General features: G+C 37.3%; 1 protein-coding gene across 7 annotated transcripts; it reads right to left on the reverse strand.

Moving 5' to 3' along the window:
• Positions 1–543: 543 nt before the first annotated feature.
• Positions 544–48771, reverse strand: ZMYND8 (zinc finger MYND-type containing 8). 7 transcript variants are annotated; one of them, XM_065692066.1, is made up of 22 exons: positions 48561–48701; positions 38649–38719; positions 27708–27856; positions 23045–23263; positions 22200–22313; positions 20422–20514; positions 19119–19206; positions 18442–18497; positions 17891–17968; positions 17154–17269; positions 15604–16085; positions 13300–13440; positions 12373–12525; positions 11065–11568; positions 9837–10208; positions 7649–7839; positions 6537–6617; positions 5497–5575; positions 4730–4969; positions 4420–4577; positions 2929–3018; positions 544–975 (listed from the first exon to the last, which is right to left on the reverse strand). In XM_065692066.1, the coding sequence occupies exons 1-22, from the start codon at positions 48572–48574 to the stop codon at positions 964–966; spliced, it is 3501 nt and encodes a 1166-aa protein (XP_065548138.1). In that variant the 5' UTR covers positions 48575–48701; the 3' UTR covers positions 544–963. The 7 variants fall into 7 exon arrangements, 3 of the variants coding, with proteins under 3 accessions (XP_065548138.1, XP_065548136.1, XP_065548139.1); XR_010615459.1 differs by lacking the exon at positions 544–975 and adding an exon at positions 3900–4121 and having other exon boundaries at positions 2931–3018; positions 48561–48697; XR_010615460.1 differs by lacking the exon at positions 544–975 and adding an exon at positions 3961–4121 and having other exon boundaries at positions 2934–3018; positions 48561–48697.
• Positions 48772–52150: the final 3379 nt, after the last annotated feature.

Genomic DNA, 52150 nt, shown 5'->3' on the forward strand with positions numbered 1-52150 from the left:
AGGGACAGGTGGTCCTACGGGTACTGTACACACTCTGTCTGTGCTTGGAGAGTTACATCCATAGTTACATCCAGTTCTGTGTTTTCCCAAAACTAATGCATGGGAAGAAGAAAAAGGGCTAAGAAAATCCTTTGTCATCTGAAAAAGTTCTGACAAATCAAACTGGAGTACAAAAATACCCTCGTTTATAAGCATATTCTTGTTACACATTACTTAAATATTTTTCCCCAAAAGGAACTCCCCCATGCATTCAGTCTACACAGAAGTGAACAAAGAACATCCATCTGAACAGAAAAGTACTTAAGTTAACTTTTGCACAAATCAATAGCGAAAACATTGGCATCACTGGGAACTGTCTTACACACCCTGTAAAAATATTAATATAGAATAAACTTTTCACTGCCATCGTACAGATCATGATTTATACATCTCGACAAATGACATCTCAGGACATCTCTATAGGTGGCAACTGGTTCTACAGATGCAGACACAAAGGCACGAGAATGTTAAACAATCTGGTTAAGGTCACGTCACTCTGGAAGATCTGGAAAAGGATTTATTGAATCTCAAGTCTGTATCTTAACCTTCCTCCAAAAATGTGAGAAAGTCTAGAAATGTCTGTACCATACAAACTGCAAGTATGTTTCGACACAATTCCAGTGCTGCACAACTGCATCCGTTTCAGTTCACAGTATGTTGTGGAAGAGACAGGAAGTGAGATCCTGAGGAATCTGAAAGGGATGCACAGATCTTCCCCCTGATGGTAGTGTGACATTCCAAAGAGAACACGGAAGAAGAAATACAAGTTCACTGAAGCCCAGTGTTTGCCCACACTGTTTTAAGAAACCGCATTAGTGTCTTGATGGTATTCAGCAGGGACTGTGAGTATCCCTACTGAGATGGGTTGCAGCCTAGAGTGCGTATCAGCTCCTTTGTGACAGTCTGTGCCTTCCAGAAGCCTACTCATCCCATTCCCTGGAATGCAAAGATGATGAATTTGTATTTTTACATTATTTTAACTGCAGAAATAATAAAACACAAACATGGAACCAATTTGCTAAATAAATTAAAGATTACTGCCATTTTGCAATGATTTCAGATGTGTACAGAGGGTTCAATGGAAATGGCACCCAGAAGATACACGGGAAGTTGTTCAGAGGAGGAAGTTCCTAGTTGGACACAAAGTGCAAATTGAACCCTAAAGAAACCACTGTGTAAGCTACTGTTAGTACTACAGGTGGGGAAATTCAGGCTGCCACAGTAACCTTGTAAATACACAACTACACAATGAAAATGTTTCCATTCTTACAGCGATCGGGACATGGAATGTGCGAGACTCCTTAAGTGTGTTAAGATCATTCCCTGAGAGGTAATTTTCCACCTCTGCCAGTTTTACACATATGTACATTTTGCATACATATTAAACATGCACTAAGGTTTAAAATTACTTAAATTGCACGTGCAGTCATTAGAATACAGAGGTGTCTGTAGCTGTGCAAGACTAATGCAAATGTGTACAAAGATTTAAACATGCACAAATAAAGGTTGAAACCTTTCAGACACTCCAATTATGCTTTACAGAACTCAATACACTTGGGTATTACAGAAAACCAATGAAGGAAACTGCCATTTTTCTGGGTATTACACAAAACCACCTTATGATCTTACAACCTCTCAGCTACTCACAAAAAAAAAGAAAAACCTGATGTCTCTGATGTTTGCTGTTTGAATTTAAAACACACATAAAACCTTGTTGTTATAGTAATTCAGTCCAAGCAACTTCAGGCCAATGCTGCAAAGGTGCACAGTGCTCTCAGTTGAGACAAAAGGAGTCAAGTTAAAATGCTCCTAGGAATGTGAAAAGTCGTGATCCCCACGAAGAGCAGTAACATTTGTGTGGACTCTAATAGCTATGAAATACTGTGTGTGTGCATGTGTGTGTATTCATACATACACACACAGAGACATGTATCCTACAGCTGGGGGAGCTCTGGGGTGTGCACAAGGAGAGAGAGAGTAACTTCCATTGCAAACCAGGCCTCACGGTCACAGTGTGATTAAGGTACACTGTTCCAGTGGTTCATAGTTGCGTTATAAATCATCTTATTTTAGTCAGAAAGGGAACTGAAGTTACATGTGGGCTTCTCTGCTGATGCCAGCCCTGAGGCAAAACGTATTGTTCAGCTACTGGGGCAGTATCAGCATGTGCCTCTCAGTAAGAAGGATATCAGCTCAGTTGCCACGCTGCCTCCAAGGTGAGCTCTGCAGAACATGACCAGTTGAAATTATGGGATATCCTGATGCATAAAATACAAAAACGGAAAGCACTTGTGTCCCACCTCCTGGGGGAGACACCAGGGAGTTCATGTCTCCTTGGTTACATCTTTGATGGAAAAACCAGTCTGATTCCAAGGCTATTTCTCATAATTTCGTAACATTAATGTGCAAGGCTGCATGGGAGATACACTACTGATGAATGCACGTTTCCTTTCAGAGTTACTGAGATGTCACAGGAATATCAAGCATAGCTCTGAAATAATTAAATCTCTTTAGGATACAACAGACAAAAAGATATTTAAAAGATATTTAAAATGTATTCTATATATTTACACTGATGTTGTGGCCAAATATATACATGAAACGGAGAGATAACCAACATAATAATGTTGTAAAGTGGAAGTCTGACTGCCCTCAATGCCTTCACTATACTTAATGACAATTTCTGAATCCTTGTAATAATGAATGATGAAATGAAAGGGTGGAATGTTGCACAGCAAAATAAGACATTTTGCACTGCAAGTTGAGACTATACCAGTGAATTCATCTCTTGATAGAACAGCAGACGGAGACAACCCCCCAGAAATACTTAGCAATTTTAATGCCAGGAACACTACTACTGCAGACTTGAAATGATGATATTGTACTTACAATTGTGGGTTGAGTAGTTGGAATATAGGTGGTGGTCTGCGGTACCTGGACCAGTTTTATAGGCTGGTTGCTTGTCACACCTGTTGCTATCTGCAGAGACAGCACAGGCAACCTCAGTAGAAGTCTCAGCTTTTACATAAATTCCACCTAGTTGTTATTATTATTAGAATATGAAATTTATGTGGGATGTTTTTGTTTGTGTTAAAAATTTGCATCTTAATGAATTCACAGGTTACTGCTTTGTTAATAAAACAAAATTCAAATTATGAACATGATCAATGCATACAGCATGATGTTTCAGGTAGAACATCTACGTGAAAGCAATTCCAGAGATGTGTAACTGGAATATTCCCTGGCAAGTGTTTTAGGTAATTGATTTTCTCCCATCCCCTATTTCCCCAGTAATACAAAGGTTGTGCTGCCACAAACAACGTGTACAAACACTGACTGAGCCAGAGCTTAACTTAACCAAAGCATCCAGGTGGAACAGCACATCCTTTTCCCTCTACAAATCTGTTTCCCAGGTTACTCCCTTAAGATGACATGTCAAGCCCAGAGATCTAACACCAGACAGTAGCAAAAGTGTCAAGAAATGAACACAGCTCTCTAGTTTACTATGCTTCCCAATTCTATAGGACTATCTCAATGAGACATCATGCTGGAATCACAATACTACAAAATTAGTTTGCTTTTAATATTTTAAAATACAACAAGGCTCCTACTGATGTGGGGGATCATGTGTAAGGGTTTGAAGGATCAGCCCCCCCCCTAAAATTTTTCATGTAATAAACCTTGCAAGGGCAGAAGAAAAACGATGCTGAAATTGCTAATAGTCAAGCCCTACCTATAAAGCAGAATCTTCTCTATAAACATTTTCTATATATGCAATGTTAAGTCCCTTTTATTAGAGCATTTGCTCATCCTTGCCTACTGAATACTATCAGAGTAGATGCTATGGAGGGTTTCGTAACTGTTCCGTTAACTGTAGATCCAGGTGAATTGTTGTATCAGTGTTATGGAACATTGTGGTACCCTAGTGGCAGTCTGTTGTGATAAAGTTGATTTGAATGCAGGTCTTGAGCTTGGCCTCTGAACCCCCAGGCAAGAAGGGCTTGGAAGTGCTGCAGTCAGTATTGCTTATCAGAAGGCAACTTGTATCGAAAGATCCAGACCAGAAGCTACACTGATGGGTCCTGGAGAGAGAGAGAGAAAGAGGTCCAGTCCCCTTTGGCTGGAAGGATGAGTCAAGCCAACACAAGGTTTTATCAGGAATGAGTGAAGGGGAAAGGGTGTTCTCAGAGGACAGAAGGAGATTTCTTTTGCCAAGATGAAGAAAAACCCCACAAATTCCTATCTCATTCCCCCAATCAAACTCTTTGAAATATGCAAAATGATCATTAATTCCTGGCTGATCCAGGGAAGCCTTTAGGGGCAGGTTTCAGAGAAATCTTACATATTGCTTTTGACGGAAGTGACCACAATGATACTCACTGTAACATTCTCTTTGCTTTTATCAGCTGAACCTTCTTTTTCCTTGGGGGTGCTGGCTGTTTCTGTAGGTGTAGGCTGCGCACTTGAACTGGGCTGGGATGATTTATTTAATGTTTCTGTGCTAATTTCAGTATCTGTTTCTTGCTGTGTTGCAGTAGCTAAAAATAAAGGAAAAAAAGAAAGTAGCCACAGCTCCTGTGTACCAGTCCACAGGCACATCGCACCCATGCAAGTAAAGAATGTTGAGTCACGATGTATTCCACCCACCCTAACCCTTCGCTGTGGAACAGGCAACCCAGAGCAAGATTACCTGACTGTGTGCAAGATTTCATGTGCTCAGGCCAGTGAGCTTGTTGGCAGGGATAGTCACAGTAGCTAGTATTCCAACAGCAATAAAAAATGGCCTCTTTCTTGCAGTTAGCGCACCACTGCTTCTTTTTAGTTTCATCCACTGCTTGCTGCTTTTCCAATTCCAGCTGCTTCTTCACTTCAGCGATCAAACGATCCCGTTCTTGTTCTAGACTCTGACGCATTTCAGCCATTGTCAGTTCTACTCAAAATGCAAAGAAAGAGGAAAGAGGAGTTTAGTATTTTCCACCCCAAAGAGCAAGGCACAAAACAATAATTTTCATGAGTTTAAAGACAAAATTAAATTAAATCAAACTGTTCCCTGTTTTTATAAAAACAGAGACTCAACAAATGTAAGTCTTCCACCTTCTTTTTTTACTCCAGCACCACGGTTTTTACCCTTAACTATTACCTTCCATTTGTTTAACACTTTAGTTCTAGATGACCCACAATGGATCAGAATCCAGGTGTACTAGGTGCAGCATAAACACAAGAAGGATGTATGCAGCTGCTGCTAACATACTTTGGTAAAGACATGGAGACTAAGGTAACTTTGTTTACATACTCAGGTGTCCACTACCATCAGCACAGCACACTATGTGAGGTTTTCTGTCCTTCACTGGGACAATCTGCAGGTATCATATGATAAAGACAATACACATTACAAGCATTTGGATTTTCTATTTAGGACAAAACCTGACACACTATTTTGGGCTGCCATTTTCATACCTAGATTATGCTTCATTTCTGAGAGCTCCTGTTGATGTAGCCATTGAAGTTTTTCTATCTCAATCCTCAAACGCCGTATCTAAATATTAAAGTATTAATAGTTATCAATAACAAGCAGGGTGCAGTGTATAATACGTAGTAATTATACAGAAAAAGATGCCCCAAGCGAAGAGCCTGATCATGAATTACATCAAGGCCCTTTCATATCAACATGAGGACAAAACCATTCATAGCAAACCCCAAACGGCAAACCTGAAGCATTCAAAATACTCGTTTGCTAGATTTGCTTACCATACACAGTACAGAATTGTTGGAAAACAAAAAAGCACTTGTGTTAAACTTGCTCTTGCTTCCTCTGAAATTAGTTGAATCTCAAATTTCTCTGACTGGAATCAAAAACCTATTCATCCATTTTGTTTGCATTTATTAGTATAACATTTCATTTACTGTGTTTTCTTTTTAACGATATAAGGCTTAGGAAAGCAAGTTTTTCATTCACTGTGGATTGGGAATACAAATATCATTGTTCAACACTGTGATTTCCTTATTTTGATTATAGCAAGCAAACAAATCATCACACCTTTAACTCTGAACACTTAAAAGTTATACCTTTGGAGCGAATTAAATGCAATGGATAACACTGCATTAAAAATGCAAAAAGTATTAAAAACTGTACTCATAATCGCATCACTGGAATACGCTCCTGATCTAGCAGTAAATTCAAATCTTCCTCTGGTGGACAAATACATGGTTTAAAGAAACGATACTTGCAAAAACCTACTCCATTTCTGACTTTAAATAAGGTGACACAGTATCAAATCCTCAACAAAGGCTTTAAGGATCTGGGCCCAATGGTTTCCTGCTTGTCTCACAGAGCCCATTGTTACTTCTGAAACAGCATAGAAATCAGAATCTCTACACAGTCTCAATATCTAACACTTTGTAGGTACAGTTATATGGTACTTTTATATAGAAAAATACTTTTTTGCAACTTTTAAAGTTACAATACAAGCAATATTGGTTTTCAGTCTTACACTAACCTCAGCTATTGTACTTCCAGTAGTATTTTTTGACAGATCATTATATATTTCAGTCATTGTTCCTTTGATGGCATCCATCATCTGAAAGACAAAACGAAAAATAAATTCTTTGATATATCTATTAAAATAGATACCCACTTTCACTTCCTTTCTCCTACTCTAATGTGAGCTTATATTACTACCAACAATGCCCCATATCTCCCTCTGTTTATCTGGGTCCACTTTTAGAGAACTACTTAGAAGGGGGAAGACAACACTTTTGATCAGGACTCTGATCCTTAAGTGTCCTCAACTAGTGAGCTGCTTCACCACCTTCTTTTGCAAGAAATTGCCATTGATACAATTTAGAAACAGAAAAAGACACAACCATGAGTCTGGGAAACTCAAATAATAATAATAATAATAATTATAATAATAAGGCATTTCCTGACCACTGACAATCCCACCAACACCATATGGTTGAGTGAGAATACTGAAAGTTGACAGTTACGATTAATTCTGGTGCTTTTAATGCCTGGGTACTCAACTTTATTTCCTTATATAGCATTCATGTTGATTTTTTAAAGATCTAAGAGAGTATATGAAAAGCTAATGTCCCATCTCTCCCTGTCACTATTATGATACAAGTATTACACCACATCTTCTCTTTAACAACTTGGCTTCTCTGTTAGTACACACTTATGACAAGTTACCATCTGATGAAGTGTTTTAAAACAAGTGTTTTAAGTACATTTTTGTATATGTATTACTGGACACAGAGAAATTAACATTTACTGTAAAGATGATGCTGAGGAGACATCTGTACCTGTCCAAAACACAATACAATGTAAATAAGCAGCAGCAGTGGCAGAATGTGAGAAGGAGAGGGTCTGAAGTGTCTGAGCAGCTGAAGCCTATCTTATACATACTCTGGCTTGGAAGGGCAGCATTCAGCCAACTCTAAAAAGATGGTTCAGCACTCTTGTGTTGAAATCTAGCTGTTCCTATCTAGTGGAATGAACTTGCAACATATGACAACCTAAGAATAACATTATTTCAGAATCTGAAATGTCAAAAATGTGAAAGTTCACTTCAAAATAAAATTTCAATGAAAACCTTGCTCAAGAACTTACTTTGCTAGTGTATTTAGCAATATCTGCAGCCACATCAGCTGAAGCTGTTGCAATTGGCAAGTCTGTATTAACTGAGGAGGAAAGTGTACTTGCAGATCCAGAACTGGTAACCATAGAAATAGGTTGAGTACTTGTAACCAAGGTTATAGTGGATGTGGAAGTGCTCTGGGTGATCTCTTTTTGCTGCACAGCTAAGAAAAGAGAACATACAGCAGATAAATAACATAAACAATTCTAAAAATCAATAGGCAAACTCCTAACTTTAATGTGTGCACCTAACCAGTTGAAAGACATTATCTATAGAATGGTGACATTTAATCAATCAATTTTACAGCACCCAGCCACTGAACATGTACATAATTTTAAGGTTTAATGGTAATGAAGGAAACACATCTTTGAAACTTATTATTTTAGACTGACCAGTACAAAAGTCTCCCACAGATCTGTATTCCTCCCATTTTGGGACATTTCCATCCCACTTCCTAACCTCTCAATTTGGAGAACTCCCAACTAATATACGCATGAGCACAAGTTAGAATGTATGAGCATAAGTTAGACATTGACATTTTCATTTGGCATCCTTTAGAAACATATTATTGAATTTCTTTTTCCTTTGAAACAAGATTTAGTAAGCCCCTGCTGAAGAAAGCCTGCTTTAGTAATACAATACTTCCTGTCATTATTCTCAATTCTTTTGTTATTAATGCTACTAATTATTATTAGTGTTGCAACATGTTTAGTATACACATATCCAGATCAACATTAGCCCTTGCTTGGCCAAAGAGTAAGGAACGCCAGCTTAGATTAACCCATTAAAGCAAAGAAATTATTCATAAATTTAACTCGAACTGGGTAAGAAAAATTTTCTCGTCTTTGGTCAATGTTTCAAATAAACAGTGGATAATTGAATATTTTTAAAAAATACCTTTTCAGACAACACTTTTCAATCTATTTTTAATGATTTATATTATAAAAGATGTCTTCATTGCCAATATCCTCAAAACAGGAAATACTGAAATGAAAGTTATTTACATTTATACCAACATACTATGTTTTTATGCCAATTCAGTATCAAAGAAATCTCTATAAGTTCTATTTTCATTTGATATATTTCTAGAATACGGTACTTAGGATGGAACATTGCTATGATGTGCTCAACAGTAAATATATTGCTAAAACAAACTCAGGCTGAACGTTTAAAGTTCAGCCAATATTATCAAGCTTTTACACTGAAGTATGAGTCTGTTAAAAAACAGCTTCACAGGTTTCACATTTACTTTTCTCACTGACTCTTTCTGTATTAAATTTGGGCAGTCTACCTGTACAAAGGTAACTCTTCTTAAATGACAGTCACAAAAGTGGTTTGGGAGCAGAGAAATGTATCCCTGCTAAAGGTCCGTATGTGACCCATTACCTACACCTTGTTCTGTCTGAAAGTACTGGCTTGCCAGCAGTGTTAGCAGACTAGAGAATGTCTATTCATCAGGCACACCAGTAAAGAGTACTGTTTATTAACTTGGAATTACAAATGAAGCTAGATTTACATAAGTTGCTGTTTTGTGAAGTGAAGCAATAGAAGCATGGGTTTATACTACCATGTGCTTACTAATAGTGAAACCTGCAGCAACAGAATGGTAAGAAAGTAGTTGTGTAAACAGTCTAATGTTACTGCTTGCTCAGTAAATAGCATCAAAGTATTGTTAAGAGTTAAGCGACAGGGATTTCAAAGACAAATGTAGCCTGGGTAATTTCACTGTTGTCAAATTATACTCTGTGAAAAACTGAACAGCTCAGTTTATCTGTGTCAGATAAAAGTGGATCCAATTTGCAGACATGGAGGTGATAATGGTAATCATGCAAGTGGAATAGTTAATGGTTTCATCATATAATCCAGAAATAAATCAGTTCACTCTCCCAAATCTGTGATGGCCAAAAATAGCAAAAATATTTATACAGATACATACACAAACTTTTTGTCATTAAAATAAGGAGATATGACTCTAAATACACACCAGAAAGAGCAGGTATGGTGAGTAAGTTGTTGTATTTTAAAGTCACTTATCAGAGTAGAACCACACTTTGAGATTTTGTTTATATAGAAGAATTCCTGGGTGGGCAGCCTTGGAGCACTGAGATCACTACTGGGGAATTATGGCACCACAGGCACATTGAGTTACAAAGTGTATACCTTTAACTGCTTGTCTTGTCTGATATCTTGTCCCTTGAGAGGACTGAGGTTGCTGTGACTGAGACTGCTGGCTCTGCTGCTGCTGCTGTCTCTGCACCTTCTGCATGTGCCATTTCTGAGAAGATGTCTGAAATTTATTTGAAGAATTCCACACCACACGCTGCACAGCAGGGGCTGTTTCTTTCGGCAGCAGAGGCCTCTGCTTCTTCACAGGGCTTCCAGTGGCTGCAGATGGAGCGCTAACAGTAGAAGAAGCACTAGTAGTGGCTGTCACACCGGCTGGTGGAGTCTGGGCTGCAGAGCGGGTAAGTACTGGAGTTTCTGGTAGAGACTGGCTGCTTGCACTGGAGGAAGGTGGAGTTTTACCTACAACTAAACAAACATAAAATGTAATGCCAGCCTTTCACCAACACATTGGACTCATAACAGCCTGATCTCCTGAAGAAGGTATAGGAGAGGTTAGTGTTTCTTAGGATGGTTCTGGGTTATCTGCCATCCCAGTTTCTTTTAGGAGAAAAACATTTAAAAGGAACAATATCTGAAGGAATAACATACTAAAACCTTTTCTAAACAAAGGTTAACTGGCACTGACATCCAAATATACAGTGTATTTAAGATATCTATGTTTATTCAAAAACCTTATTATTTCTACCATCACTGATTTTGGCCACTAGTAATACATGAATCGGTGGTTCTGGAATTCATAAAGCTGCCCTGCTTATGAATACATAAATAAATTGAAATTGCTTTCCTCTTTTAGCAACACACAGAAAAAAACGGAGAATCTCTCAGGGACAATACATGTGACTTACCTGTTAGTTTCATTATTACTAATAGCATTGACATTGATTTCAATGGGACCTTATACAATTTCTTTGTTTGATAAGTTCCAGCTTCTACACCTGTGATTTTGGGACGTCTATGGAAATTAAAGATTCAACTGAAAGTCATGAAAACTGCAAAATAAATTCTATGTTTGCCACAGAACAAGTGTCATGGATATTCACAGTTGTAAGCTGCTGAAAGGAAACTCAAAGAAATGTGTTTTATTTAAAGCATGAACTATAATGGGGACTGAAAACTTCTTTCATAATCGTAAAGAGTGAAAAATCATTCATAAAAATTGTTTTGGTACATGTATTTTTATCTCAATGCAAAAACAAAGGTGGCAACTCTGCCTTTGGTAACAGCCCTAGAGAACAGGAGGAAGGAAAGAATTTTGGCCTACCATCTTGTTTAGGAGGAGTTTCTTTAGGGTCTTTCTTGGTTTTCCTTCCTTCACGGCCACAATGATCATCTCCTAGATCGATGACAAGTTCACTCTCTGAATCAGAGTCCAGTCCTAGATGCACAGTTGGGGAATCTGTTTCATCTTTACCTTTCAGTTTTTCTTTTGCAGGATGCTGTAAACTTTTTCCCTTTTCAGAAAATTCTTTTTCAGTGTCTGAAATTGCCTTTTCTTTGACCAGGTCATCTGTTTTCTCCACTTCTGGACTTGTGCTTTTAAGTTCCTCCTTGTCTTCATTCTGTGCTGGGGGCTTAGGTTTTTTTTTCAAGCTCAGTGATTCTTTGTCACTTCTTGTACCTTCCTTGTCCTCTCCATCTTCTTGATCATTCTTTGATTTCTGATCCTCATCACTATATTCACTGTCACTGGTGTCGGATTTTTCAGAATCTTCAGAGTCACTGTGTTCTACTGCAGTATAAACAGCTTCAGATATTTCATTTATTCCTAATTGTGGGGAGGAAAGTACATTCCATGCTGACATCAGACTGACTGATATTACCAAAACAAATACTCTATGTACTGGAACAAAGTATATACATACCATTATCTTAACTGCCAGTCCTTAAGCTATAAACAATCACTTAGTGCCCTATTATCTCAATGCCAGAATGTGCAAGAATTTCCTTCCACATATTCCAATCCATATTTATTTCATTCAATGGCCCTTCTTTCACTGCTTTTTTCCACTACCTGCAAGCTGTTTTGTTCATCTCAGGACCCTATGCTGGCAAATACAAAGAGGAATTCTTTTTATCCACAAGAAGCCACCTTAAATTCAGTAACACTTCACCTGCTTGAAGTCAGTTATATGCATGTTTGCAGAATCAGTTTTAGACTATGTAAGGTTTATGAGGAGAATCTCTAATTTTTTTAGTGTCCAGAACATCTTTATGTGCTAGACAACACTAATGATTCCAAGACAATTCAGGTCCTGTGTGACCGGATGTACTAATTTTTCTGTTTAAAAAGCAAATAGTAAGAATATGTGATTCTGTCATTCTATCTACATCAGAATGGTACAAAAACAGATTAAAAAATAAAGCTTTTGCCAAAGATTTGAAACATCAGGTCTCACTGTTTTTCAACAGTTCAGTGCATTCTACTTGCCTCAAAGAATACAAATATCCTCTACTCTTATTATAATGCAAACAATATTTAAGGTTTTACTATATGAGAAATTCTTTTGAACTTCAACATTTCCTCAAGTGTATTCTTCAGCTGTCCATTGTATCCTGGAGATACACTTACCAAGTTGTGCTTTACAACTCTCTATTGTCTTGTCAAGATTAAGCTGGAACCTACTACGTATCTGTCGTTTGGGTGAAATGAGTTGCACAGGAGTGGTCTGCTGTTGGACTGACTCACTCAGCTCTTTCAGATCCATCTCAGCTTTGCTACGATCTGGAAAAAGAAAAAGGAATAAAGAAAAATATTTTACAAAAAGAAGAGAGATACAGGTAAAACAAATCTGACCAAGTAACAATGCAGATGGTCTGAAACACATTCCATTTCCTTTAGAATTATAGGCTAAATAATAATTCTAAACTGACTTTACAACAAACAATGGATTCTTCCTCTCTGATACTACCTATTTCACATGCAAAGTGTATGCATCGATTATGTGGATATTTTCTCTGTCAATACTTTTGGAAAATGTGTTCCTTGTGCTGAAAATGTTTGCTACATTAGGTTTTATCTTCCTGGGCTATATCACCCCACCCCATCCACACTAATTCCACAGCAGTAATGGTTGTATCACCCTTAATACATTCATTTGATTCAAGGCCTTCATAGCCTTAGTTTACTACATGGCAGGATATAAACAGAAGAAAAAATGGAGAATGGAGGAAGATGAAGACAAGACACTGTAATACCTCTCCAAGGAATCCTACATACGCATACATATTAAAAGTCCTGCAATCCAAATTTCTCTATCTAATCTACAAGGAGGTCTCCCTGATCTGGATTTCCAGCCTCCCATTAATGTCAAAGTATTAGTAAAAAGACAAGCTCATTGTGGAGAAATTTTAAAGTTCTCATTCCCAAAGTCTTTATTTTAAAGCCCTTTGCTCATTTAAAGTCACATACAAGCAAGTTTGTTCATATTATTTTGCACTGACACCACACAATTTATTCAGTTATAACAGTATCAGGTTTTCAAAGGTCAAGACTAACCAAGATTCAGATTCAGAATGCTTCCTGGAGTGGAAGTTCTTTCTTGCTTAGCAGAAATTGGTGTTGATGCTTGAGGAGAGAAAGGTTTGGGGCTGCCTGACAAGCTCCCTGCTTGACCCGTTCTTGTTGGTGCTGGAGAAGCTAGGAAAAGTACAAAATTAATAAAACCAGATTTTAAAATAATCACAATAAAGCCATATTCACAGGGACAGAGCAGCTTTTAAACCTACACAAGCAGGGAAAGGATTTTTGTTTACTATTCTCTACACTGTGTTATACCTGCTTCGCAAGTTAAAACTATCCCTTTTATTTTAATTTAATAAAGAAGGATTTTAAGGAAAATAATTTTATTGCAGCTATATAATTGGGCCAAATGTGTTTAAACTCAAAACTACTCTGCAGTGACAGAAAGCTTCTACCTTTCAAGACCTGGTTATTTTAAATGTTGAATTCTGACACTCTGAATCACTATCTATCTTAATTCATGCATGTAAGTACATGCAGAAACTCCAACCTACCACATTTTCTAGCTACAATAACAAAGATAACTAACATTAACAAGTGGGAAAACACTGACCAAATGTCTCTGATAAGGTAAAAGAATATTCTAATTTAAGCACAATCCTGTGCTCTGGGCCTTTAAGTTCTCCGTGAAATAATGCTTTAAAACCAAACTTCTAGAAACAGCCAGTCCAGAAAGGGAAGCATCTACAGGCCATTACCTAAAAACATGATTAATTCTTGTCACAAGGGACTACTTTATGTCTGTTAAATCTCTACTTCATGCTCTGAAAGTGTCAATTTAAACTCAGTAGTGGTCACTTTTTTTTCCTCAGTACACCCAGGATGGTCTATACATTTTCAGCTTCTTAAATGGTAGCAGTATTTGCTGTTTCAGTAACTGTTTCCAAGTTATCTTCTACACATCACTCAAAATACACAACAGGGGTACCCAAATAAAAATGTTCTTGTTCAAGGATAGTGCAGTCATGTTACTTGAATTATGTTTTACATTTTAATTGAAACATACAGATTCCAGTAATAGGATAGCTAAGTTTATATGTAAAGTAGGTATCGCTAATTTAGCATTTGTAATATATAAAGGCAGACATGCCAGCTAGGAAACTGAATGTTTTAGTTTAACTGCTGTTAAGTCCAATCCAACATTTCTATGCAGGAGAATAAGGCCTGAAGAAAAGTTAGAAAAATTTGCCAGAATTGCCAATAATGATGAATCCAGAGTAATGGGATAACAGCTGTCATCTTCTGTTATCTTAATCTCACAAAATAGCTTTCCACGATTACCTCCGCTACAACAAAGGAATAATAACATATTATAATATATGTTATAATATACTAAAAGCTCCGCATATCTGTTAGCTGCACCTTAAATATAAAAGCTATACACATACATATACATAATTTATGTATAAAATTAATTCTTCCTCTTGACATATTGACAACTGACATTACCCTACTGAAAAATCCAAGTATTTTCATATATTTAAATCCATACAGTCACTTTGTCATCACCTTCTTAAGATAGACAGGATCATATCACAAGACACTTTGTATTCAAAGACAGTTTCACAGCCTATCCTTTACTGGCTAGAAATAATATTATAACAATAAAAAAAAATTAATAGACAGCATTTTATCTAAAAATTGCATGGAACACACCGATTGAGTTTTCTACACAAACACATCTTTTCACCAAACCCAAAGTTTTAAAGCACTCACATTAATATACTGCTTAATCACTGTTTTCAGACAGCAATGAACTTGCTCTTATGGATGAAAAACATTAAGTAGTTTGCTTGAGCGCCACAAAATTAGCTAACATTTGACTACATAGAAGTCTGAGAAGTCCAAATTCTGTATTCTATACTCCTTTTTCTCTTTATCCACTCTGCCTATGGAACTGTAAGTTTAACATATTTTAGCTGCTCTCTCGGGAGCAATATAAATTAAGCTCATTGCCTTGAAAAAGAGCTATGAAATTTTAAACAGAATACATCCTAATCATGACAATTCTAAATCTTTCTGTATTTACTTCCACTCCCCATTCATTCTGATAGTTACAACTATTTCCTGCTATTTAAACTGAACGTGTTTGATCACTTTTGGGCATGATTTATTCCTCCCAATGTGACAAAGTATCTGTGATACTGAAAGTTAAATACATCTCTTTTTCTAAAATTTCTGCATAATACAGTCTGTCTATGATAAGTACATGGAACAAAACTACAGCATGAGCCAAAAGCAAAGTCCGGTGTCCCCCCTTCTAGTCCCCCTTTTTTTTACCTGTATTTTTCTCAATAAAGTCCATGGATTCTTCACTGGCACTAAAATGACTGGAACTTGCTTTTTTCTCCGCATCCTGTTCAACATCAGATCCAGTGTGAACTGATGAGTTTGTACTCATTGGTGACCGTGGCATATCTGTCAGTGAAATCCTACGACCAGTACTACTGCTCAACATAGACTTGCTCATTAGAATCTTAGGTGATGCTGTCATATCAAAGTTCAGTTTGATTTTCTCTTGTTTGTCTGTCTTTGCAGTTCCAGCAGTTGGGTTTGCAGGGTCCAATAACATTTGGTATTGATTGTTGGGGGTATACGGTGTCCGGAAAGGTGCGTAATTAAATACTCCAAATTTTCTACGAATGTTATCAACATAAACCTCCATTTCTTGCATTGCACTATTGAAGATGCTTTTAGTCTTTTTCACAGAAAAAGGAATTTCTTTAGACATGAGGTAGCAATTATTTATTGGAACCCAGGCCCTATATAAAACAGGCAGATAAAAGATAATATAACTACATGTCATACTGTGGATTGACATGCACATACCAATTTATTTTAACCTAATCATATAGTTATGCACACAGATCATTTCAGCAGACCACCTCTACCTTCTTCTTTTAATAGTTCAGTTAGCTTAGTTTTGGTAAGCGAATTGCATGTCTTGCATTATCACTATCTCATTTACTCTACCTAATAACACACAAAACATCAATAAACACTGGTACGCATGACAAAATAATCCTAATTAGAACAGCCTAAGTAACTGTAAGATGACTTGCTAAGCAGTCTTTCCATCTGTCACAGTTATCAGAAAAACATAAAAAGTATATCAGGGGAAAAAAAGACTAAAAAAAAGACTTCACAACCACATTTTTTAAGACATTTTACACCCCATGTCTGATTGATCCAACTCCTCAGTGCCTGGAAAAGTTCTGTCAAAAAGTATTGGACAGGTATTGTTTATCCTTAAATGAAGCAGAGTCGAAAACAGTGCCTTCCAAGACTCTTACATACCAGGAAATTTTACTTACTTATTTCATGGCCCTATACAGTTGGTGTGTTTACAGTACCTGTTTTTATAACTGTATAGATTTATATTTTCAATTCATGACATATCAACTCGTATTCATCGTGGCTTTCTCCATCTAAGCAGAGAGTTCACAAGTACAGAAAACTTTACTCCTTTCAGAGCAAAACCAGCATTTTCAACACAGATTATATTCTCTATATTTTTTAAATCTACAATTGTGTGTTTATTCCCAAGACAACAAACAACTTGATTTCCCTCTTCCACTTCTAAGAACTACAGTTCTCTGCAGCACAAAACCAGACACAGGAACTAACTTGCCTACTCACTGAGATTACATATGTATTAAACTTAAGAATGTGTGACTTACATTCTACAGACATCATGCAAGAAACTAAACTGAATACGCTACAGTATTACATCAGTTACTAGCATCAAGGTTCAAAAGATAGAATCCAAGAGCACAAAGTTACAACAAGAATTTTTTAAGCGCAAAGACATAGTTCAGTTGAATTCCCACCTGTCATGTTGGCCAAAGAAACGGGCATCAACTTGCCCATCTTTATCCCTCAGTGCTTTAGCAGGCCAGAATGGAAAACCTTTGAGTTTAGCCCAGACCAATGGGTGGGGATTGCTCTAGAGGAAGAGGCAAAATACACAGTAAGGAAACACAAGTATCTCGACTAAACACATAATAATTGCACTATTTTATTAATTTATTTTTTTTTTTAGTCCCCTCCAAATACGTAGGATATGTTAGGGCAAATCTTGCAAATTCTCTAATTTTCACTTGGGCCCAAGAGAGAATATGATCTGTTACATACTCAATAGTCTTAAGGAGTTTTCCCAAGTTTGGTGCAGTATTAAACAAAAACAGAAAACAGACAATTTATTAACTAGTCATGAAAGAAAAACAAGTGTAAATTCCGAGATTCATGCCTACAAAACGAGAGACATTCACATTTCAGAAATCTTATCCTGAGTGCAAGCACCACACGCAAGCACAGATAACCCAGGAGGAGATCTCTTATATTTGAAGATAGAGAACCTTGTGAACTGGTTGCTGACACCTTGATATAGTCTAACTCCAGTAAAAGGATGATGCACAACCACAAACTATTTGGTAAACTACAGCAGCTCTCCTTGAGTCAATAACTACCACACGTTTAAAACAGTGTGGGCACAGATAACAAATAACAGTCAAATGAGAATTACCAGGTTAGTGTATTAGCTAGACTATCATAATCCTTAACTTACACAAGGCTCACAAAACCAATTTTCTCGTTTTTGGCAAGCAGCTAAATAACATTCCGGACATACTTCAATTTCATTCATCTGAAAAGAAAAAGCAAACAGTTATCTGAGAGCTTAAACAGAGTCCAAAGTGTAATCAGTGTTATTATGTTAGCCTGTCTAGTTTGCTAGAATTGTTTTCCCACAAATTTGCTGTCATAAACCAACATTTCCCAGGTGGCCAAGAGCATCCTGGCCTGTATGAGGAAGTGTGGCTAGCAGGATGAGGACAGTCATCACTCCCTTGTACCTAGCATGGGTGAGGCTGCACCTCAAATACTGTGTTTGGTTCTGGGCCCCTCACTGCAAGAGAGACATTGAGGTGCTGGAGCATGCCCAAATAGCAGCAACAAAGTGGGTGAAGGGCCTGGAGGATGTGCATATCTAAACAGAAGAAAGCCTACAAAAATTACAGTTATGCAACACACACACTAGAAAACACTATTATTTCACTCACAAATACATGAAACACTTTAAAACCTACATAAAAATTAAGTTAATTGGGGCACTCATACCTCATGCTCACAGATTTTGATGATGACTTTTGCTGTTTGTGTCAATTTGTGATTTCCTGAGGAAACAATAAAATGCTTTAACCAAGAAAATTGTAATGCTAGAATTATGATAAAATCAACAGGTTTCAGACTTTAAAGTTCACATTAAAGACAAAAGAGAACATCTAAAGAGATGACGCAAAACATGTATGTATAAACTACATGCTTCAAAAGCAGTAGGTAGGCACTTTTCTTCCCCACGTAATATCATAACAATCCTTAAATGTCCCTTTCTGAAGCCTCTTGCAGCCTGCCCATCACTGCTACAATCTTTCCATGAAGGACACACTGAGTTCAATTAGGCTCTTATAAAGTGCTGCATAATGCAAAACAAAGCAACTTGGGAGCTGGAACCAGCTTATCATTAAGGTCTCTTCCAACCCAATCCATTCCATGATTCCAACTCACTTGAAATTTTTTGAAGGTGGAATGAGCAAGTGACAGCACAGGCTGTATTTGGTCCTACAGTTTCATGTATGCCAGTTTAAAAAAAAAAATTCGTTGTGTTTAGGCACTATGCTCAATGACAGGAAGATACTTTCAGCATTTGCCAACTAGAAGCCTATAAATTGCTGTCACTTTCTGAAACTGTTTCAAAGTTTCATAATTCAGAACATAAGTATGTATTAATATCTTACCCCCATTGTAAATAATGCAGTTGTGCAAAATCCATTTGGCATCAGCCAAAAATGCTTCAGTGCAACCGTACATTTTCTTTTTAACATTCTGCAAAGAGAAAATTCAGAATGTCTTAGGAAATAGAAAAATTCCTGAAATTTCAGAAATGAGTAAAGAGTGATGTTTTCTTCCTGGACATCGTTTCCTATCAGGCATACAATTAGTAAAAATGGCTACTTACATACTCCAAGACTCATGATTCTAAATACTTAAGAATCTGTCAAATTCAGGGTGTCATTTGACTGTTCTGAAAATGTATGAACTGTCTAACTGTAAATAATGAATTGTTTGGATCAGTATCTTCAACATTTAAAAAGTGTTAATTTCCTGAAACAGTGTTTCATTTGATGTTCGCAGAAAACTAAACTCTTTATTTCTTCTACTGAAGTTATCACCCCAAAGCAGTTTTATTTTTCAATTTTTACAAGATCCAGAAAAAATTGTTGCTCATAAATGATCTTAAGGTCCTTTCCAACCCTAACTATTCTATGATTCTAAAACATAAGACAGTACACATGATATTCCAATCTACCCGCTAGGTAAAGTACTTCAATTAGACAAAATCGGTCACACGGTTTTGTTACACCTTTATACTATTTAGACATCAACCTCCACTGGAGGACATGGAGAATGACAATTTGCTGTGTCTTCACTAGGTCCTAGCAGAACAAAACTCTGCAATACTGCACTCTTCATTAAGCAATGGAGTACGGAGAACTTCCTCATGGTGTGAAACTTATTACTGAACTAAGACTTAAAATTATATTATCCACCTCTTGACTGTTTCTTTTTTCTTTTATACCTCAGGTGCAGTGGAGATTACAGAATTTGATGAATGATCACTAAAATCAGTCTGGAATGACCCCTACATCTACATCTAATGGTCGCAAATTAACGGACCAGTGATCTATTAATAGTTTACAAACATGATGATCACATGCAAACTGATTAATGAAGTCTCCCACATTATCATTCCTGGAATTAGATGAATTCATACAGAAGGAAGCAATCAGTGTAAGCCTGCCTTCTTCATACTGGTTTTCCTGACCATTTATGTGTTACTAGATTGGACAAAATACTGGATTTGTTCAGTTGGCACGTGATTGTTTTTAAACTGTAACTGAGCTGGCATTTACAACAACAGCAACAAAAAAGCATTAAAATAATTTCAAACAGCCTACCTCTCCTCCCATCAAACACTCCAGAAATACCATTAAGAGCAATCAAACTCAAGGAACCTTCCTCCTTTAGCTTCATACAAACCTTCTCTAATGTACAAAGGTCCATTGGATGAAAGATATATTCTGCATAATCTGGGTGTTGATCCAGTGAAACTGGCTTTTGAAATGGCTCTGTCTGTTAGGAAGAAAGAAATCAGTGCTTATTAATACTAAACAGTTTCATCAAGGACACAATACTCATTCATTTTCCAGTACCAGTTCCAACTGCGATGTGACAGAAAATTCTTTAAAGGTAATTATAAAATTTTGTGAAGTAATAAAGTATTGTCAGAACAAGAGGAACTAGAAGGTCTCAATTAATTGGTTTTCATACGCTGGAAGTAATGAATTGCAGAAGACAGGGGCTTTGTAAAATGTACTGTCACTATTTACACTGGAATTTTTTTGTAGGGAGCATCAGATGAAGCTCAACAGACAGTTTATAGCAGAAAAAAGACACTAGATTCACAAATACCTCTTTCTCAGACTTTTGTTAGAATCTTAACTTTCAAAACCAGGGTGGCTTGGTAACACAAACACATTCAAACTTTCATCAATTGGACATATTAGCATCTGCTAATGTGGAGGTTACTGCAATTCCTGAAACTCAACTGATTAAAGAACTCGGGTACCAAAACAATAGGTGATCAGTAAAATGTCTCAACATTAGGGCAAAATATCTCAATAGGATCCATTAAGCTTTCTAACCACCTTTTCAAAACCTTTTGTGAACTCAACATAAACAAACACTGATACCTTGTTACTGAAAAGCAGCATTTCAAGCTTCTAATGCTTCCTTCCAACAGGATAGTATTTACCACTCCAGAGTAAAAGGATTCCAAGAACCAAAATCTGTCAGTACCTTCTCAGAAATTGCCACTATTGTTCTACTAAAACACTTATCACAGAGAGATCAGAGTTGCAGACAGCCCATGATTCAGCTCATCTGGTTTTCTCAACTTACTTTACTGTAACACAGCAGGTACAGAGATACCCTCCCCACTCCTCTAACTTATTTAGGGGAACAAGAAGCAAAAATGGTTTAAGCCAACCTTGGTAATTCATCACATAGAATTCTGATGAAGTCACATGAAAGCTAGGCAAAGCTTGCATGGTGAAGAACAAGTGACAAGAATTGTTGAAACTTAGAAGCAGGGATGGGTGACTGGAATAGCTGAAATTTTGAGACATGGTGTTTTTGAGAAGAGAGTCTGAAGGCAGACACATGAAGTTAGGTACAAACTGGAGGAAAATCAATTTTACCTTCATGATAAAAATTGAGAACAGCAGCCTCATATTGCATAACAATGAACAGCACAGGTTTTCACCACACTGAGGAAGATTCCTTCAGTGTTTTAAAAGTGTATGCTACAACTAACTTTTGTGGCAATTTCTACTAACAGAGAGCAGCCAGGTTTTCAACAGGTATAATCAATAATACAAGTGCTGTGCCTAAGGTTCCTGCCCACGTAACTGTATTGGTGAGAGATCATGTCTCCTCATTGCCCTTGTATCTCAGAGACAACACTGTCAAAAGAGTAAAAATCCAACACGTCTCACGTTGTAGTTTCACCACACCTACTGAAACTACATCCAGAAAGTTACATGAAGAAACTACATTTTAAACACACTACAAAACAGTTCTTACAGCCTAAACTAACCTGTCTGTACTAGACAGGTGGAAGACACCATAAAAGCTGTCACACAGAATCTGATAAACTAGGTTCATAATCTACAAAAGGAAGCAAAACACAGGATTTATGACAAGTGTACAACCCAAGCATTAAAAAGAAAAAAAAAAATAAATAAAGTCCTTCTTACCCCTGGCTGTTTCATTTTCTGTAGTGCAAACTTCAGCAAATATGATAGCTGTTCAATGGTGAGCATTGTCATTGCTTTACTCTGTGTTTCTATGCATTCTGCAACTGTGATTTTCTAGAAGTTAAGATTAAAAGACATTCAGTCAGGAAACATTCCTAGGAAAATTCTCCTCCACTGAAACATTCTAGCATTCAAATAGAACAACTATCTTATAAGAAATAAAACATTTCTGATGACACAGTATAAGCACTTTGGATGCTTGTTTTACTTGATTATTGTTTCATGTATGTTAAACAGAAAAAATAAAAGCGGGGAGACGGGGAAGAGGGAGAAAACGGAGAGAGGGAAAGGAAAAGACCAGAAAAATATCCATCATGAATGTGTGAATTCAAAAAATTCCCACATACAATGCGGGTTCACAGCAATATGAACCAGTGAGGTCACCTGCACTGTAAAACAGTAAGTGATCAAAGAAAAATATGCATTAAACCAATTTCCTTTTGTTAAAGATACATCAATACTAAGAAATGACTAAGTTCTTCCCAGGCCTGCAGGAAAAAATAGTAATAAAATACCCACTTGTTTGACCCTAGAGTGCAATTTTTTTCTGCACTGCTGCAGAGCTGATCTGCTCATTAGAAAAAGCACAAGTTAAGCTAGTCAAAACTGCAGAGTATTTTGAAAACAAGAGGTGTCTGATGAAATCACTCTTCAAACTGCACAAATTTCTCTGGTACCTTTACCAAGAGGCAATACAGGAATAAACCAGCAACATTTCAGAACACAAAACCACCTGCTTACATCTCACAAACAATAAAGAAATCCACTCCTTATATCAAACTAACCTCACATTCTGGGCAAAACCAATCCCCCTCTGGTTCCGCTGTCAGTTTCAGACACTTAGCATGATAAACCCGAGGACAGAGTTCACAGCAGAGGACTTGGCCTTCCCGATGACAAACCCAGCAATAGAAATCATTCCGTCCATCCTGTGGTACAACATCAACAGGGTCTGTGGTGAGTGGCTGCTTCATATAGTAAAACGGACCATGTCTTAGTTCTGACTGAAATGTAGGCAAGAAAAACAGGTTTGGTTTCAAAACAAATTTGCATTTTTTCAAATAATAATATTCATAATATATAAGCAAACAGCAGTTTACAGAGTTTGATTAACATTTATGCAAGCACAGTATCTTATTAATTGCACAAAATCATTCATAAAGAAGTTTACTGCTTATTCAGATGTCAAATGCCAGTTTGCACTCAAGACTGAAAATAAATCTTTGTGGCAAGTAAGGGCATCAAATGCAAGACATGCAATCCAACCAAAGTCAGTGAACACTTTTATCTTTGAGAAAGAAATACTGCCATAGAAGCTATTAGGTCCTCTAAACAAAGAATTCCATGGGGCTGTGCAAGCTAAATACTGAGATATTTAGTCATGGCTAAACCTGGGACAGCTGAAGAAGTTAGTCCTGAAATAAGAAGTTGAACACCATGCAAATCTGTCCTAAATTGCAGCAGTTCACAGCTTTGTACAATGAAGCAAGCCATTGCTGATTTTGATTAATAAGGCAAACTGTAGAGTAAGATGACAAAGGAGCAAATTCACATCCTGAACAGCCACTCTGCTATAGGAGCAGGAATACGGGGAGAGATTTAATCCACCATTTAAATGCATATCAGAATTTAAGACTCACGATCTCCACTGGTTTGCCTGCACTAGAAAACAGTGTTAACTTTGTAAACTGCATGACTAGTTTTCCACTTGAGCCCCAGACAGCTCAAAGATAACACAGCTGATGCCAAAACACAAGCAGCAAATAGCCTAGGATAAAATGGGTCCCCAGAAACCTAAAGTTTTGAAGAGCTGCTGACATTTACTGGAAAGCTACATTCAATTGACCCATGACAAGGAAACTTAAGTTTTCTATTTGGTATTAATTATAGGGGTAGTTTGCTGAGGAGAACATGGAAAGAGACAATCTTGAGTTTCATCAGGCAGTTTATTTACTGTGATTTTTTTGCTTGATGTAAAACCATTTGCTCATGATATTACTTGTAACTATCCAAATTCTGGTAGCTTGCAGAACCATTGTTAGGTTCTCAGGTAATCTGTGTAATTCGGCACCATTTACACATCTGCAAGTTCTTAGACCCTTGAGCTGTCACATGCCTATGTGACTCATAGAACAGTGCAACCATCTGCATGTTCCACGCCTCTGCAGCATCCTCTACAAAATCAATCACACAGGGCATAAACCAACATCACCACAAGCCACCATGCCAACAAGCATGCCAGCTTGGACTGTGGTATTTCTAGATTTCTACAGTTATAAAGGATATTATTTGCATGAATAGAGCAACTTCAAGGTGAAATTAGGAGACACAGAAGTGACAATCCAGCTGAAGATGTATCTCAAAGAGAAGAGATATCATCTATCAGAGGATGTTACTCACAAACATTCCCAAAGCTCTGCTACCTAAAATTTCACTCAATTTTCTATCAGCTTTGGTGTTTTTCATTTTCTAATCTTCAGATTATACAGCTTCTAAAAAATACTTTGTTCCCACCATAGAAACAGGATGTTATTTTCTATACTTTCTCTGTGTATATACATATATATATATATATATATGTATATATACAAGCATATAACATAACGACTCTCAGAAGGAAGGTTCTATCAGATCCTGTGGAACAAGAGGGACAGCATAAGTCTTTAACTACATTTCAAATGTATTACTACTACAATCATTCAGACACAGAAGTTATGGAAACCCAGAGTGAAGAAGGGAAAGTTGCAATTCACAGTGCAGAAACATGTTTTGTTTGCAGCTATATGCACCACAGCTGCTAGACCAAAATGTTAACGGTGTATATACATGGAGTTGCAGCTGTGGGGCATTTACTCAACTGCAGATAAAGGAAATTACCAGAATAATTTAATACATATCCTGACTTTGAAGTGGATATATAAGCAGTATATCCACACTAACTTCCTAAGAATGAAAGATACTGCTTTAAGACAAATACAAAGCCTATGAAACTATTACACAGAAATCGGCTCATAACACCCAAACTGACTCTGTTTTTGTTAGAGCATGAGAAGAATGTATTGTTTGTCCAAGGATGCAGACATTTATCAGCTTGTTTTATCTAAGCCACCTTTAGAAACACCCCACTCCCACACAAAAAAGGTCCCTAGACTCAAAAGATAGACAAACAACAAAACTAAAGGACTGAATATGAATGATACAACTTCATCAAAGGACCTTTTCACTTGTTACAACCAGAGCAAAATGTTTTAAGAGTGTATCTTTTAACAGTTATTAAAGAAAAGCTTTGTTTCCTCAACTGTTTCACAGCTAGCCAATTCAAGCTCAGATATGTGGTAGTTTGTTTTAAAGTCTTTCATAAAGTTACTAGACCTGTAGAATGACATACAAAACTGAAGAAAAACAACAGTATTTTAGTTGCTGTTTTGGGGAGAAAAAGTTCACTATTTATATTCAGTTTAAATTAATATCGAAGCTAGTGGTAAAACAAGATGATAACTTCAATTACGTTATAAGTGACCAGTTAAGTGTCAAAAGTTACTGATTTTTAACCTGTCTTAGATACATTCTACAATTCCATAATTCTTTGCTTGTATTTCAACACTAAATACCTGTTGGCACCATTCTGTAGATCTGTTACTGCACCCACAACATGTAATAGGAAACTTCATGCAACTTTAGTAATGGTATCTTGAAATAGTCAAATATGACAAACACTTTGCAACATAGAAATTTAAGTTAGAGGTTTCCAGTGATGCTGCCACACCTCAAAATGGATTTATCAGCCAATCAGAACCACAGTTATTAGCTACTTTATACTTGAAACTTAACCTGAAAGCAAAATAAGTAACCATATGCTTAGCACACATCTGTTCAGCAGCAAAAGAATCTTTCAACAACTCCTGCTACCATATAGAGTAGTTTTTCACCTACTTTAATCTTCAGGCATGCCCGTATCAATTTTAACATGCAAGATAATATTAAAAGTTACTTGGAAAAGCTAAACAAAACTAAACATGTTTGCTTGCTGACTCCTAACAAATAAAGCAAAACAAGCAAGTCTGATTGCTTTTCTTCATTACTTTATTCTACCCTGTAATATTTCAGGTCTGAAATACCTGGAAAATAGAACAGGATTTACTGAGGAGAATGTATCAAGTTCAACAACTGTAACTGTGTTTTCATTTATATTTTTTAAATGCATGAATAGAAGTGGAAATTAATATCCTAAGATTCAGTTCCACTGTTTGTAAAATTGTCTCTACACTGCACAGGTAGAAGTTCAGACTTCAGTGGGGCAGTATCTCCCCAGGAAATGTCCAGGATGTGGAGAAATTTATACAGCCTGAAGTGAAGCTCAGTAAGGCCAAACTGACCACATTAAACTAATGCAAACCTGCCTACACATGCTAATTCTAAACCTCCCAATTATCCTTAAGTAAAATATGCTTGACACTGTAAACCTGTTCTCTAGCACAGCCTGATTTATTCAGTCTTCGTTCCAGGACAACTGCAGTGATTAGGAATTTCATTTTCTTTTTTAACCAGTGTAATTTTACTAGGACAGTATGTACGTAGATGCTTTTACATCAGGAAAAGGTGCCTTAAACCCTCAGAATTTAAACCTGGCAAAAAACGCTGACACAGAAAAGCACTTTGAAAAATAGAGCCATAACATTTTTTAATTAGATGAGAAATTTCATTAAGGCTAAAGACTGCCTTCATCTAATCTTGTCTAAGATGATGCAGGTACTTGCTATTCAACAGACTTCATACAATTCTTTTACTTGCATCCTACAATGAATCAGAAATTGTCAGTCCTCTGGAGTTAAGTTCTAAGAACTACAACAAAGAAGACACCGAAAATAAGGTTTCAATCATGAAGACTGAAAAGTACTGTCAGTGTGACCCTTTGATTTAACTAACTTGGTAGGAGTGTATATTGCTCAGCAGCGTAAAGGAAGGGGAGGGAATCTGCAGAATATCAAGGAATGCGCTAGACCTTTGTTAATAATTGGCAGCAGGACTAAAACCAGATGAGGGACTTCTGCTGATATGAGACCGTTTTTAAGCTCGGATTATCATGCCACTGAACATTTCCTTTCAATGGTTTTCATTAATCACAGCTATTCTGTTATTATTGTTATTACATACTTGCATAATACTTTTGTTCAAAATTGCCTTTATTGCCCAAACATCTTATTAGCTTTGTAAAATCAGAAACCAGGACACAACTCGTCTTTCTCATACAGATGTAAAACAATGATAAGAGAACATGCAAATCCAGCCTATGATACCAAATCCTACACCCACTGCATTCAAAAATGAAAATCCACCTCTTAGAATACAAGAATGGAGCTTCCTAATAAGGAGAGAGCTCCTGATCAGCTTTCTCTACATCCTTTATTGTCTCATATTCTAGCACAACAAGACCATGACTTCTCTTACCTGCTCTTTATTATTACTGTTCAATAGACCAGGTTTCTTTTTCTTTTTTATAGGACTTGTTGATGCATCTTGTGGTGAGTGGCCATTAGAGGAATGTGGAGGGCTGGGAAATTTTCTTTTCTGTGCTGCGCGTTCAGCAGAGCCAGGATCTACAACAGACAGACAATATGGTTGAAGAGTTCATACTGATGAAAAACATTCCAGCAAGGCTGTGGTTTGTCATTCACACTCCTTCACTGAACAGAACAAAAATTCTCATTGTCTTCCATCCAGTCACTCATAAAACCGGAAGCACAGACTGGCTGAGCAATGCCACTGTTAAGTGAATTCTCAATATAGTCATTTAGATTAAACATTACATAATTTTTCTTTTCAGGCCATTCATCTCAAATTCCAGTATCTTTTGAGTAGAACAATTTGTTAGTAGTAGCTTAAAAGAGTTCTATGCTGTTTACACTTTAACAACTCTGCTTAAGTAATTTAGGAACACAAGCAACAGAAGTTAAAACATGGTAAGAGGAAAGTCAGTCCTCATTATTTACCTTCCATATTTAAACAAAGTTGATAAAATATATCAATAGAAAAAAAATTAAATTGTCCTACAGTGTAAAAATAAATATGTCACTTCAAATACTTTGTCATTTGCAAGTACCTGCTAAACTGGATTGTAAAAAAGATAGAATTAAGACAACACTACTAATCAAGTAATAACCTTCTGACAGCAAGATAGAGCAACAGGCACAGTCAACAGAGAATTAACAGAGCTCTCACATTCAAGCAAGCAAATTATGGGAGTAATTTAATAAGTTACAGTTCCCATCTATGACTGGTTACTGTCCCAAGTAACAAAGCTGGCAGAAGGGAGCATGTGCCTGTATCCCAGCTGCTCTAAGTCATGTATTGTCATCTTAGTGTAAATTCATCACACCAACAACTTCAGCTGCGCCAGTGGCTCTGAACTGCATTTTATGAAACATGCACAAAATTCTTTAAAACATTAGAAGGAAATTGAAAGACTGTTCTACCAAGTCAACATCTACTACATCATTCATGTCTGCTTTGCTCCTCCAACTATGCTCAAGTATTTTAATTCTTCAAAGGTTTTTAATTCCTTTTTTTGTTTGTTTGTTTGCTTACTTGGTCACTGGTTTGTGTTCGTATAATATTCAGAAAGAAATACTTACAGCCTTGACAGAGTTAATACACTTCAAAAAGAAAAAAAAAAAAAATCACTGACAAACTCATCAGAAATACCCAAGTAAAAAAAAAAAAACAAAAAAAAAAACAGCATTTCCAACTTCATTTTCTCAGAACAAAGTTTAAATGATTCCTAATGAGTATGGAATGTGCAGCTCTATTACAAAGATCAAGTATGCAATTAGCCGTAATAGGTAATCACAGAACAGTGAAACAATCTTGACAAAATACCAGTGTAAATTCAGAGTTGGTTTAGCATGTTTAATTTTTCCTTAAGCTTTTAATGCATGCAACAGAACAAAATGACAGATAAAAACATAGGGATCAGAGGTCATCAATATCACAGAGAAACAACTGAACCCTCCCCAAAGTCATTCCCATACCTTCAATCCCATTCTCGCATGCTAATATAAATGTTTTGTGGCTGCATACAAAAACTATGCAGACCTATATGGTGACTTCTGATTGACCAAAAGCTTGGTAACGTGTCAAGATAACAACTAAGAAAAATATAAATAATATGAAAAATAGATAATAAAAGATAGATGGAAGGAGATATAACCGGAGGAGGGAAAAGAAATATAACAGCAATTGCCCATCCTGAGTTTTATTGTTCCAGAATAGCTCCACTATACTAACACTACATGCAATTTCAGTAACCCCAGGAAAAGTTCTGCCACTGGAGTTCCATAGGCACAGCTCTTTCAGCAGCGCTGCTAAGCAGAAATGGAATGTTAACTCTCAGCGAAATTTCTCTGTTGACATAAGTTAAAAATTTGGGCAAAACGTAGTGAAGCTGCTTTACATAAATTAACAAAAACTTTCTATGTTTTCAGTTTTCTTTCACATCAAGAGGTGTGGTTTTTTTTTTCCTTTCCACCCCTCCCCATCCCTTTTATAACTTGCAGGCAGCATTTTGGACCAGTTCTATTCTGACATGCCTAGGCCAAATTAAACCAATACAATGTGTCCAAGACCATTATTGTTACTTGACTTGTTTCAGTTCAAACAAATCTGCCTCCCACTCCATTCAGGCGAAAATTCAGATGGATTTGACAACACCAAGAATTGCCAAGTAAGGTATGGCACCTAAATATGTGAAAAAACATGCCTCTTCCCCTCCCTAGGCAATTACAGCAATAAAAATCCCAATACAGGTACAGCTCCACTGACAGACTAGCTTGGGTTTTTTTCTCAGTTTAGATAATTATGCACAGAAGGTGGCAGAAGAACTCCTTCAGCTGGCATATGCTTTGCATATCCCAAGAGAGCTGAGCTAATACAGCTGTCTGGAAGAAACACTGCAGCATCAGTGTCAGCTAAACCAAAACCCACAACATAACCAAAGTGATCAAACCGAAAACCAGAACAAGCTCTGAATTCTATTGTTTTCATTGAAGTAGAACGGATCTTACTCAACATGGGATCTGTTTGCATTCAGAAGGATCAGCAAAACCAGCATCATACCACACTTCTTCTCATCTTTCCATCATCACATGGCTCAGAAGAGCATGTACAATATAAGTCTTTGTTTCTTTATTATAATTCGAAGTTCTCAACAGAGACTTTCTGTACATTTCTAAAGGCAGTCATAAGTAAAGTAATGTCACTGTTAAGGGCTGACCATGCCTTATCTTTGTTTTCCCAATGCAGAGATAAGCAGAACTGTCCCTCCCAAAACAGCCATTTGAGCAAACAACATCCTCAAAGTACCTGCAAATAAAGCCTTCACCACAACTCACTGAATAGGCTCTGGCTTTTATTTCCAGACTGTACATATGCAGACACAGCTTAAACCAGGAGAGTACCATGAAAGTTACAGTTTTTTGCCCTTTGGCTTCCATTTCTCACTCCCAGGCACAAAACAGCCACCAGTGGAGCACACCAGTTTTCCTTCAGCTCTTTCACTTCAGATTATGTGGTCTGACAAGAAGCTGCCTGTGACACTGCACACTGTGCCTTGGCTCTAAGTGTGAAAATAGAAAATCAGCTGTAAAGTTCCTATCATAGACCTGCCCTCATAATGTGGTGCCTCTCACTTTAAAAGCTGTTTTTTTCCAAAAGCAACTGAGTCAGTGTCAGAAAAAGTGTTAAAATGTTATTAGCTAAACTGGAATTACAATTCAGTCACAGATAAATCCAAACTGCATTTCAACAGGAAGGATACTGATTCAATACTGATGAAACCAGATGATCACACACATATGCTTAGTTAAGTGATCTCACAAACTACTCAAAGTAGTGCAGTTTTCTCCCGTGATTCTAGCCTGAGCATACTGGGGATTTTTAAATAAGTAGTGGGGACCCATAGACAGGCATATAAAAACTGACGAGAAATATAGCTTTTTTGCTTCTTCAACTGGCAAGTTACTGAAATGCCAGAGATGTTCTTGAAACAATGTAAGATATAACAGGAAAAATTAAGGAATAAACAGGAAAACAGCAATGCAAAGGCATCTTCTCTCAGATTTACTTGTGCTAGTGGAATAGGCTAATGTCTTTATCACTGAATGTTGCCAACTTACCAACCGAGAGGGACTTAATAACATGAACAACCTTTTAATTCAGTTCGTGTAAAGTAAGAATGGTAGCACCTACTTAAATTGCCTGAGTTATAGTTTCCAATTATAATTAAGACAGAAAATGCTCAAATTGCATTTTGTGTGAATTTCTTTCATTAGCAGTGTCCCATTCAGCACACACCGTCTCTTCTTCCTCGGCTCTTTCAGCTGTGTTAGCAGAGTTTGCATAGCTAAGCTGTGAACCAGATCAAGAAACTGATCCCTGTTAAAGTAACCTGTCAGGAGGAAAGTTAATTTTTAACCTGGATCACTTCTCCAGTGTAATTTGACTTAACATTTAGTACTTGAACAAAGTGAAACAAACCCAAGAGGAAAGAACAAGACCAAATATAAACTATGCCATTACTTGGTGACTAGGACAGTTACTTGGGAGGTGGAGTCCAGTTTCTATTCCAAAAAGGTACAGTGAGAATTTGTGTGATTTCTTCTGTGTCAAGCAAATATTTTTATAAAGGTGTTTAACAAGCAAGAATGGTGTCACTTTGGAGAGTATCTCACCATGTCAGATTGGCACCAGCTGGTACATATCCCTGCAATCTCCCTACTCCTACCGTGTACTGAACAACTCAACCCAACCCGAACTTTTCAAATCGGCATCAGTTGGTGCACCCACCTTTTCTAACTGAAAAGGCTGAGATCACTTGCACTCAAGAGCACCCAGCACTCAGAAGGTTAATGAGAAATGAAATGTTCATGAACTAAATGACAGGCATTACTGTAAAATAATAAACATTTCATTGATAAATCAATTGTACTAATTTGCTAAGCAACCTTACTCCACTTTTTTCTTCATTTTTTAAACGTGTGATTTTGCTTTCTTAGCATTATTCCAACACTGTGCTTCTAGCACAATTGAAAAAATAGACAACTGAAATAACTTTTTTAATTCTCATTAAAAGTTACCTGGGTTTACATCAGCAGGTTATTATTAATTGCTCTGTAATGTTGCCAAGCTTGACATATGCACCTATGAGTGCTCTCACAAACCATCCGCTGGGGAGCAAAGTTTAAAACCTTTGTTTCAGTATGCCATCACGTGACTAAAGGATTAGTAAGTACTGTTACCAGGAGACAGACTAAAGCATACTTAAACCCTAAAGCAACTTAATTTCATACTTTATGTCTATTTCAGAAGTCCAATTTTATGTGATGGTCATGCAGTTTTTAAGCAAACTGTGATAGTGACTTAATACAGTTTAGTTTAGAAAAAATATAAAACCAATCAAAAGTACGTTATCACTGTATATCAGGGATCTTATCTTGTTGCAGCATATGGAGCACAGACCACATCTTTCATGATGTATACATTGCCAAGTGCTGCACTGTAAGCATGCAATAACAACTGAGAAGTCTCATTTTTCTCAATGGAAGAAGGTGCCAACTCAGAAAATGTGTAAAAGAAAAATGTTGTTTTCCTTGGTTTTCCCATGATACCCAAATGTAATTCTCCCTGAAAACAAGTAACATCAACACGCCTTACTGTAAGAACACAGCATAAACTGCTCAGTAACGAGGACTTGTCAAGTGTCATCTTACGCCCCCTTACACCTTCCTCCCCATATACCTATTTTTGTTTAATTTAAAACCTTGTTTAAGCTAAATGCTACCCAGAATAAGCCCAAAATGAAAGGGTATGTATATATGTATTTCTAAGCATCTATTACACTTGCAGTATTTTCTCTAGCAATAAGGCCTTAATGAGAGTTGAAATCCACATCAAAGTCAAGGCTTCACAGTATCCTTCCACCAATATTGCTTCCCTTTTCCTTTCTCTCACACTGTTACTTGTTCGCCCAGGAAGCAAGATGGACTAGACAACTGATGTGGCCAAAACAAACCAACAAAACCCTCAAAAATCCATTTCAGCTGCACCAGTATACCAACCTGTCCCAAAGGTGACAGTGCCAGTACAAAGGAAAATGCCGGCAATGTGGCTGACAGGGCTGGCTTCAGTCAGCACATACGGCCCTGGTGTTGCACCCCCAGTGCAGTGGAGAGCAAGCCAACTAAGAAAAACCTGAAGAAGTCAGTCTTCCTATGCACCATGATTTGTGAATTCAACCTCACAAAAAGGTTAAGCAAACAAGAGCCTTCCTTAAAAGTACGGAAATTGCAGGATAAAAGCTTCTTACTGTCAGCAAAGAATTGCCCTTTTTTTTTTTTTTTTGAGTTGGCATTGAGGGGAACAAAAGTTTTGCATTTCAAGATTGAGCACAGAATAGAAAAAAAATCTTTAGCTTAAGTACATCAACTTTACTGTACTTCCATAAAGCATGTTATTTATTCAAATTCTGTACCTAATTTTCTTATATTTTGAACACATGTTCTATGAAAAATGAGCTGTTATAAAGTGATAATATTTATTCCTTGTAGAACAAAACTTTTCTGTTCTAGAAACTTTCAGAAAGTGAGAAGAGGGAAACTCAGAAACATGTTTGTTTAAACAGCTTTTCAGCATGAGTTATGATAAATGTGGTAAAAATAGCAGTTATTTTTGTTTTCCAGAAGCCAGAAACAGGAATGCATTTTTCAGTGACAGCATTATTTTAGTCTTCCAGGAACAGTACGAGATATCAGTAAACTGAGACTTAGTCACACCTATAAAGTTTTTCTGTTATGTAAGTATGGTTTTGATATCTCAATGCAAGTTGGTCAGATATGCAAAATTCTGAATAACGTTTGCAATTAGATACCTATCAATTGTTTTCTGTAAGTTACACTCTTGTTACTTAAACAGAGCCAGTCCAAGGCTACTTCTGCTAGACTACTACAGCTAGGCTGGCTTAAAAAAGAAGGCAGTGTGAGGGAAGATGCAAGAATTCAAAGGTGACAGAAGGCTGCTTAAGCTGCCATTACCCCACAGAAATGCGTAACTTTGCATCTAGAAGGAACAAGAACAAAATCAGAAAACTGACTTCCACCCAGACTCTCAATTCTCTCTTCTTTCCTTTTCCTCAAAAGCTCTGTATGTACGTACTTTAAATGGTGTTGAGGGAAGTCAATGGAGAATTCCGAGAGAAAAAGCAACAGTAACTCCATTGTCTGCATCATGACAGTCCAATTTGACAGAACAGGCTTCAATTAATAATTTAGATGGATTCCAGAACTGTGAAGTCTCCCAGTTATATTTATTACCCTGAGTGGTTGCTAATGGATTTATGATTTTTCAAATCCATTACCTTTAATACTATAGCAAGTTTAATTATCTTCAAAACACTTAACAAAATAATGGATAAATCTGTTAGAACTTATACTCAACTCTGAGGCATTTTAATCTTATGCCAGAATTCTGAAACATGATGCAGCTGCAATCAACCACTAAAGCCCTGTTTACATTCCAGAACCTTCAACTGATGCAATTAACCCAATCCAGACACTTAATGTAATAAATAACAGAGGTTAGTCCTGGTTGTGTAAATCCTGAGGAACTCCTATTACACTAGGATTTTATAGAAGTACACAAAGACATTGTTACTTGTTTCTTCATTGTAAGACTTCAGAAGATAAAGAATCACTTCCCATCATCTTACAATATAAGAGATGTAATCTGTCTATAAACTGGAGTCTGGCTGTAGGGGGACTTACTGCCCCAAGGCACTTCTGAAGACACCCTGTGGATTACAAGTAAAAAGGGCTCTGCACTGTAGATGAAAGCCTGGGGTTTCACTACTGTTCGCTGGAAGGTTCTCAAATTACATTTCACATTGGAGCTAGATCTCATCTCTATGCGATTACATACTTCGTATCACTGCAAAGAAAGTTGATACACAATGTACTCTTACGAAACTGTTACAAAATACATAAGGTATTCTGGAAATACCATTTTGCATTTATGTTCATAATATCCAAACATTTTACCACTGAGAGAAGCCCCTAATCTCAAAGCCTTCAACACAAACCTGCAGCAACGTAAAAGCTGTAAAAGTCAGAATTCTCACCATTAAACACTAGTGTCTCAGTGTACGATTTTATGACAAGCTAAAACCACCTAAGGACTAGCTGTCACTGATGAGGGCAAGTCTGCTGCTAGAAATGACATCTGTCTATTGCCCTAGTAATCTGGTTCAGGGAGATACTCAGTAGAAAACTACTTTTATACCAAAGCCCTGAACTGACTCAGAGGAGGACTGGCTAAGAGCCAGGACAGATGTAAAGGCAATAAAAGGGATGTATGACTGATAATGGGAAGAAGAGAGCTCCTTCTGACCAGGCACTAAAGAGGCAATGGTTACAGTATCAGCTGAAATACATGAAACCTAAATAGAAGCCCACCCACCACCACAGCTAACTACTGTCAGCAGCTAAATAAGATAAACCAGTAAAAAAAACTAACATGAGAAAATAATAATAAAAAAAAATAATAATTAAAAATATATTCCAGGTTAAAGGAATTAAAAGACCAGTGGAAAGTTCACTGCTCTCCAAAAAGAACAAGTGCAAGCGAAGAAAGAATTGCACCATACAATTAGGTTTGTTGTGCTGCTCCGGAACCACAACCTGGAAATATTCACAAAATTCTCCAGAAAGCCTTGCAAGCCCCATCTTGAAATGTTTAATAAACAAGGTTAAAAAGCAGGCCATACGACTGGAACAGAAAATGCAACAAGATGTTTAGTGTATCTCATGCAAAGGACAAAATATCGTCTAATCCATGGCCTTTCTCCTTTGCTAAACAGCAGTCCTCTGTTGATTTCATTTTATGGTTTTGGACTTTTTGTAGTCTCTTTAAGCTTTCATTTCCCATTTCCAGTTCTTAGATGCCTTATGCCTTCTTGTTCTGATCAAGAGGGAGGTATATTTTAAAATCTTGTCTTTAGTAAAGCTGCACATGCAGTTTATAAGCAGATCTTATAACTGCTACAGTAATGCTACTGCTCTTCTCTTTTGCACCTCACCAGAATTTGATCCCCACAACTTTTTGCAGGCAGGAACTTGTGTGTAATAGTACGATTAATCAGTTCATGATTCAGGCAAAAACTAATATTACAAAACTGATTCATTTTGTGCCAGATCAGCTGCTTGATCTAGCTTACTATGCAACAGCTTAAGCATCAGTGGCAGCCTGAGAAGGGCAGAAAAATGCAGCTGAAGATGAACATGTAGAGCTGCACAACTCTGACCACAGCTATTGGCTCACTCTTATATATCACAATGTAAAGAATAAGCAAGAAGTCTCAGCTCAGTTTTAAGCTCTACAGCCTAACACTTGCAAACAAAGCTCTATACTTCCTGCACCCAACTGGCATATTCCTGCCCTCTCTCATAAACCAGCTCTGGCATGCTACCAAGCCATTTCAGAACACTAAGCTAGTGGAAAACTATTAATGTTTTATGGTTCAGTTAGCTTCCTGCCGGCTTAGGTATGGAAGGAAGTGGATAAAACTGCTGCACCGAGAAGTTGGACCAGCTTAGGCTGCTTTGAAACCACCACCTTACTTCAATCAATACAAAGGCTATGTTAACATCCTTGTTACAGATTAAACGATGCATGTTTCAGCTTAGCTTAAACTCAACTGGAATTGATTTATTGCAATTAAATTTAAACTGCTTATACCAAAACAAGAGTGCTCATGAAGAGATCCGTACCAGGCCAATTTTTTTTCTACAGCAATTCACCTTCCTACAACTTTCTCTAGACCTGGCCTCACACCAGCTGTAGAAATTGTAGCAGAGCAAGTTAGGTCACAAAGTTGCAGCATATCAGCTTCTCCAGGCCCAGTATGAAGTTATACAATACCACTGATTGATCTCCTGCACAAGCTTCCCAGACCATCAAAAAACCCAAACAAACCAAGAACAGCTGCAAGCTTCCCTTAAGGGTATGTCTATGTAAATTTAACTTCCTCATCTACATCCTTTCTAAAACACACTAAGCAAGATTAATGTTACAAGTGGAAACACAGTTACCAATATCCCACCAGTTTAGAAACTTCTGCCCTAACACAGATTATAACAGTTCTAAGATTCTGGTCTGTGACTTCTCTACTAAGGAAGCACTGCACTGAGCTGAGAAATCTGCCCCAATCCACATAACAGGAGTCCAGAAAGACTCATTTTGGCAAGCCTCTAACATGGCCAGCTCTTGGCAGATGACATTTATGATACTTTGACTTTCTATACAAAACTATATATTCAACTCTTACAGTTCTACAACCAATTCATAGATCAGATTGGAAATACAACATAGCAAAATGGCTTACAGTCAGAACAGCTACTCAAGCTACCTCATTAAAAAACAAAGGAATGCAGATGATGTGTGCCACGCTTTCAAAACAATTACATCTGCACATTCAGAGTTAACTAGACTTCTGACCCCTGCAGTAGAAATATGAAGAGTCAGTGAGTATGCGCCAGAATTTAAAAAGGATGGCAATAACCATTGCTGCCATTTTACAGAAAGGGCTTTCAAGTAAACTGAGCTGCAAAATCAGCTGCAAATACAAAAGGAGATGGACAGGCAGCTAGCAGTCAGTTACAACAAACTGAGGTAAACAATTATGTGCAAGTATTCTAATTGAAGGGCATTTCTGTGCCCCCAGTTCAAACAACAGTGGGAATATTTACACTGATATGGATTGTTACATGTTTGGCTTTCTTTATATTGAGAGATAACACCATTAGCCTGTAGTGACTCACTCACAGGGAAAACTCCAGAAATGAGGACAGAAATCAGTCACCTGCAATTCAACCACCAACTTTAATTCATGTCAGGAATGGATATGTAAATATTCATGAAATACACACTACTCAGAGGACCAGTTTTTGTGGAAACAGAGATGGTACTGTCCTTCTTTATTCAAGAAAATTAGGATTCATTACTGTAGGCACTACTACCTCATTACTACTACCACTAGTATTTTCTCCTGTACTGCAAAGGAAGTGGTGAGGAAGCCATGATAACTGAGATGATACAAGACACCGATGCTTTTTCATAATTTAACCTGTTATTCATAAACCAGAGACAATAATGGAATGTGCATAGGCAGGAGGTTTGAAATACAATGAAAACCAAGTAATACATACAATACATACAACAGTATGTTATAAAAGTACAATGAGTCTTTAGTCTTAAGAGCAGCTTCATGGTAGATCAGTGTCACTATCATGGTTTACAAATATTTGTATATCGTAGAGCACAGATGAAATATCCCTTCTTACTCACCTTTGGATCGAGTGGAGATATCCATCCCCTCCACCACCTCCTGCTCTGCCTTTATTTCCTCTTCAGCCAAGCTGCAGGATTCAAAAAAGTATATTAGAATAGTTATAGACTGCATTATTCCCATGTCTAACTTCAGGTATAGGCACTGTCAAACACAACTATATCACAAATTTCTAAAGAAATGAAAGGCCTGCTGTTGGTAAGAGTATGCATTGACCAAAACATGTAGAGAAACAATTCAGGTGCACATTGTATGCTGCATGATACCAATTATAAAGGTAACATTTTCATAGTAATGACAGTCTTGCAACAGGTAGTGAAGATTATGTCACTGGATGTATAAATTATATGTGACAAGTAGGAATTCTGTTCCTTGTAGCTCCTAATCTAAGGCCTCTATAAACTGTGTGGACAGATGCATGCTAACATCTAAACCCTCATCAGCACCAGTGAGCAGATTAGCTGAACTAACAGATTTAGTGACACAAAACAACTGGCAAAATTAGAAGGTAAAATGCAATTTTAAAAACCATTAAATAATTTCAAGGAACCCAAGCCATTCTCCGATTCTGTGATTTTGAAACTAGACTATATAACAGAAAACTGAATATCTGTAATTTATTAGCAATATAATTCCACCAGTTATTAACTATAATAAAGAGTAAACAGAACAGAGTTATTACTATTACTCAACCATTCAATCTTACATAGACAGTTGTAATTTACTCCAGGCAGGATTAAATGATTTAGCAGATGACAAACTATACCTGACTTCCTGATGTTCTACTTTCTTACAGTGATGCCATTCAAGAAAATAACTCAATGAATTTGCCTAGTGTAAGTGAGTTTGGGGAAGGAAGGTGGAAAGGAGAGGAAAAAAGAACTAGACTGAGTATTGAATTACACACCAGTTTTGGAGACCTGACTACTGTAGATGAAAGATAAAAGAAAACATGTGATGTTGAAGCAAGCCCAAATTCAAAATGAGAAACAAATGAGGTTACAGTGCCTGAAGCAGGTATGACCATTGTCCATTAATACCACCAGACACAACAGCCACACGGGATACAGATCTTTTCCTCTGTAATAACAATTTACTGTCTAGTCTGTTAATGTAAGTTGCTGCTGATACCAAGTTACCTTGATATGGCAGACTGTGAATTACCACTGGTATGGAGTGGACTGAGATTCTGTTCAGCCATCCCAGCCCTGGGGACAGCTATTTGTACCACAGAGGCTAAAAGGCCAGTTAGAGACCTTTGTTTTAGCCACTGTGGCTAAATCTGCTCAAAACAGCTAATCAGAGCTCAGAAACAACACTGAGGACTTGGCTATGCTTATATCAGAGAAAATCTTTAGCCTGACAAACAGTTTATATTAGGAGTTTTGTTACTGGTGTAAGTGAAAACAGCTTCCTGAATAAAGTAAAACCTACTAGCAGAAGGACTTTTGAGTCTGGTATTTGCCAGAACTACTTTTAATAACTATCAGCTACTAGCGGGTTGGGTTGCCATTATTTTCACACTTCTAAACAGGACAGTTATGTCGGCAAAAATTTTAAATACAAATTAACTGAGCTCAGTGTATGGAAGACCCAAAGCTGAGAAGATCCACGAACTCCAGAAATTATCATTCTTTGCTTGTCATTTATATACAGCAAAAATTTATAAATTAAGCACTTTAAAGTCATAAAACAGTGAAGAGAAGCTCTATTTTACCAGCAGCCAAACTCCCAGGTTGTGGACTGCGCTGCTACTTTCAGCAGCAAGGAAAGGCACACATGTGACCAGAATTATGGTAAATGTGTAGCACAGTTGACCGTAGCACAATGCTTCTCAGATTTATTTTGCATGGGCAGATTAAATGCATAACATAGTTGACCATACTACAATGCTCACCAATTTACTATGCATGGGCAGATCAATTATACTGCACATTTGTTACACCCTTTCTCAGAGGGCCTCCAGCAAAGAGGAGCTGGCAGTGCGCTCCAGACACCAAAACATTTCACGCACCACTTGCCTCTGCCCATTCTCTTTCCTTAAGCAATGGGAAGGGTTGGGCTCACAGGATGGGTTCATTGTTCTCTTCCAATGTTGCATTATTTTTTCTCCCCCTCTCCCCTTATAAAATCCTATTTTAATATCACCAAACTATAACAAAAAAGCACATTTTTAAAAACACTCTGTATACATGATTAATGCACAGAGGTAAATATGTAATAATACCCACTAATTCTGTCAAGAGTGAAGTAGTTTGGCAGTACACATTACCTGCTTTTAAAAGATAGATCCACTTTCAGCCACATAGTATGACACACAAGTCTTTATGAGACTCAGGCTAAAGTCTTAAGATCATTTTACATAGGTTGCTACTAAAAGGAATGGTTTCCCCAATCCCTAACTTCATGTTCCAGAAATCGTGTTCATTTTAAGTCAATCAGTCCTGTGATATAGCTCCCTGTGCAGCTGGATGTGCAGAAAAGAGGAAATGGGAATATACCACATGTGGGGAAGGGGTAAAAGGGGTAATATCCTTTCACCAACAGCTCACATTTAAGTTACATTAAAGCAATCGTAACATTCCAGACTCATCCAAAGTGACCAGGTACACTTTGTTCGAATCACAACCTCAGGGGAACATGACACAGCAAGAAAGATATACTAGAAGCTAAAGTCAGTATTGAAAGACTGTTGTGCATGGATCCTGGCTGAGAAGTGGGTGTGACAGCTCAACACAGCAACACCATAGCAGGAACTGCTCCTACAATCCTGACCAAAGTATCAGGGGAAGTTGCAAAGCTGACCAAAGATGCTTTTCACTCATGGGCCCAAACCTATTAGTTTGGTGTTAAAGGTCAAGACTCCTACATAATGGTTACAGTAGATGAGGTTTCTTCAACTCTAAATCTGTCTTTTCCCATCTAATGAGCTTAATTTCGGAAATTCAGGCAGTTACATCCACCACCTCTTTGAGTGCTCTTTCAGTAGATCTACAGAGACAAGAATAACATTCTGCACATACAGTTCCAAGATGAACAAAGTGCCCTGACTTGACATATCTCTCACAGATCACATAAGAGATACCTGGAGACAACTTCGACAAATATTTGAAGTATAAATGATCAGTCAAAAAAATTGCATTCACTTGCATTCATTTTTCTAAGTAATGGAGGTGCACATATCCTATACACACACATGCACACTACACGTCACCCACGGCTAAAATAAAAATTCAGCCATTATCTGCTATACTATGAAAACAGCTTTAGAGAAACAGATTGCATGTCCATATTCTCTGTTAAAATTAATCTTGTTCAATCTTTTCAGGTCACAAGCATTCAAGTATGCAAGAAAATCACTGATACTGTTCTTGATATTTGAAAAAAATCTAAATGGGGGGGAACAGTTAAATAAGTGTATCAGACAGAGCTATAAAAAAATACTTGAAATTCATAGCTCTCCAGAAGCATCTCCCATTGTTTTAGCTGCTGTAATGTATTATGACTTGCACAACTCGGCATTGTTTGAACAGTGGTAGTGATGATGGTAGTGGTAATCTTTAAGACTTAAGTTTTTAAATACGTGCTAGCAATTCACAGCAAGTTTACAGTAACTTCTCTGAAGCTGACATCTTTTTACCTTTGCACCTTTCATCAATATAAGCAATATTCTTTATAAAACACAGATTTCTAAATGCAGAAACTTCATTACCAAAAGATTTCCAATAATTCAAGAAAAACAGGTCCTTAATTACAGGTACCCTACTGTTACCCACAACAAAATAAAAAGAAAATTAAAACCAGCAGCCAAATAACTATAAACAAGCATGTAGTTCTATGGAAACAGTAACTGTGATTGAGTAGACTGTTCTAGAGAGTTTTATTTTGAGAATTCATTTTTGCAGGGCTTAGAGCTGTTATTTCAGATAGCATGCGTTACTATCATGCATGTGTACTATGAACGTGATGCTCTGGGGCTGCAGATCAGAAACGATACTGGTATATACTCAATTAAGTACCTAGATGAATACAATAAATACCTTATGTCACTCTGAAAGCCACTCTTATTTCTTCATTAAGGTGAATGAACACAGAGGAATATATTTTAAGAACACAATTGAAATCTAAGCTTTGCCAGGTTCACTGTCAATTGACCAGAACACCAATTCATCATTTCAAACTTCCCTGCTCATATTGACAAAACTTAAAAGCTGATTTGTTTCATAGAAATTAGTTTAACATGTCTGAATGAAGGGAGAAGGGGTGGAGGTTATCCCTTTGGGGATAGTTGTGGACAGAAGGGAAACCAAAAAAAAGGATTGCAAACATACAAAATTTATTGACTTAGGTAAAAATGCAAAAAGAACTCTGCTGCCTAACTTTTAAATATGTTCTCTATTAGACTGAGAAGAGGGTGAGGTTTTTTAAATTCAGTTTTTCAAATGTCAAACCAGTAAATAAATACTGACTTTTCTGTTTAGGAAAATCATCACTGTTCCAGTAGTAGTACTTCCCTAAAAAGAACTACATATACAAAAATATATAAAGCTGTTCTAACCTATATTAACTACAAAGAGCAATTAAAAGTTGCAGATGAACTACTGCACCTTGACATTTAACCAAGGAAAAACTGACAGATATGGAAAACCACTCGAAACAGCTAATGCCCACACACACAATCTAGATCTACATTAGGGAACAAATACATTAGTTTAAAATAAAAACCTATATATATTTATGGAACTCATTTTTCCTTTTAATTCATAGAAATAAAAAAAAAAACCCCAAACTGATTTAAGACTACAAGCACTAAAACTGAATTTCATCCTTAATTCCTACCTCTCCTATATCACATTTGTGAGTAGCAATTCTAAATAATTATTTCAAAAAACTGCATTCAATAAAAATTAAAAAAAAAAAAAAAAGAAAAATATTTGCATGCCATTGCTGAATAAATAGCAGCTTTGTATAAGCACTCACCTATAACAGTCTCTTACTCATCGGTAGCTATGCTATTTATGCAGGATTCTTAAAATGGCGTCTGACAGCACTGCACTGCCTCATTCCTGTACTGTAGCTAAAATGGTAGCAGTTTATTCAATATCAGTTATCTCTTGTTTAAACAGCAGTGCTATATTTGAAGCAAGCATCCAAACATCAGAAATGGTAAAGTGTGACAAAAGGACACCTGACATCCAAATGTTTAACTAAAAAGGCACAAGATAGGGGGTTTTGTGAAGTCACAGGTTACTAAGGAAATCACTTAATTTTAGATTCATTCTCCAGTTTGAGCACCTCATGTTTTACATTTCCTTTTGCAGAATTCCCTGCAAAAGGCTCAATATATATTAAGCAATTAACATTGCTTAATACAAATGCTTGTTCAGGTATCTACATACTGTATTGTTTAAGCTAGTTACCTCTGATAACAAGCAAAGTAAATATGTATTTTTTTAACGCCAAGAGCATTTAGGTTCTTTTTAAAACCTTATTCTTATTCAGTGTACATCCAAAATAACTCCACAAAAGAGAAAATCAAGGGAGGGAGGGAGATCCTTGGTGTCATACAGTCTTCCTTAAGAGTATAAACTACAGAGCTGAGGCCCAAGCAAGGCATCCAGAATAGCTATAGGTTTCAGATGATAAAAACATAATTCGAGAACAATCATGTTTGAAAGTGAACGTTTATAGTGGCTAAATTAAGAATGTTCACATCCTGCTACAGAATGGTTTCAATCTCACAGTATGAAACACATGCTATGACAACTGGCAATAAAGGGTTAACATAAAGACAGACAACTACCAAACAAATAAAACTAAAACTCAGTTCCAATGTAGCTGTTTCTAAATTGAACTTTAACCCATGAATACAAGACGTGTATTAATAAATATATTTAAAATTATTTCTAAAGACAATTTAAAGGGCCAAACTGATGGCCTACTACAACAGTCCTCAGTTTCTGGTTTGCAGACCCCTCAAAGACAGTGTACTAAGGGGTTTGCAGACAATATCTGAGTAAATCAAACCTAGTCAATCAGTCTTAAATTCACTGTAATAGGATTCATGTGTCCATGGGAAAAATATTAGGGATCTACAAAAACCAGAATTTGAAAATTGCTGTCTGTTCCATTCTACATGGACAAAGGTTACATTCAACGTTCAAATTCCAAGATATTTAGGAGATTCAAATTAATACCCTGAATCCCACACAGAGGAGAGCTTTTACTGAGATTTATCACCCTTTAACCAATTATGTTGGAGTGGCACCATTGCTATGGAAAACTGACCATGACCAACTTCTCAGCTACTGAATTCACATGTCCAGCACACTTGAAAACAAAGCAAAAAGAAAAAAAGACAAATGAAAAAGATAAAACAACACCCAAGCAAAAGTGATACCACAAAATGGAGGACAGCTCAGGAAAATGAGCCAATCAAAGTTTGAGGACACTGATACAAAGGGCTAAGTCTGCAATGTAATCTACCTTATTCCTGATTTTTTAGATGAATTTTCTTTTATTACACGTTTCCTTAGTAGCTATGTAGGTTTTCTGCAACATTTCAATACTCCTGCCTGATGCAAGGGAGGGAAATGTCACATTTGGAGTGGTTTATGCTCTATATTTTTTTCATTCTCAGTATGTTAAGTAGTGTTATTTGTTTAAAGAAATCACTCAGTTTTTCCCTAGCACTATTTAGCTTCCAACTAAAACAGTTTGCCTGCAAAGAATGAAAGAGGCATGTAGCTTTTAAAAAGCTACTGTTTTCATCATAATTTATAATCCAGAGCACTCCTTTGTTTTCCCCCCACTGCATTCTTTGTCCAGCTAATTACAAAAGTAACTGGATGTTGGCACTAAATAATAATGGCTAATCATATTCATCCTGGGCAATTCAAATTACTCTTTAGCAGCCAGAAAACTTAAAGTGCAATTATACGATTAACTACTAGTTACATTAGAATAATGGCCATTTGCTACAAGCTGAATAAACCTCAGCTACATTGCTTCATAGATGTCCTGACTGTGATATTAACAAGATCCAGTCCTGTAACATCTTGGGTAGAAAGAATACGTGCTTTTCCCCCGCATCTATCACTTAAACAAAACCCCACATTCCATCTGTCCTGAACAGTAGAAAAAAAACCAGCACAGAGTGCTTCTTATTATGCAATCTATGAAAGTGAGTGATAACATCATACCTTGACAAAGCACCAAAAATATATGAAATTCTTCAGCTTGGCTGAATTTGCTTTACTTAGATGGAACAAAGATGGTAGAAATTTCCAGAAGGCCTTTCTCAGTCTTGCCACTGCAATTGTCAATCTTTAACCTACCCTCTGCTTCTATTGGCTCCAGTACTCCATGGAGCAGCGCGATTGGGCTGATCTGTAAAACAACACTGCTGTCTCTACCTTGCCTCAGACATCTTGCTGCAATGCAGACATTTATTTTTTGTGAACTATAAAAGAATTATATTTGAGTGATTAAAAATAGTGAACTTTAACAGACTCATGATGCTATGTTTCATTACATGCACAAGGGCAGTTTATACAAATATGCTTCACTGTCAGCAGTGTGTCTGGAGGTGCAGATTTGAAACAGATCCTAGTTTAACAAAACCTGTGGGAGCCATTTTAATACAAGCTTTCTGATTGCAGATCACTTACTCCTGCTTCCTCATATTAAACAAATATTATGTTGTGCACTATTTAAGACAGAAAGTAAACTGCTAATGTGTATAAACTGATGACAGGAAAATTATGTCCAAATGTAATTTCTGTTTTAGCAGCTGAAGAACAAAAAACCAGAATAACTTCATAGCTGTGTTAGCACTTCTCTGTATACTGAAAAAAATGCATTAAAATTGCATTTATAAATGCTGTCACATGAAACTCAATCATAAACCCAGAAGTGCTTCAGGTTGCAAAGTGAACTAGACATTCTTATAATCTAATCGGTGGGGGGGGGGGGGGGGGGAGGAAAGGGGGGGGGTAAGGGAGGGAGCTGTTAAGCAAAGCTAAGTGAGATATTCAAAGATACTCATATTGGCAAACAAGTAACTAGAGGTAAATTGCTACCTTATAGAATGTTATCAAATACATGGCAACCCTCTATAAGAGTCAGCATGTAACTGTATCTCTGTGCAGTCATTTGCAAAGCTAGTTTAGCTCCAAGTTCTTTCCTAAAATTGTAAATGTGTGTGAACTGCTAAAACAAGTGCAAAAATGGCATTAAAACCATGAAAGAGCATCCCTCCTCTGCTTTTGTAACAATACTGGTGATCACTGAAAAACGGCTCGTTAAAACAAGCATGCAAGTGCTACAAATAAAATCTTAATAAAGGGCACAAACTGTCCTAAACTAGGTATAAATCAAGCAAGTTTGTCTGAGATTATACTTTGTATAGTATCAGAAGCGTATGCTCATTAAGCATTATCTACTTTACTTCATAAGGTCACTTCATTGCTGAGTACTAGCACTTTCATCACACCTCAAAAGCCTAAGGAACAACGAAAATGCGCTTTGCCCTGCAAACATGGTAATTAATGATCTATGAACAAACAGCAAGTAGAATATTTTTCACTGGCCTGAGATAAACAGGAAGCATAAGCTTCAAAATTTACAGGCAAATTATCAAAAATACGGTGCATTCAAACTGGAACAGTTTACATGTCCAAGTCTCTTAAAATGGACGCTAAGCAAATCTGGTATTTTGCATGACTAACATTACTTCATCTCCTGGTCTAACTGACCCAGGAAAAACAAAATGTTTGTAAAACTATTAAAAATGGTCAGAAAGTAGCATGCTGCTTACTTACCAACTGTTCAAGCACCCATCTCAATTTTCCAGTTAAGAAGATACAACAGGCTGGCAGATTTGGGAATTGATCAAAAAGGATTTTCTTGAAATAATTACGTAGCATTAAACCAAAAGTTAAAAAAAAAAAAAAAAAAAAAGGGAAAAAAACCCAGAACGAACAACATGTACTACTGTCATGAACCACACATGATTTTATATCCTCTGGACTCCACAACACAGAACTGTGGCTGACACAGTGTAAAACAAAAAGGCACAGATAAAAGGTACATTAGTTTATTTGAACTATGTAAAAGAAGAAAGCTAACAGTTCAAAAACATTTTTCATAAAGAATCAGATTTGTAAACAGATATACTGCTGCATTTTATTGAGCAGCACCCCATATCCAAAACCTGCAGCATAAAAACTCCCTTTTAAAGGAACAAAATATTAACCATACATTGTCCCTCAGAAAGAGAAACACATTGTATTAATTACTCCTGCAAGAAAAAAGGTTCAATAATCATTATAAATTAAGATAAACTGCATAAAAAACATGATGCAACAGCACACCACCACCTAGGCCCAATATCTACAATCTGCCATTAGCACTTTTTGCTGATGTCTAGGTTTTTAAAAATCCCATATTTTTTCAGAGATAACTTATCTTAGCTATTCCATTCACTGTTTAGAAAGGTAAACTTGCCTGTTCTTCTGTCTGCCATTATCCCTGCTTGACTCCCTGTAGGGCAGTTAAATGCATCTGCTCCCTAGCTTCCATTTTCTCTTCAGCAGGCATGTGACACAACAGACAATAGTGCTGGCAAACTGCTCAGAGAGAGAAAGCTTCTTTGGAATACCAGGATCTTGATAAACTCTAAAAACACCATCCTCCTGTGAAGAAGTAGGTATGCCAAGGTTTTGCCAGTCTGCAAAATAAAGCTGTGGCTAATGGCTACTAACCATGTGACCCAAGAAAGCAAATTTAAACAGTTCCAACTTAATAAAGTGCTGTGGTGTGAGTTTTGCACAACAAATCACAGAGAATCACACTCTCAACCCACAACTCATAGGTCTTAGAGAAAAAAAAATGTAAAAAGTAAGGCTTACCTCTGTGGATGCATTGTTAACACAGTGTTATGTCAATACTTATAAAACATGGAGGACAGGCTCTCAGTACTCAGGCAGAAAGGGCTTGGCACTTAAGCTTGATGATCTGTCTTCCTAATAAAAGCTAATCCCGGATTGGCTGCTTTGGTAAATCTGAATGTAAAGCTTCAGGGGATTGGCTGAAACACTTCCTGAGCGATTATCTTTGTGCAGCTCTGGCAAGCAGGAGCCATCCTGTGCATAGAGAAGACAGGCTAAGCTAGGCCCGTTTCAGCAAAAGAAACTTGAAAAGAAACCCCAAATGTGCCCTCCCCGGACAAAATACGCAGATTTTCAAGCAGAGGGAAGCGATCGCGAACAGCCTGCCTGAGCAAACGTGTCTCAACGTGCCATTTACTGAAGGCATTTGGGTATTTTAAACCTGAGGGAGGAAGAGTTCACCCAGGTCACAAAAGCTGTTCTTTCTAAACAAAACGTTAAATTCACTTTGCTGGTGTGCTGCACGGAGAAAGCAAGGCCACCGAAAGAGACCACAACGTACCGAAAGTGAACATGCACAGGAGGGACTGAAATTACTGACTGAAAACGCGGAGAATTCTCCTGTTCTGGAATTCAGACACCTGAACACCTACCATAGCAACCACACACCAGCAGTGTGAGTTCTTTAGGTACTATGATAAACCGAGCCTTAAATAGGAAAACTTCATGTCTCAATTCCTCAAAAACTAGGATACAATTGAAACTGCATTATCACAGAGGGTGCTGCCATTCAATGCGTGCCCTCCCTGTTTATAAAAACACTGCAGAGCATAACCAAAGCCACCAGTATCAGAGCAGACACTGTCCTCCCCCGGCCCCCCCTCCCAGCCCCCACCTTTTGGCCTGCTCAGGCTGCCTGTTACACAAAAATCTGACTTCCGTGTTAGCCGGCTGCAGCTGCAGTTTCCTGTCTGTTAACCCTGTAGGACTTGGTTCTTTTTAAGATACAATACAGGCCCTGAAAAAGACATACATTTCTCTGTGTGGCAATTTATCCGTCTGCTCTCACCAAAACATCGATAGGGCTTCTCGGCTGTTTTTGCTTTACCTTTTATCTTCTACTAAAATTCTGCAATTGAAACAAAATGAGAAAGCAGCATGTAAGTAACGAGTTTGATCTTGGGCCAGTTCCCAAGCATTTGATTCAAAAATGTGATTCAGCTCTCTTCCCTAATGCAGTGAAAGTGGGAGGATTTATTGCAGGAAGCCTTAACTCTAGATGAAGATTTTAAAGGTCAAATCTTTAGAAAGGCCTATACGTTTTTGTTCAAAATTTTAGGTAGGTCAGCATTATCATTCCATAACCACTAACAAATTACAGTGGAAACCATAGATGGAAAGGTGATTCTGAAGCATATTCATGATATCAAAGGATTATTTATTATTAAAACAAAAAGAAAAAAGAAGAAAACCAAATGGAGTTGCAGAAGGGGAGGTTTAATACTGAAATTTCAAATATTAGATAATACACTAAAATAACCAAAGCAAAATAAACATTCTTCCAATACAGCATGCAAGAGTAGGATTGTACAAAACCAACTGTAGAACCCCCCTCCCATAAATGAAGGACAGTTGCAAACAGAATATGCGCTTCATTCCACCTCTGCCCAAGTGCTAATGATCCCAGAAACCACCACCACAAATAAAACTAATACCCCCCCCACCTTAGTTCCAGCCAGCACCTTTCATGATGAAGCTACTTTACCACATGAACGTCTTCGCTTGAGAGCTGACATGAGTCATAGCTATGCAGCTCTCGGTAAAATTAATAATCCTAGTCTACACTGTCCCACACTGCATCTAGATTATTTCTTGAGATATCACTGTCCCAGGAAAACTGCCAAACCACCCTATCACTGTGCTTACATTTTTTGTGTTCTTGCGATTTAGGCTGCAACAGCGGATTACCAGCCCAGAGTATAAATTCTGATCTCATAAGTAATTCTGGAGTCCCTGCTGGAAGCATTTTCCCTTTTTAGCTTTGGCAACGTTTTTCAGGGCAGGGAGCAGGAAGGCTCGTGGATTACACTGGCAGTTTGTTCTGTTTTAGGAATGTAGCAGAAACTGGAGAGAGTGCTGCTATAAAGGGAATCATACAGCCCACTACAGCAGCAAGAACACACTGGAAATGCATGACATTCAAGTGCATACTTGCATCAGTTTTAACAGTTCAAACCATTCAAGGCAGGTTTCTTTTTAATTGCATACCTAAAGGCCTATGTCACTCAGGGATATCACCCCCCCCAGCACACAAACATCCTAAGTTCGATTCCTCCATGCAGTAAATGTGAGGATTGTCAGACATTCACGCGTGTGCTCATTGTTTGACTTCTCTACTCGAATATTATTCTATCTAAAAGAAAAAAAAATAAAAAATCCTAATCCCTATGAAGTACAGCAAGGGAGCAAAACTAATTACACTGGATTTGTCAATGCTTTGTGCTAACCCAGATCCAGCTCTGGGAATGCAGTAACGCTGATGGTGACTGGGAACACTGCCAAGCTGACACACTTGGACCATCAGAGAGAATCAGCATGCAGCAGATAGAAGCAGAAGCAGCTTCAGAAAAGGCCTAAGGTTCTGTCCTCTTCAAGGAAATGGTGGCATAAATGTAAAAGAAAAAACTACAAACCTTCAGTCATTACCAAGAACAAAAACCCAGAAAGCATATCAAACAGAATATAGCATTTATATTCAGCCACCAGGCAACTCTGCTGGAATAGACAAAAGAATTCTGTCAGGATTCAATAAGGAAAACTTGACTTATCTTTGTTTTCTTGTCCATACACATATTTTGCAACAGGAGGGACAAGTCTGGTATAATGACATACAGGTACATCTGGAAAATTTAGAAGGTTTTGTCTGCTAAAGTCACAATGGTTGCATGTCCTGCTGCAGCTTGGCCAATTCTTTTACACAGGAGTGGTGAATTTTTTGGAGGGGGAAGGGAAAGAAAGGTAAAGAAAACAAAGGCAGGAGACAGTGAAGCTAAATGCTTTGTTAAAGCAGAAGAGAGGGCAGAGAGATTAGATTAGCTTGTATTTGTCCTTTTCAATGCTTTGGAGATGTTAAGGGAAAACAGGGCTGCGAGGCAAGAAAAAAAAAAAAAAAGGCTAAACAGAGAAACCAAAGGAAAGATGGAAAGCACAAATTCAGTCAGAAGACAATATTGCTAGAAGTGCAACCTACTATATTTAGACTTCTTTGCAAAGATCTCTGCCTGCTGTGCAGAATCTCCATAAAGCACACACATCAAGCACCACGGTGTTATAAGGGACTAGACTATTTAATATACACTGAAAACCTCAAAATTAAACAGAAACCCATGAGGAAGATTTTGTGTGACAGAAACAGGGGGTTTGATATGTAACCCTATATAGGGAGTGAATCATCATTGACAAAGAGGGAACAGCAGGTGACGGACAAAAGATGGAGGTTTAAAAATAACATTTTGAAGTGATTCATGAAATGAAAGGGGAAATGTAATCTTTTCAAAGGATAATACTGAATTTAAAAACAAACAAAAAATAAAACGGGGGAAAGAAGTTCA

This window comes from Lathamus discolor, chromosome 11, assembly GCF_037157495.1.
Source record: "Lathamus discolor isolate bLatDis1 chromosome 11, bLatDis1.hap1, whole genome shotgun sequence".
NCBI classification, from domain to species: Eukaryota; Metazoa; Chordata; class Aves; order Psittaciformes; family Psittacidae; genus Lathamus; species Lathamus discolor.

What these genes read in the sequence shown, in the direction of transcription:
- ZMYND8 (XM_065692064.1), bottom strand. An exon ending in ACAGTAATAATAAAGAGCAG is followed by an intron (nt 23,189 to 27,707) that starts GTAAGAGAAGTC and finishes GTTGTACCACAG; the next exon opens with GATGGACGGAATGATTTCTA. An exon ending in CATTCTGAATCTGAATCTTG is followed by an intron (nt 12,526 to 13,299) that starts GTTAGTCTTGAC and finishes TTCTTTTTCCAG; the next exon opens with ATCGTAGCAAAGCTGAGATG.